The 60,948-nt window shown below is 39.7% G+C and overlaps 1 long non-coding RNA gene across 2 annotated transcripts; it reads right to left on the reverse strand.

Annotated features, from left to right (window-relative positions):
• Window positions 1–35,762: 35,762 nt before the first annotated feature.
• On the reverse strand, window positions 35,763–59,583 carry LOC106731634 (uncharacterized). 2 transcript variants are annotated; one of them, XR_016348799.1, is made up of 3 exons: window positions 55,586–59,583; window positions 49,460–54,306; window positions 35,763–46,857 (listed from the first exon to the last, which is right to left on the reverse strand). It is a non-coding gene; the product is annotated as an uncharacterized LOC106731634 (long non-coding RNA). The 2 variants fall into 2 exon arrangements; XR_016348798.1 differs by lacking the exon at window positions 55,586–59,583 and having other exon boundaries at window positions 35,763–44,291; window positions 46,738–46,857; window positions 49,460–54,947.
• Window positions 59,584–60,948: the final 1,365 nt, after the last annotated feature.

Consider the following 60,948-nt stretch of genomic DNA (forward strand, 5'->3'; position numbering starts at 1 on the left):
AGTGAAAAATGGCTTTTTTGTCAAAATGGATGTTTTTGTAAATTATTTATTTTTTTGACAAAAAAACACCAATAACATTTTCATCAGAAACTGATAACAGTTTTAAACTGTTAGTTTAAAAATGAAAATGGGAGGGAGGGAGGCAGGGAAAAGGGTTACCAAATGCCAAAAAATAATAATAATTTCAGGTTTTCAATTTTTTTAATTTACTCGCCCCAAATTCAGAACAATTTGAATTATTCCTACTTTGAATAAGATCCTCCGGAAAAGGGCACTTTTTCCGGAGGATCGGGGCCAGTGTAGACGCTCTTTTCCGGCTTTTTTAAAAGCCGGAAAAAAGCGGCGGACATTTTTATTTAAATGCCGCGGGGGATATTTAAATCCCCCGCGCATTTCCCTACTACGACTCATGAAATTTACATGCCCCTTCCGGAAAAGGGGCCAGTGTAGACGTAGCCACTATGTCTAATTACCAAGGGCCAAAAATGTGTCTCTCCCTTACATGAAGGAGGGATGGTTTAAAGAATATTTCACAGTTTTAGCAACACCAATGTAATCTCTAGCTAGAATTAGGATTTTTATGAAGAGGCACCCAAACAAAGTTTTGGTTTTTCCAATATATAGCCTTATTTCCCCTCACAGATTGTCCAGTGGAGTTGATTCTACTCACGAGGATTTGTAGTGAGCACATTACTTCTTCATACAAACCTCCAGCTTCCTGGAGTATCTCAATATTGTATCTCAATACCTCCTTTATACTGGTTTCAGAGGGTTAGCCCTGTTAGTCAGTAAGGCTATGTCTCAACTGTGGAGCTTTTCTAAGGTATCCTAGAAAAGCTCTGCCTCGTCCAAGGGATATGTCCGCTTTTTTGGAACGGTTTCTGAAAAAGCGGACGTGTTCTTTCGGCATCCCTGTAATCCTTTCAGTGAGAGGAATAAGGGATGTTCCAAAAGAGGAGTTTTTTCCTAAATTTGGACCTGTGTAGAAGGGCCAAATTTTGGAAAAGCCTCTTTCAGAAAAAAGTGGAAAAAGATACACAAATTGTTGTTCACAATTTGTGTAGCTTTTTCCAACTTTTCTCTGCAGTGTAGAGATAGACTAACTGAAAAAAACTTAAAAAATAACTTCAGCACCTTAGAGACTAATAAAAATGTAGATGGAATCATGAAACATTGTCAACCTATCCAACCACACTCTTAGCCCGGCGGAAGAATCTGTCTTATCTCAAGGAGTCTCTTTCTAGTCAACCACCCCACAAATATGATTCAGTTCTTTGGAGATCTGGAAGCCTATTTTCATCACCTCCAGCTAAAGGAATATTTCCAACACACCAATGAACACCACACTGACCCTCCGGCTCCACCCCAACAACTCCACAAGAGGAAGGCATCTATGTGGCCTCCTCTTGATGGTCATAACAAGAGTCTTGACTTCTACATCGATTGCTTCTGCAAAAGTGCATGGGCTGACATTGTCAGTACACTATAACATGTAACACATAACCTCAGTCATGCAGAATGTAATGCTATACACAGCCTCAAAACCAATTATAACATTATAATCAAAGAGGCTGACAAAGGGAGTGCGGTGGTCTTCATGGATGGAACAGATTATGAATAGGTGGCTGACAAACAACTCACCAACACCAGATTCTAAAAGCTTCTCTTCTCTGATCCCACTAAAGAATACCAAAAAACCCATAAATCAAGTGCTCATAAAACTCCCTGCTACAACTCAGGATCAAATCTACATGAACACCCCGCCCCCAAATCCCCAATCGGGAGTTTTCTATCTGCCCAAGATCCACAAACCTGGAAATCCTGGACAACCTATCATCTCAGGCATCAGCACACTTATAGCAGTATTATCTGGTTATATTGACTTTCTCCTCAGACCCTATGCTACCAGTAATCCTAGCTATCTTCGAGATCCCACTGACTTCCTGAGGAAACTACAGAACATCAGTAATCTTCCTGAAAACACCAATCTGGCCACCATGGATGTAGAAATTCTTTAAACCAACGTTCCACACAATGATGGATTACTGGCTGTCAGGCACACTATCCCTGATGACACCACTGCACACTTGGTGACAGAGCGCTATGATTTTGTCTTTGCCCACAACTATTTCGAATTTGCAAACAATTTATATCTTCAAGTCAATGGCACCGCTATGGTCACTCATAGTCCCCATAATATGCCAACATCTTTATGGCTGAATTTGAACAACCTTTCCTCAGCTCTCACCCCCAGCACCCTACTTACACTACATTGATGATATTTTTGTCATATGGGCCCATGGGAAGGAGGTCCTTTGAAGAATTCCATAGGGATTTCAACAACTTCCACCCACCATTAACCTTAGCCTGGACCAGTCAACACAAGAGATCCATACCCTTGACACTCCAGTACAATTAAATGAAGGCCACATCCCCACCATCTTATCCCGGAAATCTACCGACCATTACACTTGCCTACATGCCTCTAGCTTGCATCCAAATCACATTTCCCAATCTATTGTCTACATCCAGACCCTAAGATGCAACTGGATTTGCTCCAAGTCCACAGTCAGGCTACATCTACGCTACAGGGCTTTTGTGCAAAAACATCTATTTTTGCGCAAAACCCTGTGGAGCCTCCATACCTCAAGTGCGTTTTTGCGCAAGTAAATTTACAGTAAATCAACAGAACAGAGGAGTTTTGTGGCGTAGGTATTCCGCTTTCTCTGAGGAATAACTCCTTTTTGCACAAAAGAGTTCTTGTGCAAAAATGTATGTGTGGATGGGCAACAGGAGGGAGTTGCGCAAAAAGAGCAAATCGAAAAAAGCACAGGTGCCTTGGTGGCTATTTTGTGAATAGCAATCAGAGCTTTCTTTTGAGAGAGCATCCATGCAGTCTGGACGATCTCTTGTGAAAAAGCGCATCGCTTTTGCGATGTGCTTTTGTAGTGTGGACATGCTCTTGCACAAGATGTTTTTATGGAAAATCTCTTCTTGTGCAAGAAGCCAGGAGTGTAGATGTAGTGTCAGAGACAAACACCTACAGGATCTATATCAAGCATTCTTAAAACCTACCCGGAAAAATGAAAAAAACAGATTAACAGAGCCAGATGAGTACTCAGACGTCAACTTTTTCAAGACAGGCCCAACAAAGAAAACAACAGAATGACATTTGTCATCACCCACAGCCCTCAACTTAAACCCCTCCAGTGAATTATCAATAATCTACAGCCTCTACAGCCAATCTACAGATCTCTGTGTCTCTCTGCATCTTCCACAGAAGATCCTTTAGCTGTTCTCCCACTGCTTCATATGAGTGGCAGTGGCAGGATACTCTTGTATACCTTGCTAGGGTACTATTCACAGTTTTCCTGCTATATTGAGACATGCCAAAGTTATAAAAACCAGCAGAAGCACTAATGCTATCTGCCTGAAGCCTCAGAAAGACAATCCCACATACGGTTAACATTCATTCTGATTTGGAACATTATATTTTAAAATTTAGAAATGGGTGAAATGCAGGCCGCACGGAAGTCATTAAGGGTAGGTCTATACTAGCCCCCTAGTTTGAACTAGGGAGGCTAATGAGGGTGATCGAAATAGCAAATGAAGCACGGGATTTAAATATCCCATGCTTCATTAGCATGTTCCTGGGCAGTCGCCATTTTGGAAATTGACTAGCCCGGAATAACTGCCCGCGTGTAGACGCCGCAGTGAAATGGGAGTTCAAAGTAAAGCCCTTAATTTGAATTAGCTTTTAAACCTCATTCCAGGAGGAATAACAGCTAATTTGAGTTAGGGCTTTACTTTGAACTCCCATTTCACCGCCGCGTGTAGACGCGAGCAGTTATTCCAGGCTAGTCAATTTCCAAAATGGCGACCACTCAGGAACATGCTAATGAAGTACAGGATATTTAAATCCCGTGTTTCATTTGCAATTTCGGTCACCCTCGTTAGCCTCCCTAGTTCGAACTAGGGGGCTAGTGTTAACATACTCTAAAAAGCTCATACTGCTTTCCCAGGGAACAGCATATCAACCACCAGTTTTAAACATAAACTTAACATTTGAAACAAGTAATACCATAAAAACCTTCCTCTGAGCCAGGTATGTGTTCTATTCACCACTGAAGAAAGGATTTTTAAGTCTGTAAGTACATATTTTAAAGAAATAATTAATAGATTAAAACTTATTTCATATTTATAAAACATCATTGAATCTTCAGTCAAAACCACAGAAACACAAACATACCATTATTTCAGCAAGTTGTCATTCTCAGAGATATGCTTTATCCATATATTACAAAAATGTATAACTGATATATAGGGGAGGGCATGAAATAAAAATAAATTAATATGAAGTTTCCAATTTCTTGTGTCTTTGAGTGCTGGTAAAATAAATCTGAGGTCAGCAATAGGCAATATTTTGAATGCTATGTGAAATATGTGGTTTGCTAACTGGATCCATAGTTACTGTTGTGAATCAAGCTGGAAAATGCTGAGTTGTGGCTTGTTATCACAAAAATATATCTTTGTTCTTCTGTTTGTGTAGGTGTAGAGGGCTAAAGTGTAATGTGCAATTAATACTACCCTTGGAAGAATGGTACTTAGAAAAACCATACAAAAACACAGCAATCTTGTCTGAAAAAGACGAAATTCCAGATTTATTAGTTTGGTGCCTTCCTTACTTTGCAATCTGAGAAGTAGTAATGATTTAGGCTGCCTGAACTAATTATTTACCTTTTAGATCACTTTGTGTATCATCCATCACTGTTCATCAACTGCATGAGATTCAGAACTAAATTCTATTTAAGTATTTTCCTGAAATAATGCAGATGGCCAAAGATCATTCATGGTATACTGTAGTCATATTTGTAGTCATGACAAGTTAATGAATTTCCATCACTTGTGACCTGAGTATGTGGATATGTCATTAATCATTTCAAAAAGACACTTTGTCAATTTTGATGAAGTGACATACGTTATTTTTCTTAAGTGTTACTGTAACATCGGACAAATAAGGAATGATATAATGGTCTGGTTTTTTTTTAAAAAAATGACAGTTTACTCAGCATCTGCTTCTGCAAATGTTGGAACACTTAACCTGGGAGCTCCATGAGTCTAATGATAGGTGGATAGGAATTTTTATCTCTAGCATTGTTTACCCCCATGAAATGAGGCATTATTCAAGGTCATTACACATTGTACAAGCTTGGGAAAACTCATACATGCTCAGCAATCAGAGATGGTACCATTAGCCTTCCATAGCTTTTAGGAGTTAAATGCAGAGATAGGAATGTAGAATTTTATCTATGACTGCAATACGAGTGCAATATTCAGGATTGCTTTTAAGAGAGATTAGTCTTTTTTCCTGCCCCAGTTGCTTTGCAGGGGTCAACATTCACTTGTTCAAGTAGCTACTATTATGATAGCTATACACTTTCCACCATTTCTATACTGATAAGGCACAGCTTTAAAGTTTGAAAACAAACAATCACAGAATTATTAGAAACCCTCTATTACAGTCAATAATAGAGACAATCTCTGCTGTACAAGACATAGTGAAATAGAGTGGATAAACTGCTCAAATAAGAAACATTTTTAACTGAAAGTCTTCCAGAAAGATTACACTGGTCTACAATTTTTTAGAAGTCGTCTGCTTCAGAGATAAAATGTGCTATTTATTATGTATTTTGATGTGCTGAATTCAAATATGACAATTAAAACAACTGATTGGCTACTGTTTCCAAGATATTTAAGTTTTTACATTTTACGTCTATGTATATTGTGTAGATAGTAGAGTTTTAATCAGAAATTGTAAACCTAGGTCTTTTCATGTGTTTATGGTTGCTTTACATGATAATATTTCACCTGTCCTGTTCATGTAACACTTTAAAAATCAGCAAAAGGGTTATATAAATAAAATGTATTATGAAACAAAAGGCAAAAAACTAGTATGTACATAGTTTAGTCCTATTCAGTGTCTACTCGGCACTTCTTGGCTTGTCTCTTGTCTTCATTAAATGAAGCATCTTTTGTCACTGTCCAGCAATAGTCTGCAAGCATTGATGGGATCCATTTGCCCTGATAGCGTTTCTCCACTGTTGCAATGTCCTGGTGAAATCGCTCGCCGTGCTCGTCGCTCACTGCTCCGCAGTTCGGTGGAAAAAAATCTAGATGAGAGTGCAAAAAATGTATCTTTAGTGACATGTTGCAACCAAGGCTTTTGTATGCCTTGAGGAGGTTTTCCACCAACAACCTGTAGTTGTCTGCCTTGTTATTTCCGAGAAAATTTATTGCCACTAACTGGAAGGCTTTCCATGCCGTCTTTTCCTTGCCACGCAGTGCATGGTCAAATGCATGATCTCGAAGAAGTTCACGAATCTGAGGACCAACAAAGACACCTTCCTTTATCTTAGTTTCACTTAACCTTGGAAATTTTCCACAGAAGTACTTGAAAGCTGCTTGTGTTTTGTCCATGGCTTTGACAAAGTTCTTCATCAGACCCAGCTTGATGGGTAAGGGTGGTAACAAAATCTTCCTTGATTCAACTAGTGGTGGATGCTGAACACTTTTCCTCCCAGGCCCCAATGACTGTCAGAGAGGCCAATCTATCTTGATGTAGTGGGAATCTTTTGCACGACTATCCCATTCACAGAGAAAACAGCAGTACTTTGTATATCCAGTCTGCAGACCAAGCAAGAGAGCAACAACCTTCAAATCGCCACAAAGCTGCCACTGATGTTGGTCATAGTTTATGCACCTCAAAAGTTGTTTCATGTTATCATAGGTTTCCTTCATATGGACTGCATGACCAACTGGAATTGATGGCAAAACATTGCCATTATGCAGCAAAACAGCTTTAAGACTCATCTTTGATGAATCAATGAACAGTCTCCACTCATCTGGATCGTGAACGATGTTGAGGGCTGCCATCACACCATCGATGTTGTTGCAGGCTACAAGATCACCTTCCATGAAGAAGAATGGGACAAGATCCTTTTACGGTCACGGAACATGGAAACCCTAACATCACCTGCCAGGAGATTCCACTGCTGTAGTCTAGAGCCCAACAGCTCTGCCTTACTCTTAGGTAGTTCCAAATCCCTAACAAGGTCATTCAGTTCACCTTGTGTTATGAGGTGTGGTTCAGAGGAGGAGGATGGGAGAAAATGTGGGTCCTGTGACATTGATGGTTCAGGACTAGAAGTTTCATCCTCTTCCTCTTCCTCGTCTGACTCAAGTGAGAATGATTCTGGTGCATCAGGAACTGGCAGTCCTTCTCTGTGGGGTACTGGGAGTATACCTGATGGAATGTTTGGATAATGCACAGTCCACTTTTTCTTCTTTGACACACCTTTCCCAACTGGAGGCACCATGCAGAAGTAACAATTGCTGGTATGATCTGTTGGCTCTCTCCAAATCATTGGCACTGCAAAAGGCATAGATTTCCTTTTCCTGGTCAACCATTGGCGAAGATTTGTTGCACAAGTGTTGCAGCATATGTGTGGGGCCCACCTCTTGTCCTGATCTCCAATTTTGCAGCCAAAATAAATGTGATAGACTTTCTTAACCATAGTGGTTATACTGCGCTTTTGTGATGCAAAAGTCACTTCACCACAAACATAGCAGAAGTTATCTGCACTGTTCACACAAGTACTAGGCATTGTGGACATCAGAACTGAACACAGTATTCCTATAGTGATTGCACCAGAAAAGAAAAACAGAGATAGAATATCCTCTCTGCTCTTCCTCAAGAGTTCCCTAGATATTTATACAAGGTTTATTCCTTCTAGCCACAGAATCACATAGTGAGAGCCCTTGTTCCGCCGACTATCCACTACAGCCCCCAAAACTTTTTCAGGGTCACTGTTTTCCATCATGTAAGTATGACCTACATTCTTTTCCCCATGGATGTATACATTTACATTTAGATTTAAGAAAACACACATTGTTTGCTTATGCCAATTTACCAAATGATCCAGGTTGTTCAGTATCAATAACATGTTCTTTTCATTATTTACAATTCCTTCAATTTTTATATAATGAGCAAACTTTATTAGTGATTTAGTTTTTCTTCCAAGTCATTGATAAAAATGTTAAGGAGCTCAGAGCCAACTCCTAAAGCACTCGCTAGAAACACACCCACTCTATAATCTTTCTCTATTTATAATTAAATGGTGCAACCAATCAGCCAGCCTTTAATTCATTTCGTGAGACAATATTAACTTTATAGCTTTTTAGTTTTTAATCAAAATGTTGTGCCATAACAAATAAAATAATTACAGAAATCTAAGTATATTGCATCAACATTATTACCTTTATCAACCAAACTTATCTCATCCGAAAAAATGGTAACAAGTTAGTTTGACAAGAACTCATTTCAATAAACCTATGTTAAATTGTATTAATCACATTACCCTTTTAAAATTTCTTATTATGTTTCATACCAGGTGCTCCGTTATGTTGATCAAAACTGACAACGGGCTCACAGGCCTGTAATTAACCAAATCATCCCATTTCTCCTTTTAAAAAATTGGCACCTTGTTCCTTTTCTTCAGTCTTCTGGTACTTCTCCAGGGCTCCAAATTTGTCGAAAGTGAACACTAACAGTTCAATAAGCTCCTCGCCCTGCTATTTTAAAAACCTTTGGGTGCAATTGTCTGATTTTTTAAATGCCTAACATTAGTACTTCTATTGAACATCCTTCTGAGATACTAGTGTAATGGAAAGAGTGTTATTGTGACTCTAAAATGAGATTACATCATCTTTTTATACCTCAAATAAAGAACAGAAATACATATTGAACACTTCTGCCTTTTCTGCATTATTAATTATTTTATCATTTCTTTCTAGTAATAGACTATTACCCATTGTCAGATATCTTTTGATTCTAATATATGTAATGACTCCTTTTTATTGTCCTTAACTCTGATTTCATAAGAGTTTTTTTCAGTGTCTCCATTTACATCCTTTATAAATGTTTCATGATTTCTAACTTCTGATTTATATTGATTGTTTTTAACTTTCTCCTTTCTTCTATTTGTTTTATATAAATCATTTTTAGAGCTGCTTTTACTTCCCCTCTAAACCAGTTTGTTTCTTTTTTTAACCAGTATGACCTTCTTCCTCAATTGTTGGATTGTGAATTTTCGGCATCTAGGAAGCTGTTCTTAAATGAATCCTAATCATTGTTCATGTTTTTCTAATTCTGTTCTTCCTCTAAGAGAATATGATTGTTTTCTGCTTTGTGAAATCAGTCATACTGAAGCATGAAGCACAAAGTAGCTAATCTATCTATCTAAATTAACTCATCTGGAGTCTATTCTGTGTCCTCATTATGAATGAGATCAAGTCACGATCACTGTTACTTGAGCTACCAATTTTCAATTATATGATCAGTTCTTCTTTATCCATCATGATGCTGTATGTAAAAAGAATATCCCGTGTATTGGCTTCAACTTTTTGCATTAGGAAATTATCATCTATAAGGGTTAGAAATTCCAAGAATATTAGTCCTGGTATATATCACTCTGATTGAAGTCCCACCGATCTCATAGCTTCCCTCCCCCACTCCTCACCCCATACACACACACACACACACACACACACACACACACACACACATTATTGATAGGTGCATAAGTAGGACTGTGCATAATGTGAAATGGTGATCAGTAAGACAACACAAAGTAATATCCCATTAAGTGTTTTATCTATTAGAGCATTGATCTATAAGCATTCAAACTCATTTTCTTCCAATTTATAAGTGCCTGAAAATGGGTAATGCCATTTTTTTACAATAACATGCCAATCCCCCTTTCCTTTTGTCCAATTGATCATTCCTAATTAGGTAGAGCCCTGCAAACTCATGGATGTGGAGGCAGATATCTGCAACTCCTTTTTGTGGATATGTATGTGGAAATAAATGTTGTATCTAGAACTCTGAAAATTTCCGCATAGCCATGGCTCATTTTTGCAAATATAGATGCACATGCGGATACAACATTTTGTATTCACACCAGGCTTTATAAATAGATTCAAACCATTTATTTAAATATTCAAGTCGTGAATCATCCTACCAGATTTCAGTAATACCAGCTAGATTTAATTTAGGCTCATAAATGAAATTTCAGTGACTTTGCTTGTTACTCAGATTCCTAGAATTAGTGTATAGGTAATTCAAGAATATATTTTCTTTATAACCTTTGGTTCCTTGATTAATTTTGTTCATAACATCTCAATATTGTCCTGACTGTTCAGTCTTCCATCTTTTTATTAACCTTCCCCTTTCTCTATTAATTTAACCCTGCACTCCTGACTTCTCTAGCCAGCCAGTTCATGAGGAGATTGGTCCATCTTCATCTGAGGTGGAGGCAATCCAAACTACACAGCTCTCCTCTCTTCAAAGAAGATAGACTAATGTTCCATAAAACCCAACAACCTACACCATTTACTCAGTCAACAGTTTACATCATGGGATATCTTGCAAATAATAGATGGCCTTGGGTAATTCAGAAGTGTTCTAAAGAATGTGCAGGCAGTGTTGTAAGATCTTTCCTGACTCATCACAAGTGAAGGACAACAGAAGATTCTGAAAGTAATGTCATTAGTGTCAATATGAACCATTGACAATGGATAGGGTGAGGGAACTGGGCTTATTTGGTCGGCAGAAGAGAAAAGTAAATGGGAATTATTTTAAAGTCCAAGTTCCATATTCTCCTTTTTTTCCTTTTGTCAGTAATGTGAATTCAACCACCTCATTGTCACTGCGGCCCAGGTTGCCACCTACTTCTACTTCCTCTATTAATTCTTCCCCATTTGTGAGTAGCAGCTCAAGAGGAACATGGCCCCAGGTTGGTTCCTCCAGCACTTGTACCAAGAAGTTGTCCCCAACATTATCAAAAAACTTCCTGGATTGTCTGTGCACTGCTGTATTGCTCTCTCAACAGATGTCAGGGTGATTGAAGTCTTCCAGGAGAACCAGGGCCTGTGGTCTGGAAACTTCTGTAGATTGTCCAAAGAAAGCTTCATCCACCTCATCCTCCTGGTTTGGTGGTCTATAGCAGACACTCATCATGACATCACTCTTGTTGCTCTCACCTGTAATCTTAACCCAAAGACACTCAACAGGCTTTTCTCCAGTTTTATACTGGATCTCTAAGGGTATGTCTACACTACAGGCTGTCGACAAAGCTTCTGTCGACAAAGAGCATCTAGACTACATCCAGTTCTGTCGACAAAGCAAGTAAACTAATCAAGTAAACTAATCTACATGGCTCTGGCGACAGAGCCATGTAGTTTAGACATACCTTTACATACAGTGCAACTCCTCCACTTTTTATCCCCCAGCCAGTGGGGCTGACAGACTTGTCAGGTCCCTGGTTAAATGCAGGCAGGCCAGCTCCATGCCCCCAGACAGGGCAGGGTCTCAGATAGAAGGGGCAGAACTAGGGCTAACCTCCCTTAGGCAGCCCTCTCTGCTGCCTGGAGCACACCATACAAGTCTCCAGTGGTGATTTAAAGGGCTAGGGACTTTGGATGCCACTGCTGCTGCAGTAATGGTGGCAGTGGCTGAGAGCCCCAGGTCTTTCTGAATTACCAGACCCTGGGGCAATTGCTTCCTTTCCTCCCTGTCAGCGGGACTGATCCTGCCTGTCTTTCGTGAACAATGTATATACACACATCCATGACAGGGCTCCAATTGTGTGAATTATCCAACCAATCTCTTATTGCAATCACACAATAATTCCTTCACTATGCCGGGACTTCCAAATCTTCTTGTTTGTTTCCTAGGTTGCTTGTGTTCATGTACAGGCATGTACAAAGAACTACCCAATTGCCTTATTTTCTCAGGATGAATCAGGGGGCCTCTTCTGTTACACTCTCCTCCTCATGTTTCCTCCCAGTACTCTCTCTGCACTTACTTCAGTGCTTAAGTCACGATCTGCTGGTGAAAATAGTGTAAAGCTCTCCTCACTAGGTTTGCAACCCTGACTTCAAAGATGCTCCTTCCTCTCCTCTTTTGGTGGAACCCATCTCTTCCTAGCAAGTTTTCTTCCTGGAACAGCATCCCATGATCAAAGATACCAAATCCCTCTCTACAACACCATCTGAAAAAGCATGCATTTTACTACACAATTTGATGGTCCCTACCTGGGCTTTTTCCTCCAACAGAAAGGATAGTCAAGAACATGACATCATAAAAAAAACCTTTATCCTTCTTCCCAGAGCTATGTAGTCAGCAGTGACACTTATGGTCATTCTTGACAGTATCACTGCTGCACACATTAAAGAGTAGAAAGGGGTAGCAGTCTGATGGCTTGATCAGTCTACACAATTGATCACATCCTGAATTCTAGTTCCAGACAAGCATCACACTTCTCGAGTTTCCTGGTTTGGACAGCAGATAGATGACTCCATCTCCCTTAGGAGGGAGTCTCCTACCACCACCGCTTGTGTTCTCCTCTTGGAAGTGGTGATCATGGAACCCCCACCTCTAGGACAGTGGAGTCTCCTTGAGATTCCTTCCCTCAGACAACTCTTCCTTACCATTCTCTGCCATAGTACCTGTGCAGAGAGCCTGAAAACTATCTGCATGAATGCAATGTCATACTAAGAATAAGTTATATTATAAAATACATGAGGCCCAAATAAATATGCTTGAGTATTGGCAATTCAACATATTGCTTTTTGGCCCATAATTCCAGGCATTTAAAAATTCCAGCCTATAATTTAACAACTTCCTGCCTATTTCTTTATAAATGAATGGTTCATTAAAATGAAGGTTAGCATCATTGGGTTGTAATGGAGTTGCTTTGATAGTCACAACAGGAAGACTAATTTAAACCATCAACAGAAGAGACAAAAAGAATGAACTTTTGTGAAAGATGGTGAAGAAAAAGAAACATCAATAAAAAAAATGCAAAAGGTGTTTTGCATATCCACTTGTGATTTCCTGTTTATATACTCATGGAGCGAGCCTCTTTCTAAGCCATCAGTTTAGCACAAAGGGATCATTTGCAAACATGGAAGTGAAATAAAATCTCACACATCCTGAGTGGTATCTCACAGCTCAACTGCAGCAATCAAATATGCATGAAGCTGTGCTCTTTCTAAATGTCAATAAGTTTAGCACCAGCTGATTAAAAGAATCAATGATTTTACCTTTCACATTATACTGTTCTCTTTAAAATTCCAACAATGACAGAAAACAACTACAAAGACAAATTGCACTACCTGCATTATTTCAAAAACATATAAGGCCTGAAACAATAAGTGACATCACGTGAACAATGTTTACTCCTATGAACAATACCGCTGAAGTTAATAGACCTATTTGTATAACTAAAGACATCACTGATCTATGAAGTATCTAGGCAGGATAAGCCTCAACGGTATTCTGATATGCCAATGACAATATAGAAAGGAGAGTGTTCAAAATGAAGCCTAAACTTTATTAATATGCAAGCAAATATATTTTCCACCAGCCACCCTGCTGGCCACTCACTCTTCTTCCCTGCCAGCTATCCTGCTGGTGACTTCCTGTGCTTCTCCGCCAGCCATTCTGATTGCCACTCACTACATTTCCTGGCTGCCCATTAGCTGCTCATTCTACTTGCTGCCTCATCGGCCACTCATTCACCAGCTGATTGTCAGTCACCTTTTGCTGCTACCCGCTTCTCTGCTGTGACCTCTGCACATCAGTCTCAGTGATTTTTAGGTCTTAGCAGTGTAGCAGAAATACATTCCCACCAAAAGTGATTTCAGCTCTGATTGAGAATTTAAAAAATGCAACAGGTTTAATGAAGCCTACTTAGCTCTTTATTTGAGCGATTTGGCAGTAGAATCCCTGACCTAACCAGGTCCTTGACTCCCTTATTTGGGACAGGTGAAACACAGTCCTGCTTCCCTGTACTCACACAATAATCCCAAAGACATTTGTAAAAGCATTTCACTGCCCCTGTATTCAGTACAAAATTGATTTGTAACTCATCATTAGCTGAAGTTGATTGTTTTGTATTTTGGTGTGTTCATGTAAATACAGTTTGCCTTAGAAGTCTCCCCTTCCCAGCTAGCTGTCACAGAAAAACTAATTAGATCATGTACATTAACATGAATGTAATTACAATTGTCAATCAACAGACACATAGCCAGAACAATATATTGGTCTTTTGTTCCTAAAACATAACAACATAGAGATCCAAATTCACAAAGGTATTTAGGTATTCAAATCCCATTAATTTCAGTGGGAATTTGGTGGCTAAGTACCTTTATGAGTCTGGGCCATAACATTTTCATATATGCATCCTCAACTTCCATTGACTTTAATGACAGATTCATTTGTGCATCTGATAGCAGAATCTGGTCCTATGGCAATGGACAGCCTCATTGTTACAATCAATGGGAGCTCACAGACCACTGTATCTTTCTTAGTATCTTTTCTTAAGTTATAGGGATACATTTTTGGCTCTGCTGTGACAGCATTTTGTCACTCTGGTATGCAAAGTAACCACAACGCAGATTAATTGGTTGGGCTTCATCGTCACAGAGCTTCAAAGTTTCTTCTTTGAACAGCAGATTCTTCGGATGTAGAAAGAGCAATTTGTATTACAAGGTAAGGACAGTTCTGCTACTCCATTTTCCTTATCATGTGTCCATCTGGTATGGACATTCCTACTAGAGTAGACAAATAGCTATTTTTGTTTCACCAACTGTTTTCTGAATGAATACAAATACAAAAGCAAACAAACCACACTTCAGATGAAAGTGAAAGGTTTCAGATATTTTGGTCTATCAAAGAATTTTTCAGGCTTCTTGAAACATAATTCAACCTGAAACAAAATATTGTGCTTTGGATATTTTTAAGGAAAGCAAAGGAAACGAAGGGTCAACTTCACAAAATACAACTAAAGATGGGTAGTGGTGATATTACCTTAGTTGCACCTATGCCTAGTGGTTAAGAAACTCATCCAGGATGTGGGAATCCCAGATTTGAATCCCCACTTTAGAACAGGGTTGTGGCCTTAGGTCTCACTCAATCCATGTGAGTATTCTTATCACCACACTATAGGGAAGTCTCAGTTGGATTTCTCCCACTGAAGCTGTTCCTCTTTACATAATCAATTAAATATTAATCATAGTTGGGAGTTCTCCCCCACCACCAGGTGAGTGGCCTAACCACTGGACTATGGAATCATCAACATTCTCTTTACCCCAATTCATATTTTAAAGACAATATCACTTCATCCTGAGTTAATGTTAAAAAAAAAGTTTAGGAAAAATGTTTCTCCAAAGGAAAAATTTCTGGAAATGGAACACTAAACTTCTAGCCTCTTTGTCATCATTGTCATGAAGGGTATAGTTAAAGTTGCCATATTCTAACAAAAAATAATGCCACTAGAAAAAAAAATCACTGTAACAATGTAATGAAAGAGTCTACCATTTTATTGACTTATTCTAAGATCTTCCAGACTGCTTTTGTAATTACCATTACACATGTCTATTTCTATGGCGGTCAGTCTGCCTTTTCTCATGAGCTGTAAAACCGGGTTGGCAGGAGTGACATCTGCTAACAGTTTTCCTAGACCAAAATGTATTGTTTGTAAGATCCTAATTCAACATTTGCACATTCAGGGAAAAGGGATCTCAGAAGTCCTGATCCAACCAAATCCAGAAGCCCGTTCCAGAGAAAGCAGGGCCTATGCTGCTTTCACTTATATTGAGAGGAAATCCATTGAAATCAAGTTTACACCAATATAAAAAGATGTTGGGGCACTAAGACAACAGTATTTCAGATGAAAGCATTGGAAAGAAGGAAAAGACATAACCAACGAATGTAGAGAAAATGAAGACTGGTAAGGTACACAAAATTAATGAACTGCAACAGGAAAACAACAGAAGAGGAAGGTAACAAAACTTTATCTGAAAGAGAGTGTACATTCAGCATAAATCACCTACTTAGAGGCCATTCCTGTATCTAAGAGATTGAGTAGAAAAATCTGTTCTTTCCTATAAGAACTTCTGATGTATAGGGAGAAGGTGAGGATTTTTAACTCAACTATCCTTAACCTGAAAACACTGATGACTGAGGAACAGCTAAAGGGATTTTAATTGCAATTGTACCAATTAAACCATCTTGGTATTTCTTATACTCCTATATTTGTTTACTCATTCCATCATCAACACAGCAGAACTATTAATTGTTCAAACACAGAAAAGTTTTAATGAAAGTAAAATTCTGTACAGTTAAAAACTAGTTAAAAATGACAAAAGTAAGTACCATCAGACACATTAACAAAAATGCATTAATTATCTCTGTAGGTTTTGGTAGCACTTAATCTTTTTGACGTTATTTAAATTAGAGAGCAATGTGTTAAATTACTATGCCTGCAGGAGGTAGGTTTTCTCTATCCAGGTGGTTTCCAGCAGCACAAATAGCAAGACAGCAGATTACAGGTCTTATTCAGCCTTACTTTTGAATATTGCATTTTGTCAGCATTGCAATGAAGCTGCCACCAGTAGACATGATGTTCAACATACTCCCATATCCGCTTTTCATGAGCCTCATTCTCTGCTCCTGTGATGCCATTCACATCAATGGAGAGACCTGGGTCCTACATCTAATATGCAATATGTCAGCAGGATGTCCAGTTATCAAACCAAATTCAGAAGGACTTTAACAGGCATAAGGATCTTGTGGAAAACGGGGCTTTTGCTCAAAAAAAGAGAGTCCACACGGCTTCTTTTTGCGCAAAAAGAAACAGAAGAAAATATGCTAATGAGATCACTACTCATGTGAATGAGTCCCTCATTAGCATAGTTTCTGCCAAAAAAACTGGCAGTGAAGAAGAAACCTGAGGTATAAAGCACACCAGGGGAAGAGTGGGACCTCAACATTGCTTACTTTTCAGGCCCACGGGACGGGGGGGTGGGGCAAAATCCTCAAAATGCATGACACTGGGATAGGAAAGGGCATAGCTACACCTGCTTAAAGATAAACTGATAGAGCACATAACCTCAGCAGCCTCAATTAGCCAGGATCTTACAAAATACTGAAGGATCAAAAGCTGATCCTTCTCACCTGAGGGTAGATGGAAGTATGCTATACCACCCTGTTCTTATTCCACTGATTCCATTCCATCTAAATCACATGGATAATGATTTCAACACAAGGATTTGCACTTTTTTGCATATTTTGTTTTGTGTTTCCTAAGGGTAGGGAAGAGTAGTAGGGAGATATATATATACAGGTTCTGCTCTTGGCTTATCATTGGCTTTAGGAAGCTAGATGTTTTGAAGTCATTCACATTAAGCACATTCAAACTCTACTGATTCTCCTGCCTCTTGGGGATCAAGAATGTTCAACCTTTCCAGGAGATGCTCAACAACTGAGCTCTTCACTGGAGCAACTGGGAGCTTTCTTTCTCGTGTTTACTTAAAAAAAAACAAAAAAAACAAAAAAACATTAAAGGAGCAAATGTTCAAGGAGATGCATTAGTTTTGCTTTTGAAAAAAAAGCATACTTCCCCCCAAGGAGTTCTTAGAACAAAAGGCTCAGATTCCCTTGCATCTCACACCATATTACTTTAATTTTTTTATACGTTAATGGCAGATATGCTATTTCTGTAAAGTACATACTCTCATAGGCAAGACTTCTGTAGATTGGCAAGGATAACTCCCTCTTGTGCTGGTTGAGCCCAAAAAGCAAAACATTTCATGTGAATTCCACTGATGTTTCTTGGAACAGCTGTTTCTTAAAAAAAAAAAGAGAGAGAGAGACCGAAATTGATGAAAGTATGACAGCTTTTTTGTGTGAGTCATAAAATTCCTTTGAGGTAAAGCACAGCAGATCAATTCTCCAAGGGCTTTTTGCACTTTCAGAACCTGAAATAGCTTGCCAAAATTATTTTACTATTAAACAACAAAAACAGCACAGACTTTGAATTTTGAGAACATAAGAAAGTAAGCAGACACTCAAAGTATAAATGACAGTTTTAAATCTCCATATTCTCCTCTCCCCTCTCCCCTCCCCCTTCCCTCACCCCACCCCTCACACACAGAGTGGAGGTAACATTCTGCTAGAGTATGAAGAATTTGTTAAAAAAATATTTTGACCTGATCTTTACAGAAAACAACTGGGGGGTTGTACTCCAGGCTATTAGCATTGGTTAAGACTGAGGGTGCAGCTGATAGGGTGTTATTAATTTTCAGTTTCAGAAAGGGCTAGGTTCATTAATGCTTATTAAATTGGAAATAGATTAATATAACCTTTTTTGTCTTCAGACCTTCCCAACTCATAAAAAACTGAATTGCTCAAAGGATTTCCACTGTTCTAGCATATTATGGAGAAGTCCTTTAGGACTGATGAAATATTGGTATGCCCTTTGTGAAATGGAAATGTGGTTATTTATCCACCAAGCTAAGGATAAATTCATAAATGAATCTACATGATGTATGGATCAATACTCATTAAGAGGGAGGCATCCTTCAGGACTTATTCACAATGGGCCAAACAGCACTTTCTCTTCTTCCCATGGGCATATAAGGACAAGTACACAGGGCTGCAGACCCGATAGGCAGAACAGATGTTGGATGTGCAGAGCCCAGGCAAGGGGAATGGTGCCTGGATGGCACATGTGATCCACTGGATACCATCTTCAGAAGCACAAATGAGTGCTTTAATGGCAGGACTGGAGCAGGATGGAGGTAGAGGGAAGGGGAGAGGTTGGCTGGTGAAGCATGATTATGCAGATACACAGGAACCCCTACATTTTTGTATGGTGCTGTGTTGTTATGGTGCTGAAAGAGACTATCAGTAGAATAAACCTGCCTCCAGCTCTGTTACTCAGAGTCATAAGAACATAAGAGCGGCCATACTAGGTCAGAGCAAAGGTCATCTAGCCTAGTACTCTGTCTTTCAACAGTGGCCAATGCCAGATGCCCCAGAGGGAGTGACCAGAAGAGAAAATCATCATCTGATCCCTTTCCTGTCATCCATTTCCAGCCCCAGACAAACAGAGGCTAGGGATACCATTCCATTCTGGCTAATAAGCAGTGTTTCCTCTAAGCTGGGTTGCAGCCCAGCTTCACAGGTGACTAATCAGTCCCACCTAGTCAGTCAGCTCCATGCATGGAGCCCTGAGCCTTTGACTGAGTGGGGCTGATTAATCACCTGTGAAGCAGTGCTGTCCCGCAACTTAGAGGGAACACTGCTAATAAGTATTGATGGACCTAATCTCCTTGAATTTATCTAGCTCTTTTTTGAACCCTGTTAAAGTCCTGATCTTCACATCATACTCTGGCAAGGAGTTCCACAGATTGACTATGCGCTGTGTGAAGAAAAACTTCCTTTTGTTTGTTTTAAATCTGCTGCCTATTAATTTCATTTGGTGACCCCTAGTTCTTATATTGTGGGAATAAGTAAATAACACTTCCTTGTTCACTTTTTCCACACCAGTCATGATTTTATAGATCTCTATCATATCCCTCCTTAGTCTCTTCTTTTCTAAGCTGAAAAGTCCAAGTCTTTTTAATCTCTCTTCATATGGGACCTGTTCCAAATCCCTAATCATTGTGTTGCCCTTTTCTGAACCTTTTTTCAATGCCGATATATCTTTTTTGAGATGAGGCAACCACATCTGTACGCAGTATTCAAGATGTGGGCGTACCATGATTTTATATAGAGACAATAAGATATTCTCTTTTTCATTCGCAATCCTTTTTTAAATGATTCCTAACATTGTTTGCTTTTTTGACTGCTGCTGCACACTGAGGCTATGTCTACACTACACAGTTTTGTGCAAAAATGGCTGGTTTTGTGCAAAAACTCACAGAACATCCACACCTCAAGCACATTTTTGCACAAGAACATTTACAGTGGATCGACAGAACAGAGGGGGTTTTGCGGTATTAGTATTCCTTTTTCTATGAGGCATGTGTGGATGGTCAGCAGAGGTTTTATGTACAAAAACAGCCTATCAAAACAAGCACAGGTGCCCTGGTAGCCATTCTGTTAATGGCAATCAGAGCTTTCTTGCAAAAGAGCATCCATGCAGTCTGGACGCTGTCTTGCACAAGAAGTTTTTGCACAAGAAGATCTCTTCTCACAAAAAGCTTCTTGCGCAAGAAGCCTGCAGTGTAGACGCAGCCTGGGTGGATGTTTTCAGAGAACTATCCACAATGACTCCAAGATCTCTCTCTTGAGTAGTTATAGCTGAATTAGTCCCCATTTATTCATGTGTGTAGCTGGGATTATTTTTCTCAATGTACATTACTTTGCATTTATCAGCATTAAAATTCATTTTTCATTTGCCATTTTGTTGCCCAATCACCTAGTTTTGTAAGATCCTTTTGAAGCTCTTCACAGTCTGCTTTGTTCTTAATTATCTTTAGCAGTTTAGTTATCATCTACAAATTTTGCCATTTCAGGCTACGTCTATACTGCAGGGGTTTTGTGCAAGAAGTCTTTTGCGGAAGAGTTATTGCCAAAAACTTCTTGTGCAAAAGTGCATCCACACCTCAAAGCACATCACAAAAGTGATGTGCTTTTGTTCAAGAGAGCATCCACACTGCATGGATGCTCTTGTGCAAGAAAGCTCTGATGGCCATTCGTAGAATGGCCATCAGTGCACCTGTGCTTTTTCCAATAGGGTTTTTTTTAATTCTGGAGTGCCTTTTTACTCAATAGTTGTAGTGCAAAAGGGAGTTATGCCTCGTAGAAGGAGGTTTACCTACACCAGCAAAAGCCCTCTTTTCTGCTGTTTTACTGCTGATTTACTTGTGCAAAAGTGCATTTGAGGTGTGGACGCTCTGCAGGTTTTTGCACAAAAACCTTGCAGTGTAGATGTCACCTCGCTGTTTACCCTTTTCTCCAGATCATTTATGAATAGTTAAATAGGATTGGTCCCAGTACAGACCCTTGGGGTTCACCACTAGTTATCTTAAGAACCTTCTCTATCAGCATGGACACTAACTATTTCTTCCATTTTTTACCCTTCTCTGCCCCCATCCCTTATTTATTGAGAAACTGGACCTTTAATAACTCCATACATCATAAGAAGTGGGTTGTGCCCATGAAAGCTCATGATACCTTCTATGTTTTGTTAGTCTCTAAGGTGCTGCAAGACTATTCATTGGTTTTTTTTTTAAGTTTTTCCAGTTACAGACTAACTCAGAAGCTTTTGAAGCTTTGATGAATAGCAATCAACTATTTCTAAGTCCATCTTGCTAGAGTGACAACACAGACTGGAGTGCCCCAGAAAATTGTGTGTTATTTCATATTAAGACTGTTGCAGTGATCCAGACATTAATATTTATTACTCAGCTGATGAAGTCTACTTTTGGAACTTACCACCAGTTTGAGCTCGCTGCTCTGCTTTATATATTGTTCCCTGAGGTTATCACTTGTGGTCTTGAACTACTCCAAACACCATGACAAAGGACATTCAGCATAATCAAGCAGTGCTCAGCACTCTGCAAGACTGATCCCATGGATATTAGCATGAATACTCCCATGGGTAAAGCTTATGGAGGTGGGTAAAGGTTACAGGATCAGGCCTGAGGATGGCCTGTGTTTATTATAGACTTTCCCCAGAACAGAATGAAATCAATTTTCTTCTTTAGTTCTAGGTATTTTTCAGCTAACTGAATAGTGCAGTACAGACAGTGGCAACTCAGCTAATCTTTCCCTGGCAGAGGCTTTTCTTTAACCATCTCACAAGATTTCCTGCTTCTTCCTCTGCATACTAATCAGAGAAAGGAGTATGGACTAGAAGGACTACATGTCTGATCCTAAATTTGGGAAGAATGCTATGCCTGTTCCCCCAGTATAATCCTGAGAGCTACAATGAAGTTATGTAATCTAATTGGACAATAATTAAAACAAAGAACAATTATTATTTTAATATAACATATTTTGGAACTGTACATAGCAAAGCTAATTTTCAGTTCTCTATTTCCATAAGTAGGTGGTTCTAGAAAATTCTGCTTTCATCACTTTTTACTTCCCAAATTAGACAGAAAAAGAACCACAAATCTCTTTCACTCTAAAAGAACTCAAGACATGGCTGATCTAAAATGTTGCTAAATTTCACATACTCATTCACTTCTGGGAACATATCCAGCATGAGAAAAGCTATGTGTGCCCCAAGAGATTTTTTTCTCTTCAATAATATTATCTTTTGCCTCAACCTTAACATTATTTTAGTCTGACATTGGATGATACAAGCTCTCTTCGACTGTCACTTTCTGCAAGCTCTTTGCAGCTTTGGTGAAAAATAAACCTGCTAGTTGAACTTGTTGCTGTTTCATGTACTTGAGATGACTGAGACTGATCAATTTTTTTAAACTTCCTTATTTAAAGGTCTAAAATAAACTGTTTAAAAAGTGCTGCATCCTTCCTCTTGTGCACAGATTGTATCTCAACTACAGTTTTCCTTTGATATTTCTTTGCAACTTGCAGGCACAGCTTCCACTGTAAACAATTCAAAAATATACTGTAGGGACGTACTTTTCATGTCACTAAATGAAGTGAAAAAAACCCCTATCATCAATGGATGAGAAACAGAAATAATACTTAGAAGCAAAGTTTAAAAGTGAAAGTTTAATAAGCATATTATAGTCATGTGTATGACAATTTGTGCCAGTTCATATACTCAGATATGTAGCATGTGAAAGCTTGCTGGGCTTGAAGTATTGACTCAGGGGAGGAAATGCCATCTTCTTCTGAGCATCTATGTCATTTACAGAGGCTCTGCATTCAAACACTGATCAAATCCCACTATGTTTAATTTAGAATATTGCAGTGGTTAACAAAATTTGGTTGATTCTTTGGAAGAAAAAAAGAGCATCAGGAAACAAAATAGGGGAAAAAATCAGTTAATACAATATCGAGACTAAAAAAAAAAATCACAAGGAAGCTGGATATTCAAAAAAGTTACAATGCCAGAACAAATATTAACATGATCTTGCTGTAGACAGTGTCACATCCTCCTGGACTGTCTGGATAAATGTGTAATGGGAGGCTAGATCTTCACGGCTTTGTCCTCTAATGTGGGCAACCAACCCTTCAGAGGAGATGAATATTAACATGTCAAGTTTTGCACATACAGACTTCAGGAATCACAGAATGAAAGATTAAGGGCCTGATCCCAATCTCACTAATACTGATTTTACACTTATGTAACTACACTGACATGCAATAGAGTTATTCCTGATTTATGTTTGTGTTACGTGAGAGGAGAATCAGAGTCTTATGAGTCTGTGCCAATGTTCACAAAGTAAGAAACTGCTAGGGCTGGTGGGGCTGCTCTCAGATTTACAAAAGCAACGGGCTCAGACTTTAGGTCACAGACAGTAGAATAGAAATAGGGCTTATTGTACAGTAGCAGGGCCATCCCTAGCAGGTTATGGGACTTGCTATCCCCCTTAGTGCCCTAGGCATGAGGCCCAGAGCAACCCCCGCTGCAGGTTCCAACCCCACCCCTTCCCTGTCTCTGCTCTGCCCTGACTTGCTCTCAATCCACTCCTTTCTGCAAGCTTCCCCCTGATTCACCCCCACACTGCCCCTACACACTCCTGCTCCACCCCTTGGTTGCAAGCCTCCTCCCCAAAGCCAGGCAAGCTAGGGAATTACTGGAGGGCATGTCACAGGTCTCCCTCCCAAATGCACTGTAGTGGCAGGAACCAGAGAGAGACCCAGTAGCCTGCTCCACTCCACCAACCCAGTGCACTTAGCTTCACTATGGCAGCAGGAAGCAGAGTGCCCTGGTGAACGGGGGCAATCCCTGTGGCCCCCATGTTCCAGGGCCCCCAGTCATCACCTAAACTGTTCTGGGCCCCATCCATAGGACAGTTGAGGAGGCTGATGCAAAGGCCTGGAGTGGCCACCCCAAACCGTCCTATGGATGGGGTGGCTCTGGACAGTAGTATTAATAGAGGGAAATGGGCTAATTGTGGTGGTTGTTAGGGAAACTTCTTGGACCCTTAAAAATTTTTAGATTTGGGCTTAATTGGGGATAAGCATTCATCTAGAAAAGGGAAGAACTGGTCTGAAACTGTTCCCAAATCTAAGTGCTTTGCTGGGTCAGGGCCCTAAACATGTCCTTACTTGTAAGTGGTTACTTTTGTGCTTACATAGCTTAAGTTATGCATGTACTTAAGTGCTTTGCCAGACTGAGGCCTACGTTATTCATCAGGAGGCTGTCTTTCATGGCAGAACATCAAAAACAGCTGCCTCTATAGCATCTCTTTCATTGCTGAAATTCAAGCACAAACTGTAGTTTCTACATTGTGCAACTATATGGCCACATCTCACTTCTGAGGTTTCTGTTGTCCACTATGTAATGAATGAGAAGCAGAATTTGAGGCATAAGAGGTCGCGTATGGACTTCGCACTTATCCCATTTTGAGGACACTAAGGAAATGCTACACTACGCGGAAGATCGCTGCTTGCACAGTCAATCTTCTGGGGATTGATTTATCTGGTTTAGTAAAGACCCGCTAAATCAAACTCAGAAGGCATCCCTGTCAGTGCCAATACTCCTGCTCCTCGTGAGGATAGTACACTTCCTGACCAGAAAGACACAATCTTTAAAGGAGCAAAAAAACAGCATGGATTATTTATCTATGCAAACATGAGAGCCAGGAGCTTCTGTGTAATATTCCTTGCTCTGGCACAACCTACTTATTCCTCTGTGACCTTGGCAAGGTCATTTTGCCTTAAAACTTCAATATAGATAGAGTAAATCCTACATGCCTGCCAAAAATTCTGGGTTAATTTCTAGAGCTGAAAATTGTGAAACATTATTTTGATTACACTGCTGTGTACCAAAGAATACTCCTAGAAATAAAAAACTTCATATGAAATAACTAAACGGGTATAGTCTGGGTGGTTGGTATAAAGAAGAGGGAACACAGAAAAGTACTGGTAGTGGAAATACATTAGAAAGGAGCTTGCAATGCAACTTACTCTTATTCAGTGTTAAGGGTCAGTAAATCAGTGTATTTATCAAACAACTCCTTTGCTGTGAGATTGCAAGGCTACAATAATATAGCATCCAAAAGATCACAGTTAAAATCATTTGGATATGGTTACTTCCAGAAGAGAATAAGGGACAGTGTTGAGCTACCCAGCCTCAGGATCAAGATGGGGAAACATACTGCTACACTCCATTAGTAAGTGTAGATTGTTCCCCAGGGAGATGAGGAGACAGAGCAGATACTCTGTGCATAAAGGAGTAGAGCACGGTACTACTTCAACCCCAATCTCTGCAACATATGCGCTCCCCAAGACTATAGAGATAGCACTGCCTGCATTTCCCTTGAGTCAAGAATTTTTCATTCCATGCATGTGGAAGAGATGAGATAAATTATTTTTGTTCTCTCCTCCTCAATCCTATGCATCCATGAATCATAAAATCATAAAATACTAGAACTGGAAGGAACCTTGAGAGGTCATCAAGTTCAGTCCCCTGCCTTCATGGCAGGACTAAGCACCATCTAGACCATCCCTGATAGATATCTATCTAACCTGCTCTTAAATATCTCCATTGATGAAGATACCACAACCTCCCTAGGCAATTTATTCCAGTGTTTAACCACCCTGATAGTTAGGGAGTTTTTGTCCTACCTAAACCTCCCTTGCTGATATTTAAATCCATTGCTTCTTGTCCTATCATCAGAGGTCAAGGAGAACAATTTTTTTCACTTCTCCTTGTAACATCTTTTAGATACTTGAAAACTGCTATCATGTCCCCCTTCTCAGTCTTCTCTTTTCCAAACTAAACCAAACCAATTATTTCAGTTTTCCCTCACAGGCAGTGTGCCCTCTAACATTTTCTATCCTTAAGCGCATTGAATTTTCTTTTGGACAGGTTGAAATTTCTTATGTGCAACACCAATATTGAGATAGTGTGTGAATGTGTGCCACCAATACAATCAAAAAACACACACATACAATCCATCTATTTATCTATTTATCTATTTATCTATTTATCTATCTATCTATCTATCTAAGAGTATGTCTACACTACCCTCCTAGTTCAACTAGGAGGGTAATGTAGGCATACCGCACTTGCAAATGAAGCCCGGGATTTGAATTTCCCGGGCTTCATTTGCATAAGCGGGGAGCCGCCATTTTTAAAACCCCGCTGGTTCGAACCCAGTGCAGCGCAGCTACACGGAGCATGAACTAGGTAGTTCGAACTAGGCTTCCTAGTTCAAACTACCGTTACTCCTCATTTCACGAGGAGTAACGGTAGTTCGAACTAGGAAGCCTAGTTCGAACTACCTAGTTCATGCCCCGTGTAGCCGCACTGCACGGGGTTCGAACCAGCGGGGTTTTAAAAATGGCGGCTCCCCGCTTATGCAAATGTAGCCCAGGAAATTCAAATCCCGGGCTTCATTTGCAAGTGCGGTATGCCTACATTACCCCGCTAGTTCGAACTAGCGGGGTAGTGTAGATGTACCCTAATTGATCTGAGAAAGTGGGTCTGGCCCACGAAAGCTCATCACCTAATAAACCATCTTGTTAGTCTTTAAAGTGCTGCATAATCCTGTCTTTTGTTCTAGCTATCTAATTGAAACAGTCCATACGTGTGGAAGAAAATATATTTAAAAAGGGAAGGACCAATGCTTATGATATTTAATATGAAATCAAATTAAAAAAAGGAAATTAACACTACCCTTGGAGTACATATATAATCATACTTTCTAACAACTCATGATAATAAACACACCAAAACGCATATTATGCGCACATAGCACAGCTTTAAGATGGTAAACAAATCTGTGAATCAACTAGAAATAGTTTTTGCAAGGAGAACATAACTAATATAATAGTTAATGACACTGGAAAGGAGAGTAAAATGCATTCACTGAGGCATATACACTTTCTCTGGGAACATTTAGGATCCATGCTACAAAGACAGAAAGAAGTTCTCCTGATTTGAAACTTTCACCTTGTGCATGTCATCAGCTTAAAGACTCAGAGGGGCAGCCATGTTAGTCTGTTACTGAAAAAAACAACGAATGGTCCTGCTGAACCTTAGACACTAATAAAACTCAAAGAGTAGAAGTTCCAGAACAAATTAACACATGCCTTCAGGTGTTGTAGACAGATGCATGTTTCAAAGAGCTTGCAAATAATGTTTCATCCTACAAAACAGCTAACATCTTACCTAGTACTTGCTATTTTTTTTTACTCATAAGAGTCAGAACTCTACCAGATAGCAAAGATCTGGCCTTAATGCAACACAGTTTACCATGTATTATTCAGTAACACAGGATTTCAAAAAATCATTAAGGTCATAGTTTTAGATATCTGCCACACTCCAAAAAAATTCTGTTAAAAGAATCTTTAAGCCATTAACGCCTATGTAAACTTTGTTTGAAATGTAATCAATAAATGTCCTGGCACATGCTCACCCCATGAAGTCTGCTTCCCCTCCTCCCCAACCTAGCCACAGAGGATGACAGCAAGTGAGTCAGGGACACCCCAAACTAACTCCCCCCCCACCTCCATCTCACTACACAGATGTCAGCATCCACCCACCCTCATTCCCCCACCTACCTCTGTGCAATCTGCTCCCCCAGCCCAGGTGTGGGCTGGGATAAAATCCTGCTTTTCCAACTAGCAGGCACCAGCAATTTGTCCGCTCCTAGCTCAAGAACAAATTATCCACACCTTCCCCATCTCGCAGTACAAACTAACTCCCTCCCCCCGTCCCCACCTCATCCCAATGCCATTACTCAACCACCCTCTCTTTCCCCCACCTACCTTATGCAGTCAGCCCCTTATCTCCCCTCCCCTTCCTCAGGGGCTTGAGAGTGCTAAGTTTCTATCTATCTCTCCTCATGCAAATGAGACTTTCTAAACTCCCCTCTCCTCTGACTCCCCCTCAGTGAATTACTTCCTTCCGCCCTCCCTCTTTATTCTTCACTCTGCCCAGCCACTTATTCTCTCTTTATCTTCCTTCTTCTTTACCTGCTCTGGGAACAGCTCAGTTTCAAACACAGAGCAGCTCTATTTAGTTGCTTGCTTAGCGAGATTATACCCTAACCCCCCACCAGTCAGATAAGCAGCCTGCCTACTCAGGAGCTTTGAACTCAGAAAACAGCTTACAGGGAACTTAACTCATCGGTCTTGTTTTCTAGACCATTAGTCATTTTTGTGGCTCTTCTCTGGACTGTCTCCAATTTCTCCACATCTTTCTACAAATATGGTGCCCAGAATTTGACACACTACTACAGCTGGGGCCTACTCAGTACAGAGTAGAGTAGAAGAATCATTTCTCATGTCTTCCTCAGAACACTTCGGTTAATGCATCTCACAATCATGTCTGCTTTTTTTGCAGCAGTGTCACGCTGTTGACTCATATTTAGCTTTTGGTCCACTATGGTCCTTAGATCCCTTTCTGCAGTACTCCTTCCTAGACAGAATCTGGCCCTAATTTTGGATTTATTGATTAGTTAAACACAAGGATATTTAAATAGAAAAAACACACAAGACAACAATTACATGATGATAAAATTACACATGAACACAAATAATAAAATTCATTTCCCAGAATAAAATCTGTGTTTATTTCCTCTTGCACAAATGACCAACAGGGAGATTTTCTAAAGGTAAAAATCTGAGTTAAGTGCTCAACTCCCACTGAACAAGTTGCCCTCTGAAGAGCTCCCACACAAACTTACTTAAAAAAATACAAGCTAGCCAATTTTGAACTACAGGATACTAGTTCCATTGCAACCAAGCAGAAGCACCTCATACATAGTGTGGGAGGAAATGTGTGTGCTCACTGCCCCAGATAATCCTGCCAGACTCAAGTTTGTATTGTTAACTGTCTGTATAAATGTATTCCAGTTCAGAGCTCATGTCCACAGTGACTTACTGACTTACAGTAGCTTTGGCTTTTCCACTAATGTTCTATATTTCAGAAGTCCGTAACACACGCAGCTCAGGTTGTTATGGAGAACTGAGCCCTGTGAACAAAGATCAGCACAAAAGTAAATTGAGAAATGGGTAGCATTTGGGATTTATGCTGTTGACTTTTTCTTCTGTCATTCACTTTTGTTTTCTAGCTGGCTTAGGAAAGTTAAGTAGATTTGCGAATCACCAAAAAAGAGAAAATCTTCTGAGATTCAATATCAGCGCGTCAAAATGGATATTTATATATTGGCATTTTTATTACATTCAGAGTTGTAGTCATTTTTTTCAGCTATTGAAAATCAGATTACTCTGTCCCTTAGCACCTGCTGCTTCCCCTCAAGTCTAGTGACTATATCCCAGTCTACTGCTGCTACTACATACAATTTTGTATAAAACTTATGTAAATAAGTGGCTTCTGTGCCTATTATAAAACAGAAGTCTAAAGATTCACTACATTGACAGACACTTGACTAAATGAATTTTTCCTCCCCCTTTTCTTGGCTGAATCATAAATTTATCTCCTAAAAGTACCCAGACACACTAAAGTCACAGTTAAATCCCTGTTTTCCATGTCCAGGAGGCTTTGTTCCCAAAACTCAGGTTTTTTTATAATGAAAAGATCTACATGTTTTACTGACTTCTGAAATACTACACATAAAGATCAATGAAAATGTTTTAAGGCTAGTAGCTAGATTCTGGTAGATTGTCATCATGGACCCAAGAAGATGGCTTATATCAATGGTGACAGAACCAGTTATCACTGGCATGCAGATATAACCTTCATTAAAAAGAGCTCTATTTAATTGATCCATTTGCTCTCAGCAACCTCATTTTTCTTTCTCCATGACTAAGATGCCAAATCAGAGCTCAGCTTCAAATCAAATAAAAATGTTATATTGTAGTAGGAGTAAGAAAGCGTCTGCATATTTTAATTACTAAGTTTTAAAGATGAGAAAATCGTGACATAATTAAGTTACTTGATAACCCTTTTTTTGGCATGTTGCCAAAATTCAGTGTCTTGTAGATTGTTTTGGTTACAAGAAGAAATTACAGTTAAAGTTACATATTTATTTTGTGCTATTCTGGTGATTCACAAAGAATGTGCAAAGTCCTGTTTTCCTAAGCACAGCAGGAATCAACGAAAGGAAACAATTTGTTTACAGTTCTACGTCATTCCCAGATATTACTTAGACCAAAAAGATCATAGAATCATAAAATACTAGAAGTGGAAGAAACCAGGTTTGCTTATTTGAGCTTACATAAAGTTTAACATTGGTGTTTAGATCAAATGTTCACCTTCTATTATCGCTAAATGCTATACTCCCTTCTATGTTTAAGAAGTTGACCTAAAGCAGGAATGGAGACTTTTTTTTTTTTTTGGCTGCAGAAAACTATGACAGAAATCCAGTCTGGTTAACTCTGCACTCCTCCCCCCCACCCACACCCACACCTTTTAAAGGGAGATTATAGCTTCTCAATAGAAATTCACCTCACAGAGACACGTGTTATATCCAGCCAACAAGCCTCCAGTTTATAGAGAGATTTTGTTCAAAAAACTTTAAACAAAAATATGTACAACTGCTTTGAAATCATTTGTATGCAAAAACACCCTGGCATGTTTTGCTTTAAAGTTTTCTCTGTGGTTACTTGGTTTGTATGTGTGTGTTTCCCTACTCTCTAATCCCATTATCAATTTAATCTGTTCTTAAATATATTAACATTGGAAGATAGATTCCAATATTGTACAGTCAAATATCTTCCTGAATTATGATGAAAGATCATTCAAACTGATTCGGTGTATCAGTTTGAATGCCTGCAATTATAGAAACAAGGCACTGATTCATAAAGACAAAAACATGACACAAATTTGCCATTTTTCAAGGTAAATACCAATAAAAATAATTAAGCAATGAACACAATAAATGCAGCTGTGCACTCTACCCAGTACTTATTACCTGACCTTTGGCCTTAGGAAGTCTAACACGTCTGATACCTAATCATACCAATCTAACAGGGTGTTTGGTAAGGAACAGTTAATCAGAAAAATAGTTCTGCTAAATTTTCTTTTAAAATATTTTTTTAATGTGTTTGTGATACAGCAGCACTTTCCTTGACTCAGCAGGTCTTAAAAGGCCTTTCGAAGCTTTTGCAACCTACTGTTTCAGTGATTTGAAAACTCAAGGACACTAAAAAGGACCTGACACAACAGATAAACTGATCTGAAAGTATTTATAGAATCCAATCCATGAACTGGTGTCCTCAAATGACTCTTGAGTATAGTAGTGGCTGCTTTGGAGTCATTATGGCCATCCAAAATAGTCTGTTGCTAAGGAATCCCGAAGTAGACATTAAAGCTGTGTCTAGACTACATCCCTCTTTCGACAGACAGATGTAAATTAGACACTTTGAAATTGCAAATGAAGCGGGGATTTAAATATCCCGCACTTCATTTGCATAATCGCATAACGGCGCTCTTTCAAAAAAGCACCATTTCAAAAGTAAAACTGTGGTCTAGATGCAGTTCTGTTGAAAACAGCAGACTTTTTTGAAATATCCTGTACTCGTAGACCGCGGTTTTACTTTCAAAATGGTGCTTTTTCGAAAGAGCGCCATTATGCAATTATGCAAATGAAGCTCAGGATATTTAAATCCCTGCTTCATTTGCAATTCAAAGTGTCTAATTTACATCCCTCTGACGAAAGAGGGATGTATCTAGACACAGCCTTACTCATTTTAGCACATGGTCTAAGGCAGTGGTCCACTACATGGTGCCTGCGGATGCCATGGTGCCCGCCAGGGCATTTATGTGCGCCCGCCGAATGAACTCGGCCAGCCCTGCCCCTGGTGCGCAGTGCATGCGCAGTGCCGGCCCTGGCACGTGGTGCATGGACGGCTCCTGCCCCGGGCACATGGCGCTTGGGTGGTGCCAGCCCCGAACGCGTGGTGCATGGGCGGCCCCTGCCCTGGGTGTGTGGCACATGAGCAATGCCGGTCCCACGAGTGCAGCACATGGGTGGCCCCATGCACACAGCATGTGCGCGGCCCCACCCCCGGGCGCATGGCGTGTGAGCGGCCCCTCCCCCAGGCGCCCGGCAGCCCCGGAAGGTTGGGGACCACTGATCTAAGGCTTTCACTACAGTATGGGCAAGTTTTCATTTACCATTAATGAATCTCCACAAAGAGAAAGAATGATAGAGGTGGTAAAGTAGACAGAACACTGGCAGACATTTTTTCACTGTCTCATCCATTCTCTTAGACTCAGTACCATATCTATACTGCAGCTTGCACCGGTGGAGAATTTGGTCCCAATACTGACACTTCAAACACTACAAATGATTACATTTTGGGGGGTATTTTTTTTCTTCCTTTTAATTGTATTTCAAAAGAATTTGTATAACTGCTCAACAAACAAGAGAAGTTTTCAGTATGCAAATGATGTCCCTTTTCCCAATCAAAAATCTCAGAATTTGAAGGGTTTTTACCAACTCTAGAAACGTATATATGGACACATACAAAGAAAGATAAAAGGTTGAACTTCTGGTAGATTCTCTCTTAGCCTGTACAAAGCCAAGGCAATCTATACTGTGTAAAATATTCTGAGATCCTCATCCAACAGAGTACACAAATAGTGCTTAACTTAAAGCATATGAAGTATTGTACTTGGATTTAAAGTTAAGATCCTGCTTTGTATATTTGGCCCTGAAACACTTGCTGGACAACATTGTTTTTCCTACATGTTACTAGATACAACAATCGATCCCAGTAACTTGAGGAGTAGAAGTAATGCTGACTTAATATTTTCATTTTTTTCCCTATTTTAGGCTGAACAGATATCTGCATCATCAATGTAGCAAAGTTTTCTGAGCGAATAGATGTATCATATTACTATAAAACACTGCAAAGATTAAGAATTAATGGCATGATAATCTCTTCTTGATAATTTAAGTCAAGATATGAAAGTACAGCATTATGACCGACCAAGTGTGTATTGAATAGCATTAGCTGCGAGTTACTAGCATGATATTTTTCTCTTTCAGCAGCCTGCCAAGCACATTTCCTCATGCCAAGGCTTCAGAAGTGCTTCCTGTTCTTAGTATTCAAGTATGACATTATTGGCTACCTGCCTCTTCAAGAGCTTTGAAGAACTGCACAGTCAGATGGAGACATGTCAGAAGAGAAGGGCTACATTTTCTTACCTAAGCAAATGAATAGGGTAGAAATGAAATCTCTATACACTGGTTTCTATGTAAACAAAATAAGAGGAAGCCATAATTTAATTTAAAAAAAAAAAAAAGCTAAAATATTTTGCAGCTATACATTGGTATAAGTCAGAAACTGAGATTTGCACACCATAGGGTTTAAAAGTATTTCTTATATTTTAGCGCACATACAGATATATTCTATTGTATTATAATTCTTTATTTTCCCAACATTTTATTTAAGTACATTTATATAGCACCTATTTAAAAACGCTGCACCACTTTCTTATAAAAATCAATTAAAAAGCAATCAGATACAAGCAACTCAAAAATAAGAGATCAGATACATAGCAGACTCAAAAGTCTTGCATCAACACTCTTGCCAGGACAAAAACAATTTGGCAACATTTCCCAGATTATGTAAGGGATAGGCAAGAAAATGCCAGAATAAATATAAATTTAGGCTTTTATCCTGCAGTCAGCTGCACATGATTTTATCCTGTACCCAGACATAGACTCATTGACTGTCAACCGCACGATCAGGTCCTACATATAAATAAGCAATCTATTAGTTTTAATGGGAATTGGATCGGTTCCCAAGAGCAGATCCACTGTGACTGATCAATGTTTGTTGCTTGAAGCAGACAAAGAAAGAAACACTCAACCTGGCATTGGGGACTCAATTTATGACACAATGTGGTCAGTTTCTCCTGCTGGCACATCAGCTTTGCTGTGAGGGACACAGAGAGAGTGTGCATGTGTACATATGTGTATACTTGTATGCATTTCAAAGCCCAATGTGAACATTCTTTTTAAAATCATTAATTTTGTAAATTAAGATAAAAAAATCTGGTTTCATGGAATGTATAAAACAATGTATTTTCCCAACCTTAAAATCTAACCAAGTGGTCACCAACCAGTAGATCGGGATCTACAGGTAGATCTTGGATCCTCTGATCAGAGATCATAACTGGTTTGGCCAAGAGGCTGTCAAGTGCAGGCTCTTCAGCTGCCCGTCCCCCCACTGTTGCACCTCTCCTGCTCTTTGCCTTGGAGCTATTCCCCCTCCTCGCTGGAGCCTCCTGCTTGCTGTGCAGGGCAGGGAAGGGAGAGGAGGGGTGCTGATGTCAAGGCGCCCCCCTCTCACTCTGTATCCTATCTCCTCAGAACAGAGAGGGGGCACAACAGGACTTGGGATGGCATTTTCTGGTAGCTTTTGGTGCAATGCCAGGGCAAGGGTGAGCCTCCCTTAACCTCACTGCACCACCATCCAGGAGCCACCTGAGGTAAGTAGTGCCCAGCTGGAGCCAGCTCTGAACCTCTGCCCCAGTCTTGAACCCCCTCTGCACTCTGGCACACAGGAGATATAATCCTCTTAATTGACTTCTTGTTTAATGATTATTAAATAAGCCTAAACATTTGGGCTTATTTAGTCTGCAGAAGAGAAGAATGAGGAGGGATTTGATAGCAGCCTTCAACTTTCTGAAGGGAGGTTCCAGACAGGATGGAGAGAGGCTGTTCTCAGTGGTGACAGATGGCAGAACAAGAAGCAATGGTCTCAACTTGCAGTGGAGGAGATCTAGGTTGCATATCAGGAAAAACTATTTCACTGGGAGGCTGGTAAAGCAATGAAATGGGTTACCTAGGGAGGTGGTGGAATCTCCATCCGTAGAGGTTTTTAAGTGCCAGCTTGAAAAAGTCCTGGCTAGGATGATTTAGTTAGGTTTGGCCCTGGTATTGGTAGGGGGCTGGACTCAATGACCTCCTGAGGTCCCTTACAGACCTAGGATTCTATGATTCTATGATCATACCCTTCACAATTGAATGAAACAGGTTGCACTTTATTCAGGGCCTTCTTGAGGCCCTTTGGGGTTAGATTTGGCTCTATATAAGCCAGTCAATAATACTTTACACTCAGTACTCAGAGAAATCAGTGACAAATAATAAGGCAAACATAACAAATACTAAGGATCTATGTCTGGTTTCAACTGTATAGATGGAATTGTCATTGAAAATCAATGAATTTGTGCTTAATAGACTTCAATATTTGGCTCAGTTGTGTTTGTTAGATCTTAATGTAAATGTCTGAAATTATAAAACATTAGTTGCATAATCATCTTGATAGCTGTCATTTTTAAGTTTACTCACTTATAGCTTTTTATGTTTAATCAATATAAAAGTCACAGCTTGCTAATCCTGGCCATTATAGGCAACTCATTTCCTTAAGCTGTTTTGTTCTTTCTATATTGGCAATGTGTCTTCAAGTAATTGTAAATACTTATTTCCACAACTCAATTACTAGCTATGATTAAATAGTGTGTTAGTTTCTTGCTGGAGCCTTGTCATGCAGTGTCAAAACTCTCCCTGTGAGAAATATGCTTAGCTCTTTTGTTGTAGATTTAGTAGATTCATAGAATAATAGAACTGGAAGGAACCTCAAGAGAACATAAAGTCCAGGCACTCATGGCAGAACCAAGCACCATCTAGACCAGGGCTACTCAACTTTGGAAGCCCCAGGGGGCCACAGTGATACTTACAGCACATGCAGAGGGCTGCAACTTAAGTGTGGTTGCATATATATACTAATATATATGCAAATATATGCAAATAGCTTCTTTCACACTGAGGGGTATTAATACAAAAATTAAGGCAAGACTACACAACAGACAGGCCCCATTTAAGTCAATTCTGCTGATATTAATAAAATGCAGTATTTACCCTTTTCCACCCATATGTCAGCACTTTTAATGAGCAATAACAGTTCAGGAATTTAACTACTAAAACGCATATCAGCAGAAGGCCATTATACTGAGTACTTTCTGTTTTAGCTCCTACCTGCAGGCCGCAAACAAATGGTCCAGGGGCTGCATGTGGCCTGAGGGCTGCGTGTTGAGTAGCCCTGATCTAGACCATCATTGGCAGGTGTTTGTCTAACCAGCTCTCCAAAATTTCCAGTGATGGAGATTCCACAACTTCCCAGTTTATTCCAGTGTTTAACCACCCTGAGAGTTGGGAATTTTTTCCTAATGTCCAACCTAAACTTCCCCTGCTCCATTTTAAACCCATTGCTTCTTGTCCTCTCAGATTCAGAAGAATAATTTTTCTCCCTCCTCCTTTTCAAGAACTTTTAGGTACTTGAAAGCTGTTATGATGTCCCCCTCAATCCTCTCTTTTCCAGATTAAACTCAATTCGTTAAATTTTCCCTCGTTGGTCATGTTTTCCAGACCTTTAATCATTTTTGTTGCTTTTCTCTGGACCCTCTCCAATTTGTCCATATCCTACCGAAAATGTGGTGCCCAGAATTGGACACAGTGCTCCAGTTGAGACCTAATCAGTACAGAGTAGAGAAAGAATTACTTCTCCTGTCTTGTTTATAACACTCCTGCTAATCTCTCCCAGAATGTTTGCTTTTTTTTCCTGACAGCATCATACCATTGACTCATATCAGTGTTTGAAGAAGTTAGAGGGCCAAATTAAATTCAATGCTGGAATAACTCCATTGATTTCAGTAGCCCTACACTAAGTACCTCTTTAGTTTTATGAATGGCATCTGAATTGTGTATCTCCTCCCCCAACACACACCAAAACAAATCAGTATGTTCTTTTTTCATAATATGTAAGTAAATCATTTATCATTCCTGAATGTTTTTGTTCCTTGTATCAACTTAAAACAGGAGTGGGGAACCAAAGGCCCAGAGGCCAGATATGGTCCCCGGCTTGCTTGTATCCAGCCCCCAGGGCTCAGCTTGTATCCAGCCTCCGCCTGCACCAGCATTGGGAAGGCCATGATGGCACTCCATCCTCCATGGCCCCTCACCTGACTGATTTTTCTGTGGGTCAGCGGCCCCCATTCAAAAAAAGTTCCCCACCCCTGACAAAGGATTCACATGTATCAACACAAATTCACTAAAGTTTTCAGAAAAAAAAATCGAAGTACTTCATCCATCTGTAATGCTGATTCAATTTTCTATTTCTAGCTGAGGATCAATTTATTTACCAAGAGAGATATTTGAATATGGCAGAATTCTAGAAGGTTAACTCATCCCTAGCAACACAAGCAACAAAGTAGTGAGAGAAAAGAAGTACAGGCTGGACATCACTTACCTGGCTCCCTTGGGACCTAACTGGTCCCAAACCAGGGAATTTGCCAGATTAGAGACGGTTCTCTGCTACAGCCCCCAGCAGTCAACTCTGCCAACTGGGGTGGGAAAGGGAGAGGAGGGACGACTTCCTCCAGCCCCTGCTGGGCTTCCCTGTTAGCTCACTGACTCCACTGCTGTTGCCCCACCCAGACTGCAACGGCTGCCTGTGCTGACATAGGCTCCAGCCCCACACTACCACGGGTTGCTGGGGGCACGCTCTGGCCCTGGTCGGGCTCTCAGGAGTTTGGGCTCCAGTCCCAGCCCCGTGACAGCCTGTGGACTCTGGCCCTGCTTCCATGGGCTATCTGGGGCTCCAGCCTCATGCTGCCTTGGGCTGCCAAGGCTTTCTCTGGCCCTGGATCCGGTCCCTCTACTGCAGACTACTGAGATCACGTGCTTCTGCCCCGGACCAGCACTGCCATGGACTGTCACCAGCCTGATCCTGCTCAGCTGGGGGATGCCCCAACCTGATCCCAGTGCTACAGGATGTTGGGAGCTGCCGCCAGCTTCTGACCCATCCGACTTCTTCAACCCGGCTTCTCCTGGATTGCCCTCTTGCCACTAGGCTCCCGGAGTTCTCTGGTCTGGGAACATTCATGGTCTTATCATACCACAGATGTTGCCGGACTAGAGAATTCTAGTTTTGGGAAGTGCAACCTTTCTTTTGCATCTGACAGTTGCATTATAATATCCCAAAAGAGCTTGCCTGTCTACTTCAAAACCTCAGTCATTCTTCAGTAGTATACAGGGATTTTCTTGTTTTATAAAATGCTCTAACAGCTAGCTCAATTTATGGAAAATTGGACACACAATATTTACAGTAGGAACCAAAGATACTTTTAAATCACAAAAGTGCAAAATGATCTCTGGAGCTAGTAATATTTTCCCCCACAGATTTACAGCTAAGCTAATCTTTCAGACAATCTTTTTTTCTTGGTTAGAACACTATCAAATTTTCAGAAGGAATAATTTTTTTAAAATAGTCACCTGATAAACCCCTGAAAAGAAGTTTATAGCAGAAATGTTGACAGGCTCAAAAGCACTATGATAAGAGAGTGAACTCAATTACACTAATAACTCAGCATCACAATTGTATTAATAAACTTAAAGGGCTCGGATGAACCAAGCTGGAGTTTCCAGCAGATTCTTTTTCATATCTAAATCTGCAGCTGTTCTCTTAGAAAGGATGGTAATTCACCTTGGTGACTAGATAAAATGTCCATGCAATTTCACAGAGTGACAAAAATGCTCTTTTAAAAATCAATAGAGAAAAGTATTATGCTGCCATTATAAGTATTCTTGATAACTCATGAAATATTATTTTCATAAAAGGAGCAGAGAAGGACAATGCTAGATATCTTTAACACTGCACAGTATTTTTAAAGTGACAATGGTATAAAATGGTTTTTTTAATGAACAATAAAAAAGGTAGAAATATGAAAGGCAGTTTAGCAGAACCTGAATATGAATATTCAAAGAGTTAGTATATTCACAATACATGTACTAATGTATAAATGAGTCTTTGTATTCAGTTTTCTCAATATAGACCTGAAAAATGTCCTAATATACTTATGCAATACTGTTTTTCCCCCCATCATCTTTAGCAGCAAATTCACAAATGGTAACTATGTCTCCCACTAACTAAACCAAGCCCACTGTATGTCACCAGTACAATTTGTGGACTGGATCACCATCAACTAAAGTGCAATTACTGGTTGTAAAGTCCTGCCTTCTTTATGTTGCATTGTTAATTTTGGTAGAATTCAAACTAGGCACTAACGTACCAACTAATGGGTTTATATTTTCATCACACTAAAAGTCACTGACTCACAAAATTAAATATGCTGAATTCAGCTAAGTGGTACCAAGTGTTCTCTATTCCAACTGCCAAGTATTCTTTATTTTTGAGAACACAAGACTACACAGCCAGGCTTTTGCACTAGAGAGTTTATTCAGCTATGTTCAAAAGCTCATTTATAAAAATTATTATTCTTTTCACCAGAAAAGCTGAATGGGAGAGTGGAAGGATTTTTCTTTCTTCTTTGCAAAAGGGAACTGCTGAAAACACACTCTCCTATGGACATTTCTAAAATAAATAAGAAGCTAAGTAGCTTTAAATATTTTGAGAAACATATATTCAGTGTTCCACATAGAAGTGTTCTCTTAAAATAACCTTTTGCTTAAAACTTTTCAAAACAACAACCAAAAATCCAGTGTAGCAGAATTTCTTACTGGAAAGGTAGAGGCAGAGACAAATAAAAGGAGAGATCAGATAAATAAACCTGTAGGAACTTTGAGGTGGGGGAGAGAATATCTCCTTATCGATGAATACTAAATGCAGTCAATGCATTGGACAGCAAAACATTTCCCCATATTCTTTTGGGGACATATTTACCTCTACATGGATTAGTCTCTTGTGGAGTAATTTGGTTTTCTTTCCTCACAGGGAAGTGTCGCATCAATAGAAGCGGAAAGGAGACTGACCTTCAGAATCCATGGGTTCCCCAAATTTTTAGCAGATCATTGGGCAGCTACAGGACCTCTAACAATTTTTCCTTTACTGGAACTGCATCATTTAACATCAAATCATGCTCACTATCTATAAATGCTGCTATGCTCATGAAAATATTTTCAACAAAAAGGAGCAGTTATATAGTATTCATCATTAGGGTTTCAAACATTGTACAGACATGGAAGTTTGTAAGCAACTATTGATCCATATACTAAACAGTGAGAAGGATGCACTTCTACATTCTATTTCTTGAGTGTAATGCTCACTGACATCCAGTTAACAGAGGAAAATTATTTTAAGGGGAAAATGGTATCTATTATAAAGGTGAAGGTTTGCCAGTCCCATAAATGCATAAACTGTACATTTGCACCAGTGGCATGGACACTGTTTTCTAGGGCTCTCAAGAAAAATAATAGCAAGATGAAATAGTAAGATAAAATTATTTGTTTTCTTTCAAAGTATCCAAAGTAAGTATCCAAAATGTCTTGACAACCTGTAGAGTCATGGCCTATACTAGTGACTACCACCAAATGATTGTATGCACTGTTGTATGGTATAAATTCATAAGCAGAGTTGTTGTATAATCTGTTGCAAGTTATTAATTATCTTAACTTTCCACACCATTGACATTGTAGTTTTTCTCTTTTTTATTCATTATTTATAATTATTTACAAAGAAATCCTATACATCATTTTTGGTTCTTAGATTCTACAATGTATAAACAGTTTTGTGATTAATTTTATTTTGGATACATAGATCATAGAAACATCATGTGTCTGTTCACCATGCCATAACCTATTTTGGGGGGATTTTTTGTTTGTTTGTTATGTGTGCATAAAAACACATGATTATGCTTTCCATTAATATAATTAAATAATCATTTAAAATTCACTATTTCTGAGGTCATTCCTTCTGATTAAAGAATGAACTAAAATATTTGTGAAAAACCAACAGAAAGGGAACATAATCAAGATAAATTAGTTCAAAAATTCAAAAAGAGTATTTGCAGGAACTTTTGTTTTTTAAATAAAGTGTAGACACATTTTGAGTCAAAAACCTCCATTCAGACCCCAAAGAATACAATGATGACTCTAAAAGTAGCCTGGTAAAAGGACATTTTAATATTTTATATTTATTCTCCACCAATGAGTGCAATATATCAATAGGTTCATCTTATAAGTCAAGACAATGTTTTTACATTCAAAGGGTTCCTGGAAATTCTTGAAATGTACTCTGTCATGCAAAAACACTAACGATAAAAAAATCGGAAATCAGAATGTAGTTGACAATTTTACTGATCCTCGTTTAATTCATAAATACTGTGAAATATCTTAACAGCTGATATCTTTTTATGAAAGTTTGCTAAAATGCTTTACACAAATCAGTTTTTTAAACAAAAGTCATTCCCTACTTTCCTGTTTCCTGTCCTTCACATAGACCAACAAATTGTGTATCATAGTTCTAAAATCAAGAGAGAATGCTTTATGAAAAATAGATATGACATTGTCTCAAAAAGAAGGAAAGATAGGTGAGGTAATGTCTTCTTTGTGTCATTTCTATTGGTGGAGAGAACAAGCTTTTGAGCTTTACAGAGCTTTACTTTAGTTCTCAAGGCAGACAGTGTAAATTAAATCTGTCAAGATTCCATATGCAGGCTATCATACAGCATGACTTTCCAGGAAGGAGATACAACTGGAGATGTGCAGACGGGTACAAATTATTGAGGAAGAGAGTAGAGTGACCGAGGACCACAAAGGGCAGAGATGGAGAACTGAAGAGAAGTAGTTTACTTTACAACATGTATAATTTAGTTATTCCTGTTTAATGTATCAGACGACTGTGGGTCTGTTTGTACTGATTTACAGTAGTAGAAATATCAAGTGCAACCCCACTAAATTGAAGTCACATTATATCTGTGTAAAAGGCATGCAAGTTGAGAATCTCATCAATAATTCCTTGGACATGAATATGTGTGTAGTTAAATCTTTTGAAAGCCAGTTGCTGTGTATGTTTGGAAAGCATTCAGGATTGCTGAGGAAAATGCTTCCTGCTGTGTACATCAATTCAGACCATATACCTGTAGATGGCAAGTTTCAGAGAGGTCCCCATGTTAGTCTGTTTCAGCACAAACAACAAGTAGTTTGGTGGCACCTTAAAGACTAATAAATATATTAGGGCATAATCTTCTGAAAAGTCATGTTGTATGCTCTCTTTAGGGCTTATGCCATAATAAATTTGTTGAAGGTTTCACCAAACTCCTTGAGGTTTTTTTTCTAGTAGATGGATAATTTAGGAACTGAAAAGTTAAGCCATCAAGACTGGACAAGTATGATTTTTCTCTCTCACCAGCATTCACATACAATATACACAAGAGTCCAACAGCACTAAAAAAAGTTCGGTATGGTATCACAGTTCTCTGCTATGTTATTTTATTTATTTATTAATGTATTTATTTTAATATTTTCACCCCATCTTTCTATTTAAAATATTCAAGCGGCTTACAAAAAAACCCAATACAAATATATATAAAAATTTAAAATATGAGACCCCAGAGGGACATAACCAGATAAAAAAAACATACAGGGAGGAGGAACACACATATACAGACTCAAACATTAATAAAAGCACGAATAAAAAGCCTGACACAGAAACAACGCTAGTGTTGGCACCATGCGAATATTCCGATGAAGAGAATTCCACAGCCTGGAAGCAAAAGCTGAGAATGCCCTGTTCCGCGTAGATGTTAATCTTATCTCCATAAGTGGGGGAACACAAAGCAAAGCCTCCTCAGCTGACCTCAATCCCAGGGCAGGTTTATATGGGAGAAGACGGTCCTTCAGATATCCCGGACCCAGCTCATTTAAGGCTTTATAGGTCATAACTAAAACCTTAAGTTGTGTCCAGAAACATACTGGAAGCCAGTGCGCTGCTGAAGCACTGGCATAATGTGCTCCATATAATTCGTGTTAGTTAAAACTTGAGCAGCCGCATTCTGGACCAGTTGAAGTTTCCGAAGGCAAGACTAATGATAAAAAATATTTCTAACATTTATAAAACTATGTTTTCCCATTCACACAAGGTGAAGGAGGAAGCTAAAAAAGCAGAGATTTGATTGTTGATTTCAGACCAATTGTCCAAACTATCCAAATAATTTTGAATTGTAATCCTGGCCTTTAAAAAAATCCCTGCTAGAGTGGCATCATGCACAACAAACCATACCACACCACACCACACTACGATGTTATTAAGGGTTCTGTAGGGAAAAGACCCTTGTAGGACCTCACTAGATATGTGTTTTCACAATTGACCTTTGAGAACTACTCTTTGAGAAGGTTATTCAACCAGTTTTTCACCCTCTTAAAAGTAATTAAAACTAATTTGCTTATGAAAATTTCATGTGAGGAGGACACTTGATTCTGGGATTGACCCACAGTACATCAGAGGCCCCTGAGAGGAACTCATGGGTGAAGCTATTCACATTACAGGTCCAATAAAAGATAGTGCTTCACTCATCTTGCCTCTCTAATAGCTGCATTTGTCCCAGGATACAAAAACATTGACTAGCCAATGGTACCATAGAGAAGATTCTGAGGATTATAGCGGATCATAAATTGCACTTGAGCCTATGTAATACAGTTGTGGAAAAGGCTGAAGTGCCTCACATAAGACTTGGGAGGTGATTGTTTCAGTCTACTCAGCACTGATATCTCAGCTGGAATACTGCATCCCGCTTTTGGCACCATGCTTGAGATGTGAACAAATTGGAGATAGTCCAGAGGAAAGCATCAACAATGATAATGAAAAAAGGGATTTAGAAAGCTGACCTATGAGGACAGACTAAGAAAACTTGGTAAGTTTAGACTTGAGGTGAAAATAATAATAATAAAAAAAAAGAGGGTTGGGAGACCCGGTAATAGTCTACAAATATATTCAATGCCATTATAATAAAGATAGTGATCAATTTTCCAGGTCCACTCAAGTTAGGGCAAAAAATAATTGACTTCATCTGCTGCAAGAGAGATTTAAATCAATCATAAGGATAGTTAAATACTGAAATCAACTTCCAAGAGAAGTTAAAGAATCACTGTCACTGGAGGTTTCTAAGAACAGGTAAGACACACGTCTGTTAGGGATGATCTAACTATGCTTGATATTGCATCAGCAGGGAGTGGAACACATGATTTCTTGAAGTCCCTTTATGCCCTACATTTCAATGATTGTATGTGGATTAGTCATGTTCCAACAGGCAATACAATCAGTGTAGTAAGTGGTGTTAAAGGGATCATGCATTTACACTGTCCTCAGTCTGCTGTCAAACTTGTTTTCAAGGCTGCAAGTTTGTGATGAATGCTTGTCTGTATGGGCTTGACTGTCAGAGATGTTGTATACACACAGCTTTCAGAAACCATTGAGAGCTTTTCTTTTGTTAGAACATCTGCTCAGATATACTCCTTTTGGTCCAAATGCTATACCTCCAACTTAGCTTTCTCCAGGACAAGAATGATTGCTGGAATAACAATTAGATTCTGCATTAATGTTATTGATTTCATTGTCTACAGCAGGCCCACTCTGTCCCCATGCACTGTATTAGACAGTTTTTGCCATAGAATCTCTATATACAGTCACAGATACAGTCAGTGCAACATTTTCTCGCTCTTCCTCCCCCCCCCCCCCCCAATAATTGATGAGTGACTTTTTTGTATTCCTATTCAACATAGTACCAGATGGTGCCGGAACTGCTCATTTCTTTTCTGTCAACCACATCCTCATATTCTGGATTCTGCTGGGCCTACTGAACTCATGGTCTTTCCCATGGTGCTTATCACTCCTACCAAAGCCATTATTTTCCAACTCCATCCCTACTAGGAGCAATTTTAACAGTTTGGGATGTATGATTGCTACAGTTAGCACATAGAAATGAACCGCCACTAACAACCATACCTGGCAAAAATTCCCTCAATAAAATTATAGCAGAGATACCGCCACAGGCAATGAAACATGAAGATTAGGCATCTTTAAGATTTATCGAGCAAGCGCACTTATTTGCTGCCAACAGATAGCAACACAGGGCAATAATAGATACAGGGGGAAAATGTAAATGAGTTTTTAATTAAATAAATTATATTTGTGGTTGATTTACCTGAAAAGAGATTTTCATTATAAAACCAGAAGCCACCATTTTTTCCTCAGATTTTGAAAATATTTCTCAGTACTTTTTGGCAAGAAAAAAAGTTCATTTTCCCACAAGATCACTAATCTTTCCCTACTAACTCTAATAAATATATTACACATAAGCACACACTTTTTGGTAGGAAAAGAAAGTCCTTTCCCTTCACCCTCTCCTCCCAAAAGTCAGTGCAACTAGTGCAATGGATTTCAAGAGTGATCTAGATATTTTGTGGAGAGAGAAAAATGGACAGACAGGATTAAACAATGGTAAAACAGGAAGGTGCAACAGAGATACCTACTGCCCCCATGGACTACCACAAGTGAGCTGGATCCTTTGCATATTCATAAGTGTCAGTGTATTATGCATTAGGTCTTCTCTACCAGTTCATCAGTACAACAAACCGTATCAACTTTCCCCTTAGCCCACTCTCTGGGAAGGGAGAAGGAAACATTTCCTTATCTTGCATCAGGACCTCCCCTCCACCACCTCTTTCCCATGCACTTCTTTCCTCTCTTTTAATCGTGCTTCAGTGATGCATTCAGTTGATTGTTCTCATTAGCTTGTTGGCCTCCTGCCTAATTAAATGTTTGAGACCACATCTCCCAATTAAATCCACTTCAGGGGGGCAAACAGCTTGTTACCTTAGTGATCAGCATGCTGAGTCTGTTCTAGGCACCTGGTATTTTGTCACAGAAGACTAAGAGAGACAGCATTGTTGAGTGACCTCATCTTTTCCTGCTCCCCTTAATGCAGTAAAGTCTAATAGGTGTAACAACTAAAAAACCTGAATTAGTTCTATGACTGATATCACTTAGCATTGCTGTTAAACCATGTTTACATTTCAGAGGAGAACTAACTTGTCAGAGCTCAAACAATGAATTTGTTTGGCTGATTATCTGATGATGTGGGTTTTGCCCATAACAGCTCATGATATTCTCTCCCTCCCGCTTCTCCCCCTCCTTTCTCTTTCTCTTTCTCTCTCCCCTGATAGATAGATAGATAGATAGATAGATAGATAGATAGATAGATAGATAGATAGATAGATAGATAGATAGATAGATAGATAATTTGTTAGTGTCTAAGGGTACGTCTAGACTTCATGGCTCCGTTGACAGAGCCATGTAAAATATTTTATTCGGCATAGTCAAAGAAAAAGCGGGGATTTCATGAGGCATATCAGAGCAGTCAACAAAGGCTTCCCTTGTTGACCACGCTGCGTCTAGACTGATGTGCTGTGCCGATCAGCTGATCAACGGCACAGCGCAACGGCCATTTTTATTTTAATGAAGCAGGGATTATTTAAATCCCCGCTTCTTTGACTATGCCGAGTAAACTATTTTACATGGCTCTGTCGACGGAGCCATGTAGTCTAGATGTACCCTAAGAGTGCGTCAACACAGCAGGCCTTAACTTGAAATAAGCTACACAAATTGAGCTATGTCAATTGCATATCTTATTTCAAAATAGGAAGCGTCTACACAGCACTTATTTCGAAATAGAGCTCTCTTCCTCTGACTTCCCCTACTCCTTGTACAATGAGGGTTACAGGAGTCAGAGTAAGAAGTCCTCCAGCTTGACAATATTTTGACATTATTTCAGAATACCTGTCTGCTGTGTAGACATGGATTAAGTTATTTCAAAATATTTTGAAATTATGTTGCTGTGTAGATGAATCCTAAGTGGCCACAGGACTTCTATGAGACTTTGTGTTTGTCTTGAACAATTAAAAACAAAAGAAAAAAGGAGAAGTTTAAAGCCTAGCTGTGTGTGATTTATATCATACCTCAAGCATACCATATTTAATATTTTATGAGCAAATGTCAAATCCAAAACAATGTTGCAGACATCCTTGAGGTTCTCTGACTCAGGGTGGCTTCATGGATGCCATGCTCCAACATCACATCTGCAAAACAGTATAGACTGATTTTTAGAAAGAGGAATTGTTATGTGAACAAATATGCTTGTGGCAGCATAGGAAAATCAGAGATCTGGGTAGTAAATTTCACCAAAATTCATTTGGTGTGTTCAGATTTACCAGCAACTAAACAGTACCACTACCCTGTCAGCAAAAATAATGTTCTGCAAGGGTTTGCAGATTACATAGCAAAAGTTTCCTTTGTTACATTATGTCACAGGAGATTTGCTCTTTGTCACTTTCAGTTTGATATTTTACAGGGATTACAAGTATAAATCAGATAGGAAAACATTATATGTGGTTTTTGCCTCTGTAGCCTGCTACTAGTAATCTTAAAAGTCAACAAATGTCAGATTTCAATTTTGAGTTTACTGAATTACTGCATTGTGAAGTGCAAAAATACCAATCTCCATGGGTTTTATGGTTCTAATTCTTTCACATGCAATTACTAGGAAAAACAATTTTACAATACCTGCCTGACAGTTGCTTAATATCACTGACTTTTGTGCATATTTCCTTAAACATACAAATGAAATAGTCAGGTACTGCTTTCCTTCATGCACAGTAGCTGCAATTTCAGTAGTAAGCGCCATTCTTTTTTTTTTTCCGGGGGGGGGGGGGGGGGGGGGGAGATAGGGACTTTGTGACTTCCAACATTAGTTCTCTGGAGACAAGATAAAAGGCTGGTCTACCTACCAATGAAAATTGTATTTAGAGCATTAGGAGAAGCGAAAATGCTTTGCAATAATTTATTGCAGTCGAACCTTTTTATAGACTTGTGTCAACACAGGTGCAGAGGCTATTATCAAATAAATAAAAGCCAAAGTCATGAGTATATATGAATTTTGAAAATATATATGATTTTATTTTTAAGAAAACTATTTTATAAAAAAGCCTAGCCATCTTACAAATTCATGTTCTGTCATAGAATTATAATCTTAAACAGCCATTACTTTCATAACAAAGCTAAAACTATTTAATAGAAATAAACATGATTTTGATTTAAATTAAGGACATCAACATTACACATGTATCAGAGGGGTAGCCATGTTAGTATGAATCTGCGAAAGCGGCGAGGAGTCCTGTGGCAAACATGCATCTGACGAAGTGGGTCTTTGCCCACGAAAGCTTATGCTCCTACACTGCAGTTAGTCTATAAGGTGCCACAGGACTCCTCGCCACTTCAACATTAGACATGTACTTCAAGTGTCAGGATGTTCTCACAGCCAACCCAATCAATAAATTGCTACATGGTAATGTGAGTTTTTAATTTCAAAAGTAATGATCCAGGAACTTCCTAGAAAATGCAAAGGTTGGGTATGCTTGCTATGATCCCTAGAGAATTTAGAAAAAATACTATTCTTATAGCCCTGATGCAAAGCTCAATGAAAACCCTCATTAAGTTCAAGGGCTCTAATTCAGGTTTCATCCCTCTTAAAATAATGTTTCTTGGCTATCTCAGTGCAATCCCATAGATGTTTGCACTGGAGTAACAGAAGGTATCACATGACCCCAAACATATTTTTTAAAAATGTAAAGCCCTCTTTTTTAAAAACCTTAATATAGAGATATACAAACTGGAAGCAGATGGTGCTCTAGTGCCAAATTTGAAAATGTATAAGCCTTGTTTAAGCTGAATTCATACACATAAGCTTTTTGCATAAAAACAGAGTGGAACCTTGCAAAGGTGCAGCCAATCCTTGTATACTTCCTTGCTTACAGTGACATGCTACAAATGTACTCCACCTTCATTTTCTCCTGCTTCCACTGACAACTGGTTCATGTAAGAGCCCAAGGGAAAGGAGACATTAACTCACATAACAAAATAGTTCATCCTCTTTTTATAAGGCTCCAGGAAAGGAGTAATTACAACAAACTGTTCATAGGGTCTTCACCTCAGAACCCTAGTTCAGCTTCCACACTTAAAGCCTACATAAACAAAGCCTTGAGTTAGACTGGTCTGCTAGGGTAAATCTATATTGCAGCTAGTAGACAGACCTAGGAGAGCAGACTCAAATTAGTATTATAAATGGTGTGGCTTGTGCTGTACCTTGGACTCTCTTAATTCCACCTGGTCCCTCAAGCTCAGCCTGAAAGTCAATGCTATCTTTAACATACTAGCTTTAGATCACAAGCACATGTATGTCTTCTCAGGCTGGGAAGCTTGCTCCCAGATGAAGTATAGATATACCCCAAGTGACTGAAAGAGGCATGGCTTCTCTTCTCACCCACCTCTGGACTTAGCTTCTTCTTGCATACATATTCAATCTTGAGGGAAAGAAAAAACATCCTTGATTACATCCCAATTGTAGCCTCCTGACAGTGCCTTAAATGGGCAGTATATTCTTTTTCACAAGAAGGCAGCCAAAAATTTGTGATATCAATATATTTACTGAGTAGGTGACCATGCAAGAAGGTCAGCTCTACCATTCCTAGGACATAAATCATCAGAAGATTGTTAGGTTCACGCTTGTTCTTTTTTACTATGCAACTTGCATCACCAGAACATTGTATAACAATTTTAGGGTTAAGACCAAGTGTTTAGATTACATGACATAGAGTTTCACACAGCAAATCAATATCTACTTACCCTTTTGAAACTGACTCCATTGGTCTTCAGTAAATAATAAAATTGCAAGCTCCCTTCCAGTGTCCTAATCCAAAGCCCATTAATATAAAAAAAACAAAAGAAACTAAGAAAATATCCTGAATGGAAGAAAGGAACAGTTAAAGGTTCCAGGAGACATGAAACTATTTGGATATGTGGAAGACAACTGGAGAAAATTCAAACACTACTTCGATCAATGTGTGCTGTTAAAAATAACAAAGCAATTCAGAAGGTAGTCATATTTTGACAGTGTCTGGTTCTGATTCAGGTGATGTGTTCGATACTTATCAGTTTACTCAAGTAAAAAAAAAACCTAACTATAAAACTATAGTACACAGTGAGAAGCATTGTACCTCACATTATAAAAAAAACCACGAAATTTTGTTTTAAATCAGCAGACAAAAGGAAGATGAAATTATAAAAATGTGTGTGACTGATTCCAGGTGACACAGGAAACCTTTCAATTTTGGGGGCTAATGAAGTCCTTAGTAAGAGACCAGATCATGATTGGAATTTGGAACAAAAAACATCTCAGATTGACTAAGCAAGACCCAGGATTAACTCTTGACAAAGCATTTTGCCACAAATTGATGTTACCTATCCAGAGTGGAGCTTATGAAGTCTTTGCTACTATGACACTGTCAGCATGACTGAAAATCCAAGATACAGCAGGAGAAAAAAGATCTCCTAATTAAGGCAGAAAGGGTATGAAAAGCTCAAATTCAGAGTCCTGAAAAAACAGCCCCTGGAGTCAGACATGCATTGACAACCAACACAAACAAAGACAACAACCAGCATATAGGAAAGGACACCAGAATTGCAATGGATTCTATTAATTTGCAAAGAGTCCACATGCAGCAACAGAGAGTATGCACAGAATGTAGAAAAAGGGTGACAATGGTACCCCTACAATGAATTCTTCATAGAAGCAATGCATAACATTGCTGTAGAAGAGGACTAGACTATCTACCTGAAAGCAAAATGGATGATTGCTTCAAAGTTTGATTTGTGTGTCAGTGTCAATAAAACACTTTTTGGAAATTCTACCAAGTAAATAGGCAAAATCCAAGGCTTACCACAGTGAGCTTATTCCTTTTAAAGGAATATGAGAAGTAAATATATGGTTAGATAGTTTGGAAGATATATTATTTATGTAACCCCCTTTTTCCTCCCCAGGGTTACTTGGGAGCAGGTCATACTCACAGGTGTTCCTGGGCACCTGATAGTTTTAACATAAAAGGAGATCCTGAGTACCCCAGTGGTGATGTTGTTTAGTTGGGGAAACCCTGTCCACCCCCTTACTGTTATCCCTTGCTCATAAAGAACATACAATGGCGGTGCCTCCACTTGGCTGGCCCTGTAACACACTTACTGGTGTGCCTTGGGAACCCTCAGGAATAAACTTATTCCAACAATGAACTGGATCTAACTCCAGAACAACAATTACAAATCATAAATAATATACACCTAATAGATTGCATTAGAATGAACAACCTTCACTTAACTTAAATAGGATTTAACAAATTAACTGTGAATAACATCAATTAACAAAGTACACAGAAGTAAAAGGAACTTATCTAGCTGCCATTTGCACTGACAATATTTATCCCACCCCAGAGCCCCAGACTCTTGCTTCCATGGGCACGCTTGAAGAACTGCAGCTGTAATGGAGATCTCTGTAGGGTGTGTGTTTGTGGGTCTAAGCTATGCAGCAGTTCTGGTTCACTGCGTTAGCCTCTCTTTGAACCCAGAGTCTGTATCTCTGAGGTCTGTCCTAGACAGCATTTTCCCAAAGATACCCAGTTACTCACTGTCTCATTCTGTGTGCTGGGTGCAGAGTAGTACTTCTAGCCACAGGTACAGCCAAAGGGCAATCAGAAGCAGCCTGCTAGATTCCAGTCCCAACGGCTCTGAATCCAAGTCTGTAGCTGCAACCTAACAGCTCCTGGACTGGCTAAAACTCTTCCACAGCCTGACTCCTCTTTTCCAAAAACAAAGGGAAGAGTCCACAGACTACTGAGAGTCTCTCCATACACATGGAGAGACCCAGCACCCAAACAAAGTCACTTCCTTCCTGGTTTCCTCCAGGGTTCATGGGAATTGTAGTCTCTGGCGCTAGAGTGCAGCACACAGGATCTTCCCAGAGAATAAGCAGAGACACCTTTAGTAAGGTGACTACATTTAATAGTGTCAGGGAAGATGCCACCTTTTATTGGGTTAATCTCTTCTCTAATCAGTAGGGTCCTCTCTTTGAAGGGAAGAGAGACCAGCAACAACTGGGGAAGAGTTTGAGTGGATAAGGAAGTTCTCAGAGTAGAGAAGAGAGCAGGAAGAGCACAGATGCCCCCAATTCACATCTTTAGGAAAATTCCATCATACTAAGGCAGAGGTTCAAGGAGGAGCTGGATATGCTTATCACTGTGGAATTAGAGTGCGCTGAAGAACCAAGAGAGTGGGAAGAATCTTCCCTCAAAAAAGGAAACTTTTCTTATGTATAAGAAATACATATGCATAAAAAGGAACATTTTCCATTATAAAGTTTTCAGGGAGAGAGATGATGCCAACTATTTTTTCTTACTTGATGCATCGGCAGAGTCCTGGCAGGTGTCTCAGGGAAAAAAAAAGCACAGCACAAATTTGTGCACATTCAACCCCTCCTTTGGGAGACACTGTGTCGGTAGACTGTCATTTGAGTTGCATTCAGTATGACAGATATTTCAAGTGCACTGTCATTGTGAACTGTTAGTATTAAATTTATGAATTGTCTGTGAATCATTGTGGGCTAGGGAGCGTATTCAATTCCCAAACTTGTTCAGGAGAGTGGAAGAAGGTTACCATAGCATATCTGGAAACTAAAGGCAGGGGAGGGTACCAGTTATTGAAACAGTAAATACTTATCGCAAGATAACACCCCAGCATGGCTTGCAGATACTGTTTTTTCCAGAGTATGTGTAAACTGTAACTCTGTTTCAGGATACTGGAGTATCCCAAAATAGCTATTTCATGTAGATATCCCCATATGATGAAATCAGCTATTTCTAAATTGATTTGAAATAAGATATGCAGTTTGTGTAGCTCAAATTGCATATTTTATTTCAAGTTACAGTGCAGTATAGACACACCCCCAGAGACCAACAAATAAGGGCTTTTTGTACAAAAAGACTGCACTTCAAGTGACAGAACCTTCCTTTGATTAAACAAATTCATAGTCCTCTCTGTACAGGGGGAGAAGGGACAACAACATTTACAGAGGAATTGGAAAGATTTTGTCTTTAGTAGGGCCCCATAAAACTGATGATAGATGACCTCCAGTGAGCTTTTCACAAGTGTATAGGGATTTTTTTTTTCTGGAATGCTTTTACTATACAAAAAAAGTATATTTTGCTTTGTGGAAGCTGGTTGGAAACGGATAATCTCTGTAGAAAGGTTAACCACAGGTGCTGGACCCAATTGCAAAAACTAGCTGGAGAAAATCACAGTCAAAGGGATTATACGTCTAAGCCCATGATTTTGCAGGACAGAGATATGGATTCCTGCCCAGGACAAGTGACCAGTAAGAAGCCTGAAACTTTTAAGTGGATGTTCTCGAGAAGACTAGAAAAAAGAGGGAAAAGATGGAATTCAGCCTAAAACTGTGGCATTCAGCATGCAAGGAAACTATGCCATCACAAATGTACTGTAGAAGATATAATGGTTAAGGTAATTAGCATCTTTGTTAAGGCCCAATCGTCAAGTGTCAAATTTAAGCATGAATGAAAGTTCTGAAGTTTCCCTCTGTAATCTGGTGTTAATTACACTCTGTAATCTGGTGTTAACAAATATGCTAATTACCTTAACGATTACAAAGATAACTTCCCCACTTATCACCCGATTAGCCATTCGTTGACTCATAAATAGCTATTTCCTCCCTACCTCTCCCTCACCCCACCTTCTGTACTAAATCAGATTTGTCAGTTTAATGTGATCACTTTTTTCATTGTATTCCTTTGGTATATACGGTCATGCCAATTCTCTTCCAGAATATGATCGGAAGAAGTGGGACTGCCCCATGAAAGCTCATCACCTATTAAACCATCTTGTTAGTCTTTAAAAAGTGCTACATAGGTTTTCCTTTTGTTTTAGCAAGATCAGACTAACACGGCTATCTCTCTATTATCTATGAAACAAGAGAGGGTTACAGGTGAACTAGGTAGAGAGATTTGTGCCCAATTTAGCTATCCAAATGACCATTTGAGAGAGCTATTGTGTTCAATGGACACTGAATACAAATCAAACAGATTCCAAGATATTGAATGAGATCATAAAAAAAAGCCTGAGTCCTGGGGAATTTTAACAGTAAGGGCAAAATTAAATTATTCATAAATGCTTCTAAAGAGGCTAGTGAGATAGTTCTCTTACAACAAACTGAGGAAAGTGAAGACCAGTGATTTCTGTGTCATGGGTGATAAAACCTGAATGGCAATCTGCTCCAATAAGAAAGGAAGACATGGACTGAGTCTATGGGTGTTGTCAGATTATTGTGTCTTTCTGGAATGGCTCTGTTAGATGAAAAGGACCATAAACCATTTATTATCACAGTTGCTCAAAGGGGCTTGCTTCTCCCTTCCCAAGAATACATACATTTATCTTTTCAGCTACAAATATATAAACTGTAAATTAAATGCAAACCTGGAAAAGAGTTGGTGGTTGCAGATGTTCTCTCTAGTGCATATGCCAAAAGTGCAGTGGACCAAGAAGATTCAGAGCCAGATTTTTATATGGAGTAATCTGATAACAGTCTCTCTTCCCCGTATCTAATAAAAGATGAGCTGTGATTGCCAGAGCTATTGCTGTGGATGAGATGTGGTAGATAGTGATTAAGATTATCAGAGGCAGGCCAGACCAACATATATCAATCCCCTATCATCAGTTTAAAGGGGAGCTCTCAGTACTAGATGGGACTCTGTTTCAAGGCACAAGTAGGGTGACCCATAAAACTTTATAGCAGGGGTGAGGAACCTAAGATCCAGGGGCTGGATCCGGTCCCCAGCTTGCCTGGATCCAGCCTCCGAGGTTCAGGACTCCCTCTCCCAGCATTGGAGTGCCAGTGTTGGCACTCCAGCCCTGTGGCTCCCCCAGGACTCTCCCAGCGGGGCCGGCTCCCCGCTGTGGCAGAGGGTGAGCCTCCCCAGCTGGAGTTAGGCAAACCAGGGCCAGATACGACCCATGGGCTCTGCCTGGCAGGGAGAGGAAGCTGCTCTGTGGGTTGTTGCTCCCCTTCCCCCTCTCCCCAGATGGGCAAACAGCAGCACAGCAAAGTGCTGCCTGGAGGCTTTTCCCCCACTGTTCCGATTGGCCCTAATCACCAATGGAGCAGCAGGGGACGGTTCCGGGGGTGGTGGTGGTGGTGAGTGATATGGAGCCATTTGTGTCCCCAGAGAGCTGCACCCAGCTCCTGTGCACACTCACACACACACACACACACACACCCACACACACACACACACACACCCCCCGTCTGCTTAGGCCCCATAGCCAAAGCCCGCTTCCCAGCAGCTCCTTTCCACACATTGAACCCCTCATTTTGGGGGCCCACAAAAATCTACTAGCCCCCTATGTGTGCAAAGAGAAAATGGGCAGTATCTTGCCGCTTCTCATTTGGGGGCCACATCAGTGAGGTGGATTTCTTCACCCTAGCCTTACAGACAAATGCATTACAAATGACACATGAAGATGATTGAAAAAAAATATTTAAGAGAAGGGATATTTTATACTGGCCTGAACTGAACAGTAGCATAAAAAAAGCTATTAAGCCTTCTCACGTACACCCAAATTACTGGCCAAGTCAAGTAAAAGAGCCCATGTTGGAGACACAAGAAAAGTTGTCCCTTTTATGGGTGCAAGGGGAACTATGTTGTCCTAGACTACTATTTTCATTTCCTCCAAGATAACCTTAGTGGAAGATCCTACAGCTAAAAAAGTGATTACACAGATCAGATCTATTTTTGCTAGGCATGGCCAGACAGGCCAGAGTTTAGTAGGCATGAGCTTAAGCAAGTTGCAGTGAAGTGTAGTCATAGGACACGCTTCTGCAGGAGGATGGATGGTCACAATTGGGTGTCCTGTCACCTGATAGGCCATGTGCAGAGCTCCAGGAAGGTGGCCTTCTGCATGCAGAAGTTCTGGAGCCACTGCTAGTCCTGGAGCCACTGGAGCCATTGCTACAGGATGATGTGGTCCCACCAGTCAGAACTGCTCTGCCTCTGCCAGAAGTGGTGTTCCATAGTGTCCAGGGGGCTAGGTACATTTGCAACAGCAGGACACCCAGGACCTGGATGAAGGGGTCCTCTGGTTCAGGCTGGTCAGCCTCCTGTTAAAGCAGCATGCAGGCAGTCTCAACAAATTGCGCCATGAGACACAATGCGAGGTCCGTGAGCATGGCACTGCTTAGCAGAAGGTCCAGATCCATGATGTCAGTTCTGTGGCATCTGCAAGGGCAACCAAAACACACTGTACTAATGTGGTGTCCCATGAGGGGGGTAGGCAGTGTAGGAGTCACGTGTGAGACGCTTCTGTAGAGAGAAGCCCCTTGAAAGCACGTGTCTCAGCTTGCCTAACCAAGCAGCCAGGGGAAGTGTCCACCCTCCTGGTGCATTCTGAGCTATTTCGATGCTATTCTGATGCTTGCCCCATAATGTGGATGTGCTATTTTGATTTTGTTGTTTTGGGGAATTATTATTTCGATTTTACTTACTTAAAAATTACTTCCTAGTGTAGACATGCCCCATGTGAACTTACTTCCTCATAACAGCAGTAGTGCTCCACTTCCAGGAGACAGTATGGGGCATCTCAAAGACTGAATACTGTTAGTAAATTTGACTCTTCGGTTGGATAAGGGTATTTGTAATCGTGTGTTGAAGTAGTGTTGAGAGGAGGTTAAGTATTATTGTTACTACATTTTGGTTTGGAAGGAAAAATATAGAATTTGGGATAGTACTTTTGAAAGACTGGCTTTCTCTGAGAGCATAGGTAGGGTTATTGTTGTGGCACATAGCCAGCTGGAAGAGAACACTAAACAAACTAAATCTCTATCAAGCACCTTAAATACTGAAGGATCACTTGAACACCAGAATATATTAAGGACATTGTAATGCAGCTTTCAAACCTGTGTTTGCCTTCCCAAACAAAAGTAAGGATCCTCTGAAGTACAGAGAGAGAGAGATTTTTTTTGTTGCTGTAGCTGGTATATTTTTAACTTCATTCTTCTGTACAAACCTATCATTTAGCATGAGCATCCTTCAGTAATGAATGGAGGAGTACTGAACTTCAGGGATATAGACAAGATTCTGTACTTCAATTCCCTCACAAGGACAAAAGTGCTGGAACAATTTTTATAGTGGAGGGTAATGAGAGCTCTTGAACCCAATTGAAAACCCAGTATACAATGGAAACCACTTCAAGCCAGCGGGTGCTCCACCCTGCCCCCTCACCCACCTTTAGTTCCAGCACCTGTGCGCCAGCCTGGAGATTTATAATCTGACCTGCAGATTTTTCACCTGTAGCAATGGTCAAGATTCTTCTCAACTGTTTCAGTTGAGCTATTAACCATGGCTGTTATTTCTTTAAAAAAATTAGAGAGCACAGTGCATTTATTTCCCGTAAGTTACCGTTTATCTCTCAAAGGAGAAGGCTTTGAAAACTGACCAAAACCCCCAAAACAAAAACAAAAAAATGTATTTTGTATAATATTTGAGACTTTGCTCAGTTGTAATCTAAACAGTTAAACTCCCCCAAGAACTGTCAATGCTTTCCAAAGTTTTCTTGTCTCTCTCCCTGGATCTTACATAATTTAGCGAACATCTGAGGCTTAGGCAGCTATGAACCTGAATTATAGCATCGCCAAAATGGAAGAGGCTGGGATTGCTGCCAGCTGTCTAAACAGCAGCAGAGAGTACACATTGACAGCAAAAGCAGCCAAGTGCCCATCTGCATGGTTCAAAAGAAGTCTGTTCACAGACAGAATGAAGGAGCCATACTTTAGTTAGCTAAGCATTAAGGATGATTAGATTGGTTGTATAGCAGATAAAGAAACAAAGAGTACGCCAGTCAATGGTCAACTCACCGAACAATGTGGTCACTTTGGGCCAAATTTTCATAATACATCAGGGACTGACAGGGGGCTAAATGTGTTTGTTTGTGAAGTGCTCTGGCACTGTGGAGATAAGTACCACAGAAAAACCTTTACTAAAATAAAATAAATCCTGACACCATTACTCAGAGACAAGGCTGGCAGAAAAACCACTGCTTTTCACTCAAGCCAACCCCCCACTCACATAAAACACCTAAGAATTGCAGATTTATCTACTGTAAATGTATGCCATTTAACACCTCCAAAATGGAGGAAACCCAGGTGTCAATCATCCCTCTGCAACCTAATGGAAGGCTATAGGACAATTTTCAAAGAAAAGCACTGCTCAGTGCAAGTTAGAGTGGCAGACTCTTGCCTGTGAAACGGAGCAGATCGCTGCCTTTACCTCTTTAATTCAGACATGCAGTCCAGACAGTCTACACTTCTCAGCATGCAATTGTTTGATTTGATCTAAGTGGCCCATGAAGCTATGTCTGCACACGCCATCACTCTCTACTAAAGCGCTGAGCCTCATTAAGAGCCCAGTAGGCTGTATTTGACTTGCAGTCTGCCCTTTGACCACCACTGTGCTTGGGTGACACTTGGTTTCCCATTTAAGTTGTTCAGATTTATGGAAATCACATTGCACTTATGCTGTGCAGCATGGGATGATTGATGTATTGTTTCATCATAGTCACTACAAAAAAATTAGAAAAGTAGTTTGCTAAAACCTGTTCAACAGAAACAAACACCTTAGAAAAACATAGTTTGCAAAACTAATAGTAAAAGCTTTCTGTTGACACATTCAGCCTCTTGTCTTCCATGTCATTATTATTCACATATTTCCTCATGCTCGTCAACAACTCTTAATTAGAAATTCTGCCCAAATCCTCTTTATCCACTATAGTCTTTGTGGTTCTTTAAGATTATGTTGATTTTTGTGACCTATATGGAAAATAATTGAGATAGATGGAGAAATACCTACACACTAAAAACAGCCTGGATCTTGGACAACATAGAACATTTTCCTTTTGAGTTATTGGGCTGATTAATGTTAAACTGGCAATTTTCAGCAGTAGATACCTGTTTACTCCAGAGTTAACAGTATGTTTCTTTATTATTTTCAAATGAACAAACTTGTCCATTCATGAAGTCAAATATATAGGGTATGTCCACACTACAGCTGCCACTGTCGACTTTCCAGGGTTCTAATTAGTGGTCTAATTAAGACAGCTAATTCGAAGTGAAAGGGGGCACTCTGGTCGATGCCGATAACCCTGCTTTCACAAGGAGAAAGGGAACTTGAAAGAAGAGTGTTCTTCCTTTGACTTCTTGCAGAGTGGACAGCGGCAAAAGTCGAGTTAAGCTACTTGGAGTTCAGCTACATAATTAACATAGCTGAAATTAAGTATCTTAATTCAACTTTGTCCCCTAGTGTAGACATACCTATACAGTTTATATGGCTTCCTCAGGCTTCCTAGAGCATCTCCTGCAGGTGAGAAAAATGATGCAGCAACTGATGTTACCATCTGTTAAGTGGAGGTACTGTAGAGAAAGGAACAAGAGTAGATGGAGCACAGTTGGACTTTTGTTTTGTTTTCTTTTTTGCACAGAGTAGTGTCAGCCGACGGTCAGGGCAGTGAGTCCCTTATGACCGGCTGAAGTTCTTTTAAATTGTGCTTGGTTCTGTTACAGCAACTGAAGGAGTCAGGTTAAAGCTTAAACAGTTACTATTTTATTGTTACAGGGTAAACTTAGTTGTTAAATGCTACTACTGTGTTACAGATAACACAGACACTACAAAGGACAGGACAGAAATTACACTAATAAGTCACTTACAGGTACCATGAAACCTTTTTGGTTCTCTGAGCTCTTATTAAATGCATGCAAAATACACATAGCAGGTACATATTCTCACCCCTGCGTTCCAGACTTGGCGTGGCCAGCGTCTTTCTCTCAATCCCTCGGGAAGAAGTAGGGCGAGGTTGGGCGTCCCACAGACCTCGGGAGACAATCAATACCTGCCAGCAGGTATAGATGTTTGGAGCTCAAATTGGGCGGGCTGCTGAACCTCTTTTATACCCCTTGGGTCATTTAGGCTTCTTCCTGGGCTCAAGTGGCCAATTAGGAAAAATGGCTTTGAACGCCAAGTTTCCCACGAAGGGTGCAAAGCATAATTTACACCTGGGAAAATGCAGACAATGGGCACCTCTGGTATGTGATGGGCGAAGATTCCTCTCCTGGGACAGTGCAGGCGTGTCAATTACTGGTACTAGCCATCAGGGCGACGGGAGGCCCCGGGTCGTCAGCTAGCCCATTTACTGTCTGGTTTCTGTTTATGGTAGAGTCAGGGACAGGCAGCAAACCTGTGTTCCCAGGGCATCAAAGGCTGACTGCCTTTCTCTTGCTCTCTGGGGGGGGGAACAAGATGGGGTTCGTGGAAAAACAAGATGGGGTTTTGTGTCTGACTACAAGTAGTGATGTAGCAAGACAGAGAAGGCATCAAAGTCACTAAAGCACTGTGAGGAAATCTTATTGCTGCTGCCACTGCTTTCCAAATTCTTACATGGTGTCGAGTCTCTCTGCTAGCATAACATAAATCAGAGCAAGCCTCCTAAGATACTACCTTGTGCAAGATACATATTAAATTAAATTAAATTAAATTAAATTAAAGCCAGCATTTGGGCAACAAAAGATACTATGTCCTATTTCAATAACAACCTAAAGTTAGGAGTCCACTAGTGATGAGAGCATGAAGGGATGCATAAACTGACATGAGTCTTAAATTCATTTTAAATGGCAGTTTAGGTTATTTAAAACAAACAAGAGGGTTCTGGAAGTTAACAATAGAATTATATTTAAATTTAGTTATCTATATGGGAATTTTTTTGTAACTTGGTATTTACAACTGTCCTATCTTTATATTTATTACTTACTATTTCAAAAGGGTAGTTTACAGGTAAGCATCTCTTTTGAAATATTGTTAATTTTATATACACACACATGGTCCCAAGCATCTAAGTGATTGAGTCTCTTTTAGTTAAGACACTGAGTTGTAATGTAAGGATACATGGGTTCAGTTCCTGGTTTTGCACAGACTTCCTGTGTGACCTTGTGCAAGACACACAATTTCAGGTATACCTCAGTTCCCCATTTGTAAAGAGGAAATAGGAAAAAGTGTCCTCTCCCATCCTTTCTGTCTTCTTGATTTAGATTGGAAACTCTTTAGAGTAAAGATTTGTTAATAAGTGTATATACAAATCCAAACCCAGTGCTTTCCCATTATTACATTTGAGGCATTTATTCAATTCTGTAATACAAAAGTATAAATTAGTAACTTTGTACACAGACCCAGATGCCAACT

Source organism: Pelodiscus sinensis, chromosome 2, assembly GCF_052426305.1.
Source record: "Pelodiscus sinensis isolate ZL-2025 chromosome 2, ASM5242630v1, whole genome shotgun sequence".
NCBI lineage: Eukaryota > Metazoa > Chordata > Testudines > Trionychidae > Pelodiscus > Pelodiscus sinensis.